The 72,089-nt window shown below is 34.4% G+C and overlaps 4 protein-coding genes across 11 annotated transcripts; 3 read left to right on the top strand and 1 right to left on the bottom strand.

Moving 5' to 3' along the window:
- Positions 1-42,922: 42,922 nt before the first annotated feature.
- LOC105771363 (uncharacterized) lies at positions 42,923-45,819 on the top strand. 3 transcript variants are annotated; one of them, XM_012592806.2, is made up of 6 exons: positions 42,923-43,051; positions 43,631-43,957; positions 44,043-44,172; positions 44,746-44,870; positions 44,968-45,114; positions 45,332-45,819. In XM_012592806.2, the coding sequence occupies exons 2-6, from the start codon at positions 43,772-43,774 to the stop codon at positions 45,464-45,466; spliced, it is 723 nt and encodes a 240-aa protein (XP_012448260.1). In that variant the 5' UTR covers positions 42,923-43,051; positions 43,631-43,771; the 3' UTR covers positions 45,467-45,819. The 3 variants fall into 3 exon arrangements, with proteins under 3 accessions (XP_012448260.1, XP_052487515.1, XP_012448261.1); XM_052631555.1 differs by lacking the exon at positions 42,923-43,051 and having other exon boundaries at positions 43,085-43,957; positions 44,968-45,160; positions 45,336-45,819; XM_012592807.2 differs by lacking the exon at positions 42,923-43,051 and having other exon boundaries at positions 43,087-43,957; positions 45,336-45,819.
- LOC105771362 (uncharacterized) lies at positions 43,024-57,147 on the top strand. Of its 3 annotated transcripts, none has more exons than XM_012592804.2 (15): positions 43,024-43,051; positions 51,423-51,863; positions 52,435-52,512; positions 52,712-52,767; positions 53,170-53,289; positions 53,397-53,467; positions 53,984-54,077; positions 54,254-54,457; positions 54,911-55,162; positions 55,490-55,598; positions 55,780-55,847; positions 56,109-56,178; positions 56,258-56,332; positions 56,418-56,509; positions 56,761-57,147. In XM_012592804.2, exons 2-15 carry the CDS (start codon positions 51,549-51,551, stop codon positions 56,834-56,836), a joined length of 1,680 nt encoding a protein of 559 aa, XP_012448258.1. In that variant the 5' UTR covers positions 43,024-43,051; positions 51,423-51,548; the 3' UTR covers positions 56,837-57,147. The 3 variants fall into 3 exon arrangements, with proteins under 3 accessions (XP_012448258.1, XP_052487514.1, XP_012448257.1); XM_052631554.1 differs by lacking the exon at positions 43,024-43,051 and adding an exon at positions 50,849-51,032 and having other exon boundaries at positions 56,109-56,167; XM_012592803.2 differs by lacking the exon at positions 43,024-43,051 and adding an exon at positions 50,859-51,032.
- LOC105771364 (uncharacterized) lies at positions 48,235-50,355 on the top strand. Its single transcript, XM_012592808.2, has 4 exons — positions 48,235-48,527; positions 48,828-48,917; positions 49,009-49,105; positions 49,940-50,355. The coding sequence occupies exons 1-4, from the start codon at positions 48,335-48,337 to the stop codon at positions 50,076-50,078; spliced, it is 519 nt and encodes a 172-aa protein (XP_012448262.2). The 5' UTR covers positions 48,235-48,334; the 3' UTR covers positions 50,079-50,355.
- A 2,243-nt stretch (positions 57,148-59,390) lies between the features above and the next one.
- On the bottom strand, positions 59,391-65,656 carry LOC105771361 (uncharacterized). Of its 4 annotated transcripts, XM_012592801.2 has the most exons (5): positions 65,038-65,655; positions 63,920-63,958; positions 63,348-63,583; positions 62,408-63,200; positions 59,391-62,271 (listed from the first exon to the last, which is right to left on the bottom strand). In XM_012592801.2, the coding sequence occupies exons 3-5, from the start codon at positions 63,579-63,581 to the stop codon at positions 60,074-60,076; spliced, it is 3,225 nt and encodes a 1,074-aa protein (XP_012448255.1). In that variant the 5' UTR covers positions 63,582-63,583; positions 63,920-63,958; positions 65,038-65,655; the 3' UTR covers positions 59,391-60,073. The 4 variants fall into 4 exon arrangements, with proteins under 4 accessions (XP_012448255.1, XP_012448254.1, XP_012448253.1 ...); XM_012592800.2 differs by lacking the exon at positions 63,920-63,958 and having other exon boundaries at positions 63,348-63,598; positions 65,038-65,656; XM_012592799.2 differs by lacking the exon at positions 63,920-63,958 and having other exon boundaries at positions 65,038-65,654.
- Positions 65,657-72,089: the final 6,433 nt, after the last annotated feature.

The following is a 72,089-nucleotide window of genomic DNA, read 5'->3' as shown; positions in this document are numbered from 1 at the left end:
CAAAACAGGTCTTTAGCGGCGTTTTTTTGGCTTTTAGCGACGCTTTTGAGTGCCACTAAAGCAAAAAACGCCGCTATTTACAATGTCGCTAAGTTTTGCGGCGTTTATAAAAATAAACACCGTTAAAGGTCATAACCTTTAGCGGCGCTTATTCCACAAACGCCGCTAAAGCTCATGTTCTTTAGCAGCACTTATCCCACAAACGCCACTAAAGGTCATGCTCTTTAGCGGCGCTTATTCCACAAACGCCGCTAAAGGTCATGTTCTTTGGCGGCGCTTATCTCAAAAACGCCGCTAAATGTCATGTTCTTTAGAGGTGCTTTTTCCAAAAATGCCACTAATTTTGGAATTTTTTTAAATTATAATTTTTCATATTTTGGGCCCTCCTGTAGCAACAAATCAAAAGCAAGCAAATCTAAACCAGCCAAAAGCAATAAATTTATATAATATTTCAAATTAAACGAATAAAATAATATAAATATCAATAAATCAAATATAATTTATATTATTTTTACAAAAAATGTTTAAACTTAAAATGATAAAAAATTTTATACAATACACTATGACGGCGGATGTTGCGACTACTGAAACATCTTCCTCATATTCTGAAGCTGCTGTTGGAGTTCGTCCTACTTTACGCTTCTGCTCGCTTCTGCTCTGCTTCCCATTGCAGCCTCCACTTCCTCGCTTCGCCTCGACTTTAAGTTCTTCTTGAAGTTCTTCATATTTCCTTTGAACCTCAACTGTGGTTGCTTGTATCTGAGCTATTTGGTCTTTTAACCTCTGAACTTCAGCTTGAGCCTGACTTCCCGAAGGCATGTATTGCTGCGAGCTGGATTCAAAATATTTGGTTGGGTTAACAAAAGATCCTTGAAATCGAACCCGACCATACCTTTCAGGACTCAGAACTTTAGTAATAATCCGGTTATCAATGTCTTCAAGATGAACAGAACTATCACTGGAAGCAACCGCTTCGTACTGCGCCTTTTTATCCTTTAGTTTTTTCCTAAAAAACAAATGACATAGTTAGGAACACTATATATATTAAAAAAACAAATGCAGCATAACTTAATAATAGATGCATTACAAGCAATGAATTAAACCATTATAAAATAAACACTATAAATAACTAAAACAAGTCAAATCGTATTAAGTAAACGTACCATAATTTCTGCAGCTTCAGGAGTCATAGGGGATCCATCTTTCTTCTTATGTGTAATTTCAAAAAGTTGAAGATGTCCAACTTTTTGACCGGACAATTGCTCTTACAATATAGTATTAAAAAAGAATTTAATGGAAAGTAATACATAAGTAACAATTTTTAAAATGTAAAAATACCTCGGCCTCAGCTACACAAGCAAAACTTCTCGACCCGGCCGTGTGAGTGAATTTTTGTTTCTATCTACTGCTTTTTCCAACTCGATCATGATCCTACATTATGAAATTATTAGTACGTAAATAGGAAATACTATAAAGAAAAATAATTACAAGAGTTTGAAAGTACGTCATACCTCGCCTTTCTTCGAATGGTAAAATCTAACCGCATCTTCCCATTGGTTACTTAGCATACCCGGCAGTACATTTTTTAATTTTTCGTCGAGGGTTGTTTTTGTCTTATAATAATCTTTCTTTAATGTACTTTTATGGTCTCTCCACTTTTTTCCTAATGCCTTCTTTACATAAGCATCTGAGACCTCTAAAGCAAACCTCGCCTAAAAAAAACAGAAGTTAAGAAAGTAAATATAAATGAAACTTAAACCCAAGTATTATAGATGATATTAACGTATTGTTACCTTAATATTATCGAGGGCTTGGTTTTTGTTACTATCAGGCATTTGATGCCATGACTCGTGGTTGATAGGCAACAAATTTACATTTCGTGCTAAAATGCCCAAGTATCCTGCTAAAAGTCGAGCTTCTGATCCAACAGGCTGACCAAAACTGTTACTGCATACTTTGACACGCTCGACTGGATCTAACTCGTATAAATCCCTAAGCAGCGTACGTCCTCGAACTCTGCACGTCCCACCACTTTCAACTGAAAAATGTTATATTATAATATAATAATTTTAAAAATAAGTAAACAATAAGTCAACACGCATGTAAATTAAATGTTAAATTACTTTGAATTTCTACAGGTTCGTCAGGTGTAATCGGAACATTCGAAAATCCAATAGCAGTCTGTTGTTTAGTACTATTTGTTTGTACCGAGTTTGGAGTATTTTGAACAATGCTTATATCTCGCACCTTTTTTCTAGGCATTTTATCTGCAATACACATAAAATAGTTGAAAACTTAGTAACCAATTAGAACAATAACAACACATATAAAATAGTTGAAATATATAATAAGACCAAGATTTAAATTATGATATTACATATAATTAAACAATCGTAAAATCTTACTAAATCATAATTCGTAAATATCTTCATCCGTATCCTAGCGAACCCATTGAAATTGTGTACTAGTACTAGGGATATTTTCGTTTAAGTTTTGTTCTTGAAAGGGAAAAGTTTCTAATCTGTCGTCGATGTTATCCTACTTCCACTGCCAATGTCAAACAAGTCCCTAGGGATGTTACGGAGTACAACGTACCAACCCTCATCAGTTGGATCTTTTGAGTAAAAAACTTGTTTGACTTGAGAAGATAATACATACGACTCATCTATCAATTGTTGTCCTGTGTGAATCAATCGAGCGAAGTTCACCATTGTAAAACCAAATTGATATTGCTTAATTCCACGAGCAGTATTAACATCGGCCCAATCACCTCGAAATAAGACAACTTTTCATTTGCCGTAGTAATCCAACTCAATTATGTCAGTAAGAAGTCCGAAATATTCCAAATTTCCCTCAACAGGATTACTGTCCCTAGCACTAGCATAACTTGTAATTGAGGAATTAACAACTATTCCACAATTTTGCGTTCTCCTCAATCTCTCGCGATATTTTGTATGAAATCTAAATCCGTTCATAAGGAACGCACTATATCTTTTAATTACTCGATTTGGACCTTGGGAAAGCCATTTAACTTCGTCGTTGACGTTCTTCCCACTCCAAACCTATTGAATGGAAAGTAAACTGAGTAATTAAAAATGTTATTAGAAAACAATATTATTTGTCGATGAAAGCTACAATTGCATACCGTTTGGCTTAACCATTCATGAAAAGATTCAGTGAACAACTTATTGATATCTCGATGTTGTGTTCTTCGAGAGCGCGAATGAGATCAAATTTCTAGAACTTACTTCCGTAATGGTTCCATTGATTCATGGTGAAACAGAACATATCGATGTGCTTGTACCCACGATAAATCATCTAATTCTACAATTTCAACTTTGCCGATTGGTTCTCCAAAACTTTGGAACAAATAAGTATCGGCCAAGTTATGATCCGTGAGTCCAGCATTTCTAGTTGGTCTGTTCAACCTTGTTTCAACATCTTCCAAATATCTTGAACAGAAGGTCATACATTTCTCTGCCAAGTAGCCTTCAGAAAATCTATCCTTCTGGATAACGCTTGTTGCGGCAGTAAGACTTTAATTTTGAGAGGAACCTAAACACGATATACAACATTATCAAAAGTTGTATCTAAAGGCATATAGGTGAATGAAGGGAAGTTTCATAAATAAGTTAACACCTTTCTATGGGATACATCCATCGATATAAAATGGGTCCACTGAGAATAGCTTCATGCAGGAGATGGATTATCAAGTGAACCATAATAGTGAAGAAGGAAGGTGGGAAGATATTCTCCAAGTTGTATAAAGTCAAAGCAGCTCAATCCTGTACCTTCTGAAGTTCTTCAACATCCAAAACTTTGCCACAAATGGCTTTCATTATATTTGATAGTTCAATTATACAAGATGTCAACTTCTTTGACATACAACATCGTAGAGCAACTGGCAGTAAATCTTGCATCAAGATGTGATAGTCATGTGATTTCAGCGAATACAGTCTTCAATCTTTTACACTAACACATTGAGATATATTTGATGCATACTCATCTGGAACCTTTATATCCTTCAACACCATGCAGAACACTTCTTTCTCTGTCTTCAACATTGAAAAAATAGAAGGCGGCAACTGATATTTCCCATTCGAAAGTGGATTGGGATGAAGATCAGGCCGAATTCCCATTTGGACTAAATCAAGTCAAATCTGAATATTGTCTTTTGATTTTCCTTCGACATTCAAAACTGTACCCACAATGTTCTCGCACATATTTTTCTCAATGTGCATAACATCAAGATTGTGTCGCAAAAGGTGATGCTCCCAATAAGGCAACTCAAAAAAAATACTTCTTTTTTCCACAAGTCCGCCTCATTAGGATCGTCCTCTTCATCAGAGTCATCATCAGCTTCATTATTTGATCTTCTATTTCTTTACATTTTTGGCGGTTGGTTCATCTTCCCATAAGTGAAATTCATATCTTCCAACATCAATAAGATTTCAGAGCCACTGGTCTGCGAAGGAGCTTCTCTGAACTCTTTAGTACCGTCAAATACAGAACTCTGAAATCTAAATCTATGATTTTTCGGTAACCACCAACGATTCCCCATGTAAGAGAACTTCTTCCCATTGTACAACCATTGCGAACATGTTTGTACAGCACAACAAGGATACACATAACGACCCTTGGTACTCCAACCGGATAAATTGGCATAAACGGGAAAGTCATTAATGGTCCACATCAAAGCTGCACGTAAATTAAAGTTCTCTTTTCTCAGCACATCGTATGTCTCAACACCAGCCCATAATTGATTTAACTCTTCAATAAGTGGCTGTGAATAAATGTCGATATCATTCCCGGGCCCTTTCTCTCCAGGGATAATCATAGATAAGATAAGGGAAGATTGCTTCATGCAAATCCACGGAGGCAGATTGTAAGGAACAAGCACTACTGGCTAAGTACTGTACGCAGTGCTCATGATCTTGTAAGGATTGAAGCCATCAAATGTTAGCCCAAGCCTCACACTCCTAGGATCGCTTGCAGAGCTTGGAAATTTATTGTCGAATGATTTCCAAGCTAAAGGATCTGCCGAATGCTTTAGTAATCCATCATCGGAAGCCACGTCATTGACTCCGCGACATAAAAAGCCTTTGAAGCCTTGGTATCAACAGAAAATACCGCAAAATCTTGATTTGATTCTTTCTTGACTGTGCATCATTTTCATCGTCGTTCCCATCTTCTGTGTTTCTATGTATCCAATGGGATTTGCCGCATACATGACAGCCTGTTGGTTTTTCCGATCGCCCCAATACAACATGCAGTCATTCGGGCAACTATGGATTTTGTTGTGCCCAGGGCCTAAATCTTTTATCATTTTCTTCATATCTTTGCATGACTGAGGGATTTTTGCAAACGGAAACATTTCTCTCAAAATCTCAAATATGTTTAAAAAATGCCATCTATGCACAAACGAATTTAAAAAAAATTCAAATACTTAGAAAATATTAAAACACTAAACCTTTACTGCATATATATGTGTTGTCAAATTTTAACATTGAAAAAGTAATAACGAATAAATAAATAGTTCTTGAACAAAAAAGAGAGAGTAAATAGTTGAACTAAACTAGCAAGTTAACAAATAAATCAACCTAAGCTCAAGCATATCAAAAATCAAAATGAGAACAAATCATTCATTTCTCATCTCCCTAATGATAACTTAATATTTTTCTTTTCCAACTCAACCATTCTTTTCCATTATAAAAGGGTAAAACATACTAAAACACCTTTTTCATCTAATTACAGTAAGACTTCAATTCTTCCTTTTCTTGAATTTTTCAACAAGGTAAAAAGAAATAAGAATAAGTATGCTTTAGTTTTAATACATATACATATACATATATATAAATTTCAAAGGATTTGCCCTACTATGTGAAATGAAAAGGATATATGAAACTGGTTTTTGATATATATGAAATGTCGATATATAAAACTGATTTTTTATGCAAAGTTGTCAACCTATAACATGTTCTGAAAATGAAAATAAAAAAAAAACCAAATGTTCGAAAGCCCCAAATTCACGACATTATTGAAACACCCGAAATGGATTTTTTTGTTCAAAGTCGGTATTCCAGATAACATTCACGCATGAAGAAGAAAAAGGAAGTTGCCGAACTTACCGATGGTTGCGGCACCGGAGACGCACGGAGGCTGTGATGCAGAAAAGTAGACGGCACCATACAGGATTACGTTGGGTTTGGTGAATTGTTAAAGATTAGGGGAAATTTTAGGCATTTGGGGGAGATGACAGTTTGGGGGGGGAAGAATCAGGGTTTGTTTTTGTTTCGGTCAAAAGGATGGAAAACAAACGACGCCGTTTTCTTTTCCTATTTAACCCAGTTGCGGCGTTTATACATAAGCGCCACTAAATATAGCTAAACGCAGTCGTTTCCACATCAGTTAAAACAAACTCCTAGCGTTTTTAAAAAACGCCACAACTAATATAGAAAAAACAACACCGTTTATATAAAACTTAAAACATATTTGCGGCGTTTTAAGGAAAGCGCCACAATAGATAATGCCAAACGATGCAATTTCTTAACTCATAATACACTTTTACAGCGTTTACAAAAAGCGCCACTAAAAGCACAGAACAAAACAGCGATGTTTTGCTCACATTTCAATAAAATTTGTGGCGTTTTCATAAAAACGCCGCTAATGCCTCACTTTTTGTGGCGCTTTTAACATAAATGCCGCTAATGTTTATAATTTCTTTTAAATTAGAGAGAAAATATTAACTAATAAAAAAGGAGAGTAATGCATTTTTAAAAAATAATTACACATTTTAAAAAATAAATACATCAATATATTTTTATATTGAATAAATATAAATATTTATGTATGCAATATAAATAAAAAATTATTTTAATTATATCAATAATTATGTTACTATTTTACAGATCTGGATCAAACTAATTAAAAGTAAATGTATACAATGGAACAATAAAACATTGTTCATGTGTGCTTTTGGGATTTAACCCATTTTGATATATTTTTTAAATAATAATTTATATTTATATTATTTGCATCTATATTGTAAAATATCCAAGATTAAACACAAAGCCCCAAACCACAAAGTGGAAACCCTAAAACCGTCAACCATATAAATTACCAAACCATCAAACCCCTAAATCCAATCCCCACTATACTATAAGCCTTAACCCTAAATCTTAAACCCCAAACTATAAACCCTAAACCCATCAATTAACCATAAAACACCAAACCACCAAACCCCAAAATCCAATCCATACTATATCGTAAACATTAACCGAAAATCTTAAATCTTAAACCATAAACATTAAACCCATAAACCATAAACAACAATCACCAAATCATAAACTCTAAACCCTAAAATTGGCCAAACCTTAAAGTCTAAACCATAAATCATAAACCATAATCCTAAACCATATCTTTGGGAATTCGGGTGGCCAATGTTAATTTAGTACAAAACATATATTTTATATTTTTAATTATATTAAATAATATAGGTGTGCTACAAAGTGGCATGAATCCCAGTAAAATTCAAATGTTATTCTTTAATTAGTTTTCAAATAGTATCTTTAAACCTTGAACATCAAACCTTCAATCCCTAGCCCAAAATAAAAATAGTATACCATAAACCCTAAAACTCTATACCATTAACATTAATTCTTAAATTCTAAATCCTAAAATGGAAAAATAAATTAATTTTAGTGAGGCGTTTTTACCTAAAACGCCACTGAAGTACTAAAAACTGTGTCGTTTTGGTTAACAATTTTGCGGCGCTTTCCCTAAAGCGCCACTAAAAGTTGCTCTATAGCGGCGTTTTCAAATAAGCGCCGCTAATGCCTCTATAAGTCAAGCCGGAACGATGCGTTTTAGTCAAAACTTTTGCGGCGCTCTCAGGTAAGCGCCGCTAACGGCGCTATAGCTCAAGACGAAACGTTTCGTTTTGGTTTAAAATTTTTCGGCACTTTTTAGTTAAGCGCCGCTAATTGAGGGATATAGCTGCGTTTTTAGGTAAGCGCCGCTAACGCCTCTATAGGTCAAGCCGGAACGATGCGTTTTGGTTAAAATTTTTAAGCTGATATATAGCGGCGTTTTCGGGTAAGCGCCGCTGACGGCGCTATAGCTTAAGACGAAACGTTGCGTTTCGATTTAAAATTTTCCGGCATTTTTTAGTTAAGCGCCGCTAATTGCGGGATATAGCGGCGTTTTCTACAACCGCCGCTATTGGCTCTATACCTCAAGACCAAACGTTGCATTTTGGTTAAGATATTTTGCGGCGCTTTAGCGGCGTTTTTGCATAAGCGCCACTAATTCTACTATACCTCAATATCATACGCTGCGTTTTGTTCAACATTTTTTGCAACGCTTATAAAAAAACGCCGCTAATTGTACTATATAATGACGTTTGTATAATGCGCCGCTACTGCCACAATTCCTGAAGATTAAATGATGCATTTTGTCAGCATTATTACGGCATATTTGTTTAAAAACGCCACTAATGATGTTCTTTTGCGGCGTTTTTTTTTAAAACGCCACTACAGGTCTGAGTTTTTGCGGCGTTTCCAAACAAGTGCCACTAATGCTAGATCTTTAGCGGCGTTTTATTCTAAGCGTCGCTAATGGTTGATTTTTAGCGGCATTTTTTGTCCAAACGCCACAAAAAATGTCGCTAAAAGCCTGTTTTGGTGTAGTGAGTCAATCATTAATCATTGCAATCATACAAAATTAGACTTAAATCGAGCCTATGGGACCTTAAAAATAATTTAGAACTGATCAATGACTAATCTAAAACAAAATAAAAAATGTGGGAAAATTAAAAACAAGGGTCACATGGCTATGTGGTCAAGCCGTGTGCCCGACTATGTGTGACTTGTATTTGGGTTACACTACCGTGTCTCCAGGCCGTGTAACAGACTGATGCCTTGTGGAAAAATTTGCACCTAAAAATCAAAAAGACACATAGCCATGTGACAAACCATGTCAGGCTATGTACAACCAAAATGACTCCAAAAACAAGTAATTTCAAACACCATTTCTCAAGTATCAAACCCAACCATTTCCAACTATTCAGAACACATTCAAACATGTCAAAAACATACCAAAACATTCAAACTAAGTGTGTAACCAATGTACCCTCATCGGTACTACAATTCAAACATTTAAAATCCAAATCACACACATCTATTCTCAAAACACCAAACATGTATCTATCAAACATTTCATAACCTTAAACCAGAATCAAAACCAAACTTGCAAAGGCATGAATCTTACCACTTATATGCATATGGTCAAAACATACCAAAAGTGCCAAATAAACAGACCCACAACATCACTTTACAAAGCATGAAACAACATGTCTAATAACAAGTAAATTCAAACTCCTAGTACATGCCATTTATAACCCAACTTCAAAATGATCAAAAGTTCTACCGAACAGATAGTGTGTATGCTTCGACTTAAACTTCCAACCGATCATGATTTTCGATGATCTACAAAGAAAGAAACAACAGACATAAGCAAATAAATGCTTAGTAAGCTTGTATATCACAGAAACTTAAACTTACCAAATTTAATCATTTGTACATTTCATGCTTAAATTCATTAACAAGCTTATGAATTCATTCATTTTCTATACACAAAACAAATCTCACAAGTTAGTGAGTTCACATATATACATGAAACTTGAGCATACTATAGCAAAACGTTCAAATAACATATTTACAAATCAATCCGTCCAACTCATATTCAAATAGTAAATCGATTCCGTTTTATTGTACCCTATCCAATTTCTCCTTTCAATGATTGATTCTATGTAGCTAATGAATCTATTCTTTTCATTTTACATATATAAAATCTTAAAACTCTCATATCATATAATGTTCATATATAACAATTGCAATTCAATCACCCCACTCAATCTATAATATGTGACACATTCCATTCAAAGCTTGATACATATAGTCATTTCATAATTATTCCTTCCACAAATCAGATTTCATATAGCCATTTCAAGTATCGACATTATCACAACATGATTCAACAATTTCCAGATCAGTAAACATTTAAACATTCAGATATTTAGAATTTGTAATTCGCTTACTTCAACGAAATAGTTCCGTATCACATAATCTTTATCCTTTCGATCGATCTTTGTAAAAGTATTCAATACATAAGTCCAAAAATAGATAACGCTTGTAAGAGCTAATCAGATACAGAATAAATGTGTCAAGTTACCCGTCCGGGATAAACTAGTGGCAACACAAAAAATAGCCTAACCAGGGCTATGTATACATATAAGGTTACCAGTCCAGTCTAAACCTTTAAAACGACAACGGATTACCAATTCAAGCTAAATACAAGTCACATGTATACCCCAGTCCACAACACTTGCTGGAGCTCAGTCCAGAATAGTAATTCAAACATAAATTTCATGTATGAAACTTTTACTCAATCTATCGAAATTATTTCAGAAATTCAATATTTTTCACATAATTCAATTTCATTTCATCAATGTTATATATATATATATAAATATACATCATTAACAAAATTTAATAATGAATTATAACCAAAGATAAAAATATGAACTTACCTAGAAAGAAACAGTTGCGAAAACAAGGCCAACGACTACTCTGATAATTTAGCTTTTCCACAATTCAAGTCCAATTGTTTCGTTTCTTGATCAATTAATATTTTTCATTCAATTAATCCATTCAAACATCTAAAATAACTAAACTTAAGCTTATAAGCCCTTTTAATATAAATTTACAAAATTACCCTTAAACTTGAAACTTTTTTCAATTTAGTCCCTAAACCCAAAATTTACAAATTAACCACATTTAATCAGAGCCCATGCTAGTCAAATTCTATGTATTCCCTCTTCAGCCCACATTTATTACAATTTCACAATAATTCCAAGAAGTTTTACTATTTCAACAATTTAATCCTTTAACAATAAAATTACTAAAAATCATTTTACAAAATAGTCTTATTTAACAACTAAGCTTAATAATTTACCATTAGACCTCAACAACACTTCAAACTCATCAATAGCATAGTTGAAAAAATTTAACATTTTTGAAACCAAAGGTACTAGTTAGCTGGACCTAGTTGCAACGATCTTAAAAACATAAAATTTACGAGAAACGGGTGAAAATGGCTTACCATGCATGAATATACTTAAGTTCGAAGCTATAAAGCTTGAAAAAATGGTGTTCGGTTTCCAAACATGAAATGTAAAGAAGATGACAATTGTTTTCCACTCTATTTTTTTCATTTGTTTATTCTATTACATAATTACCAAAATGTCATTAATCATTCATATTTTAACTTAAAACACATATATCTATTGGCCAATATCTTGAATATGGTTAAATTACCATATAAGGCCATTTAATTATATTTTATACTCAATTTGCCCTTTTAAACTAATAGCATTTGACTTTTGTAACTTTTACGATTTAGTCCTTTTTAGTTAATTGACTATCTAAACGTGAAAATTTCTAGACCAAATTTGAAATAACTTATATAATCACTCAATAAATATTTAAGGGCGAACCACTTGAACTTAACCATTCGTTCAAATAAAAAAAAATTCAAATTAAAATTTATTATCACACTATATTTAACTCATGAATATTAAATAATAATATTTAAAAACTCACTCATTGGATTTGTGGCCCTGAAACCACCGTTTTTGACACCACTGAAAAACAGGCTGTTACAATCCACAAGGATCAAAGATTAAACATTTATTGTCCTTGAATACCATATAATATCTCTTCTCAAGCAGCTGACATACACTTAGAAAATTTTGATCTATGTCAAGAACTAAAAGAAAATTTGTAACAAGTTTAGTACCAGACGGAGTTTTAATCAAAACATCTCACTTTCCTACTACTTTGATGTACTAGTCATTTCCAACTTTCACCTTGAAGTTGAAACTCTTTTCAATGGTCTTAAAGATGCTTGCATCTATAATCATGTGACTTGTGCAACCACTATTAACAAATCAGATCTTTTTACCTTTGTTGGAGGGTTCGCATGGGGTAGCGAACTAGTCTTCGCATCTAGAGGGTTCGCATGGGGCAACGAACTGGTCTTCACATCTGGTTGTGAGCTTGACCTTGCAGGAGGTAGCGTACATCAATTCTTCTTGATTTTATTTTATTGTCTGTGCCTGAGCATTTTGTTGTAGTACTTGCCCCCTTACTCTTGCACACTCTTTCTTCATGGACAAATTGTTTGTAATTTCTACATTGAGCATTAGGCCTGAACCAAAAAACTCTCTTACCACTCATCTTTTTGCATTACGAACATGATGGATATTTTTTTTCTTTCCAATGTCTCTTTTTGAATTTTCTTTCTTATCTGTCTAGCTTTTCTTTTTTTATTGCTTGAAGAGCTCGAGCTTTCTCTATTTTTGACTTGAAAGGCTCTCTCAGCGTGCCCCTCTTCTCTGCTTGGCCTTCTTTGTTCTTAAGCATACAGAGCATTGATCAATTATGAAAGTGAGATGGTTGGCAGATCCCTTGAATCTTCCAGTGAGGATATCTTTGATTAATATATCTCAGGAAGTGCGGTAATAACCTCTTCAACTACTTGACTATTAGCAAACTGGTCTCGTAACAGTCTTATCTAGTTCACCACTGCCATGATTCTATCTAAATATTGCTTTAAAGTCTCAGCTTACTTCATCTTGAGGTTTTTCGAAATCTCGTCTGAGATTTACTAACTGTTGTTGCCTTTCTTCTGTGAACCCTAGAACTCCTTCTTGATCTTATCCCAAGCTTGTTTAGGAGTGTCACAAGCCATAATTCTTGCAAAGATTACGTCTGAAACACCATTCTGCAGACAAGACATTGCCTTAAGGCAAGCCATAATTCTTGATCTCATTTGAGCAAGTGTTGGATTTGCTCTCAAGGCTGGTGGTTCTACTTCAAAATTTACGACCTCTCAAAGATCAAAGGCTTGAAGATAAATAATCATTTTTACTACCCAAATGGGGTAGTTTTCTCTTGAAAAAAAAAGGGGTGAAGGTGGTGAAAAGCTTGTTGAAGACATTTTCATAGAAATAGAGATTGTGTTTTTTAAACAAAACAAAGGCCCTCAAAGATAACTGGCTCTAGATACCAATTGTTGGTTATTTTGTGAAGAATTGATTTAGACAGAAGGCAAAAAATAGAACAAAATGAAGTAATCAAGTTATGATCTTCAATTTCATTACTACACACCAAGTTTACATATGCAACAATGCTTAAATAAGCTTAAAATAATATTAAATAATTACAACTTGGCAAGTCTTGGAACTTGTATAATACAACTTGCCTCTTTAATAACTAATTTTAGTCTAATCAACAACCAAAACATCTTGTCAAAATTTTATCGTTTCACAGCAAGTTAGCAACTTGCAAAGTAAGGGTTCGCCAAATAGAGCTCACACCTTTAGTGACTTTGCAACTTTGGTGAGCTCGCAACTTTGATGAGCTCGTAGATTTGGTGAGCTCACATTTTTGGTAAGCTCACAGCTTTGTTGAGCTTGCATTTTTTAGTGAGCTCGCATCTTTGGGTGAGCTCAGAGATGTGCGATCTATGTTCGCCATAGCATGGATGGCAACTTCGCAACATTTAAGAATAAAAACATATTGTAATGTTACATTTTTTTGTACATCCTTAGAAATCATTGATAGTCGACACAAGCTTTGAAATTCTTTTTAAAAAAATTGTTACTTTCTTCTATCAAAAAGGAATTAAGGAAACAATTTTATCAAAGCCATCATCTTCGCAAGCTCATAATATATTGAGCACAATACTAACCCAATTCCAATTGAAAATTGATTGCTTAACAATCACTTGAGTTTCCAATCTGAATTCATCACATTGGCATTTAATATCACTAAACATTTCCCCTATATTTGTTTCCACGTCTTATGCTTATTTGATCTTCCCTTATCTTTCCTATGTCTTCCTTTATTCGGTGGTCCCTCACTTTCAAACTTTTCATTTCTTTTCTTTGAAGCCTTTTAATTCTTGGCCATACTCAGCATCACCATTTTATTGGCTTTAATTTGAAGTCCTCAACTAAAATCGAAGTTAAAACAGATCGAGAAACATAAAGAAAGACTACGGGGAAAGGTTGAAGAAGTATGAGTTTTCATGTTTTACAAATATGCCAATATTGTGAAGGAATCAGGGCATTAGGCAAAATCATTTTGTTTTTTTGTTGGACCAAATTGTTGATAATTGCCTTCAAAATTAAGTGCTTGAATGGAAGTGATTGGTTATAGTGAGCATTTTGATTAACGTGTCGATGAACACACAAAAACATGGTAAAAAATAGACATGGAGGATTGCTTATGCAATTTGGTTTCCTTATTTCTATGGAGCCTAGCTCAGTGAGTAAAGTCACTATCTTTTTCACCAATACAACAAGTGAATCATGTCATAACACACCCTAGTATAATGACATCACTGTTGTACTTAAAGACTAGATCACTCACCTCTAAAATTTCTCACTGAGATTTTAGGCTATAAACTCTAGTTGTTTACTTTTAAATGCACTCACTAAATACATTCCTCTATGAACAATAAAGTGCTTTCTATGCTCTGTACAAAACTTATACAAGTATCTCAATATGTAGAATTTTTTGAGACTTGCTAACATACTAGAGATCAATTACAATCCAACCCCTTGGGTATAAAATAACAAAATCCAATATACTAATAAAGACCAATTTAAGTAAACTGTTGGAGATTCATTCTTCAATGGTATCTTCAATGTGATTCCAATCCATTCTCCACAGTCCAAGGGATTCAATTGATCCGATCTAATAAAACCTTGAAGGAAAGTTAATTTAAATGAATTGGTCTTCAAAGTCGGGCTATCATATATCCAGAATAATATTATAAGTTTTTTAGGGTTATTACAAAACCTTCAAAAATATTTTAAAAAATAACTCCCATTACTAAACCAGCAGCATTAGCACTATGGCTCCTAAATTCTATACTCCCCTTTTTGTTGAAAACAAATGCCAAATCTTTAATACTAGGAGTGAGTAAGCAACTCATTATGTAAGGCAATCTCTCAGTCCCTTATTTGTTGGATGACTCTAATCCAGAGCTTGGCAATGAATCAGTTATGAGAGTCAATAAAAGAAAGGTGATCAACCATTCTTCTATTGAACCCAACAAGATTACTCAAAGTGCTTGTGGAAGTGGGAACTTCAGTTGCCACTTCAAGAAAAAAGTAGAAAAATAGTCCAATGCAAAAAATAAATTAAATAAAAATAGAAAAAAAAAGGCAAATTGTATGAGATTTCTTTTCAAAATCATTTACTTTGATTTTTCATTCATATTAAACTTTTTTCAAGAAAGTATTGGAAAATCATTCGCATATAAAACAATACCAACCTGAATATTGTAATGGGAAAAGGTTGTTGAAGAAGTTTTTAAGCTCGGGTAGCATCTAAGGTCTTTATCAACTTCTTTTTATTTAAAATTAACTCTAAATAAATAAATAAGTGTGGCATATAATGAAAATTTTAGTGTTAACAATTGTTACACAACATTCACCTCAATAAGCAAATATTTTCTTTTTCTTTTTCTTTTCTTAAAAAAAAGATGTCACAATATCGAGATAGAAAAATTAACCATGAGTCTTAAAACTTAATTTAAAATCATTTATAAAAATTAATTTTATTAATAAATCGACAAAAAAGGTTCAATTTGCAGAGGAAACTTTACATGAAACAACCCTTTCATCTATGTAACAAGTTTGATTTGATTCCCATAAAAAGCTTTTCGAACTTTTGGGAGATTAAAGTAACATTACGCCCTTAATCAAAGGTCCATGCCTACTTCTGTGTGAACTTTAGGAACCTAAAAGAAAAATTACACAAAATTAATTTTACTCGATTGATTAGTTTATTTGATTTTATACGAATTTCTCTTATCTCTAGTTTCGAATGCAAGTAAAGCAAGAGGAATGTAAAGAGATAAATGAAAACCTGTTTGCCTAAGTTCAAATCTTGCTTATTTCATCACAAAGATCGTGAAAGACATAAAATAGCTTTTGTGGCAAGTAATTATGAGCATCAATCTTGAAAGCAACCAAAACAACCTAATTCATAAGGTTTTTGCATGTTGCGCTCCAAGTGATTTTGATGTTTGAAAAGTAATTATTTTCAACAATGGCATTTCATTATTTCTTAATTTCGTTATACAATGAGTTGTTTATCATCTCAAAAGAGAAAAATAAATATTGTTTTTTTTCCAAATTTTCTAGTAACATTGAATTGAACCTAAACATATTTACAAGAAAGTTGAGTTGCAACACGATATTTTTATTGTTTTATCTAGGCCTTATTCGACTCACTCAAAATTTCATATAAATGTTTAAGAATAATATTAAATTTTATTTTTATATTAGTGCCAATACTTATTTTAAATCAAATTTTATTTTTTATGATATAAACGGATAAACAATAAATGAAGTCATATTGATTTGATCCAAAACATAGAAGTTGTTACTCTAATCTAATCTAATAAAGCTAGGCCTTTTAGAATTTGGCAAACTACTCAAACATGAACATGCCTAACTAATCCTTCTATGCAAATATATATTTAAAATGGAAATTAAATTTGATTAAGTTGCCGCAATTTTACTTACAACCAATCCTTTGAGGTTAAATTTGGGTTTCTTAGATTACTTGTCATCAAGTAAAGCATTAGCAAGATTTGGTGCAAAAAGTCCTGAGAATAAAAATCCACAAATTTGAAAAATGAATATGTTATATTGTTTGTATTGTTGCATATAAATTTATCCATAATTGATATTAAGTCAAGATCAATCTTCCACAACAAGTGACCTACATGCCATAGGTAACACCCCTCACCCTACCTGATCGTCGGGTTCGAGCTACAGGATTCTACAATCGTTACCGGAGAAACTACAGACAAATTCACAGCAAAATCATCACTTCACATCATCATTGTAACATCCCAAACCCAGCCTAGACGTTATGGCCGAATTAGGAGATGCCACGAAGAAGGGTTTTGAAAACTGAGTTGTTTCGATAAACCATTCAAGTTTTATAACTCGTATTTGTTTATATCTATTATTGAAAATGTTATTTAATTAATTTATTTGCCAAAACGTAATTTGCAGCAGAAGTCATAGAAACTGTTGTATTAGAAAATCTCGTTCGTATTTTTGGAAAACATTTTTTTTAGTAAAACCGTCGCAAATAAGGTGTTAAAACGAAAATCCAAATCCCAAAATTAAATCAAATAGTCTGGAGAGTCCAATTATTACAAAACTCCCAGAAATAATCCTTAAATTAAAATAAAAGCCATAATCTTAAACAGGTTATGAACTCGTGGTCACCATAAGGCTCTGTCACACCGATTCGTCTAAGTCTGTGGATTACCTGAACAAAATAGACAAACAGATGTGAATTTTCGTAAACTTAGTGTGTAACCCAACAAAAATAGACATACAATACATACAAAAATCACATATACAGTCAGTTACAGATTCAAACTCACATCCATTTCCGATACAGATAACAGAATCAGATAAGTACTACAGATATGCAGAATCCTACCCCCATCCTCTACACACCATCTCCGACCATCCCAACACACCATCTGGGGTTAAAAACATCCACCCATCCCTACACTTCATATAATGTCGATGCGACACATTACAGATTATTTGCAGTCAAGCTGCCAGAATATAGGCGAAGTGTCGTTGTATAGACCACTTCCTCCACAAGTGCAAAACCCACCCCAATCACAAATATAGAAATAACAGATACAGTAATATCATGCATAACATGCTCATATACAGATAGCATATATATGCTCTAAACAGAACAGATATACATATTGGAATCCTATAGATGGCAGCCTATCAGAATATCAAATCACATAACTCAGGGCTTGGTTTGCCCTTATCGACCCTACGGTAAGCCTACAGTTGATCGGAACAAATCGTGCGACCTTAGGGAAAATTTTAAAATTATGGGCCAACATGCCCGTGTGGGCCTACACGCCCAAATTGGCCTTCCCCTTATGTCCCACACGGCCTGGCCCAAAACCCACACGCTCGTGTGGCATGCTCGTGTGGCCCACACGCCTAATTTGGCCTAGCCCATATGGCCCACACTGCCACACTCACACCATCACATGGTCGTGGCTTGCGCACGGATGCAACTTCGTCAAACACATGGCTGTGTCTCACACATTGCCACCTACACGGCAAGGCACACGCCCGTGTAGTGTCGACAGAATAATTTATCGGCTTTCACCAAAGCTTAATTTTTTACGTTTTGGGAACACACTTATTATAGTTTTGATGCGAAACCAGCCCCGATACCACCATCACCTAAAAACATAATCCCAATACCCTATTAGCAACCAATTTACAAGTCTAACACGATTACCCAATTATGCAAAACAAATCAACTTACCGCTTACCAAAAATGACCACCACCTCAAATCAAGTCATTGAAATGAAAATCGATGCTTCACCGCCTTACCTAAGCAACAGAATTAATCGATTACTCACCAATCATCGGCTATCATTAACATTGCCTACAACTCAAAAACCATTCGTTAACTATAAACAAAACTTCACTTACCAAGCCGATTAGAGAACCCCAAAAATGCAATAGCAACAATTCGAACGAGAAAACGATAACAATCAGAAGAAGGAAACTAAAATTAAAAGTGAAAAAACAAAGGAGGAGAGAAAAACGTCAGAAAGATGAAGTTTTAGGAAAAAAGAAAAATAAAAATTAAAAATTCAGAAATCTGATAATCTCCCTAAATTTTCTCTCACTAATAACTCACAACCACTTCAGAATTTTAGCCCTACCGAAACTCTATCAGTCAACCGAGCAAAAATTAACACCCTTACTCACGTAAAGATTCGAACACAGGACCTCCAACACTACAATCCCTTACCACTCGAACTAGCAAGCTCATTCTAATATGAATTAACGGAAAATTTTATATAAGCCCACTCGACAAGGGTAAAGCTTGGATCTAAAATAACAAAATTTGGCAAAAGTGGGACTTGAACCCAATACCTCTCACACACACCCAGAGCACTTAACCACTAAAGCAGATACACATTTGTGTCAGAATTTACAAAAACAGGAATAAAAAATCAAGGCGTTACAACTCTACCCCTATAATAGAAATTTCGGCCTCGAAATTTACCTGATCAAAAAAGATGAGGATACTGCTGACGCATCGAGTCCTTAGGTTCCCACGTGGCTTTCTTAGTGCCATGATTCCGCCATAGAACCTTTACTAACGGTATGGACTTCCTCCTTAGATCCTTAATATCACAATCCAAAATCTGAACCAGCTCCTCCTCAAAATTCAAATCCGGTCTAACCTCGATCTCCTCAACAAAGACAACGTGAGATGGATCAGACCGATACTACCTTAACATCGAGACGTGAAACACATCGTGGATACAGTCCAACTCTAGAGGTAGCTCCAACTGATAAGCAACTGGTCCCACACGCTTCAGAATCCGATACGACTCAATAAACCAAGGGCTCAACTTACCCTTACGACCGAATCTGAAAACTTTCTTCCACGGAGAAACATTAAGAAATACGAAGTCACCCACAGAGTATTCGATATCTATCCTCTTCAAATCTGCATAAGACTTCTGTCTGTCAGAAGCCGACTTCAGACGATCATGAATTAGTCGAACCTTATCTTCAGCCTCGGAAACCAACTCAAGACCCAAAGCCCAATGCTTACCCTACTCAGTCCAACATAGTAGAGTACCACACTTTCGACCATACAAGGCCTCCTAAGATGCCATCTAGATGCTAGACTGGAAACTATTATTGTAGGAGAACTCAACTAACGGCAGAAAATCCTCTCAACTACCTCAGAAATCTATCTCACAACTCCGAAGCATGTCCTCCAGTATCTAAATCACCCTCTCAGATTGACCACCGTTCTGAAGATGGAACGCAGTACTGAAGTCCAATCTAGAACCCAGAGCCTCATGCAATTTATTCTAAAATCGAGAAGTGAAACGAGGATCTCTATCAGAAATTATCGAAACAAGAACCCCATGCAGTCTTACAATCTCAGAGATATAGAGCTTTGCTAACTTTTGCAAAGAGTAGTTTGTCTGAACCGAAATAAAAAAGTGGACTTTGTCAATCTATTAACGATAACCCAAACAGGATTCTTCTTAGTGGGTGTAGAAGGCAACCCACTAACAAAATCCATCGTCACTCGTTCTTATTTCCATAAAGGAATCTTAACATGTTGTAGCAAACCCGAAGGCAACTGGTGCTCAGCCTTAACCTGCTGGCACATCAGACAACGAGCAACAATATTTGTAACTTCACGTTTCAAACCCCGGACACCAGTACAGTTCACAAAGATCTCGGTACATCTTATTACCACTAGGATGCATAGCAGAAGGGCTACTATGCGCCTCCCTCAGAATCGACTATCTCAGATCAGAATCATTCGGTACACAAACTCGACCTCGAAAACACAAAACCCCATATGTAATCAGCCCAAAATCTGAAGTACTATCACTCTCAACCTGATGAAATCGCTGAACCAAAGACTCATCCCCCAACTGCTTATCCCGAATCTGATCAATTCAAGTCAGCTTAACTTGCAACTCGGCTAATAGACCTCCATCCTCGAATAGACTAAGACGAGCGAACATCATTCCCAAATTAGTCATCGCTCTTCAACTGAGATCATCGGCCACCACATTGGCCTTACCAGGATGATACTCTATCGTATAGTCTTAATCTTTGAGCAGCTCAATCCACCGAAGCTGCATAAGATTCAACTCCTTCTAAGTAAAGACGTACTTGAAGCTCTTGTGATCAGTATAAATAATACACCTATCACAATACAGATAATGCCTCTAGATCTTTCACGCCAAAACCACAACAGCTAGCTCGAGATCATGCGTCAGATAATTCCCCTCATGTGACTTAGGCTGACGAGACACATAAGCCACAACCTTACCATCCTGCATCAGTATACATCCCAAACCAATGTGCGATACATCATTATAGACCACAATTTTTTTACTAGATTCAGATTGTATAAGAACAGGAGCCTGAGTCAAAATAGACTTAAGTTTCTCGAAGCTCGATTTTTGTGCATCCGTCCAAACAACAGGAACTCCCTTGCACAGAAACTTAGTCAAATGAGCTGCAATCAGAGAGAACCCCTCAACAAACCGCCGATAATATACCGCAACACCCAAAAAATTACGGATCTCAGATGCATTCTTAGGTTGTTTCCAATCAAGCACCGCCTCAATCTTTCTAAGATCAACTCGGATCCCCTCAGCAGAAACCACGTGCCTTAGAAAAGTTACCTCTCGTAACCAGAACTCACACTTGCTCAACTTAGTATAGAGTTATTTCTCTCAGAGTATCTAAAGCACTACTCTAAGATGCTCATCATGCTCATCCTCGGTCTTAGAGTAAACCAGAATATCATCAATGAAGACTATGACGAACTGATCCAGATACAGCTGAAAGACTCGATTCATCAAATCCATGAATGCAGCAGGAGCATTCATCAAACCAAATGGCATAACTAGAACTTGTAGTGCCCATAACGAGTCCTAAATGTAGCCTTATGAACATCAATTTCCTTAACTCTAAGTTGATGATACCGACAACGGAGATCTATTTTCGAGAACACTGAAGCCCCTCGGAACTGCTCAAACAAATCGTTGATCCTCGGAAGTAGATACTTATTCTTCATAGTCAATTTATTCAACTACCGGTAGTCGATGTACATCCTCATGGTACCATCATTTTTATTTACAAATAGAACCGGTGCCCCAATGGAGACACACTAGGACGGATGAAACCACAACCTAGATGCTCTTGAAGTTGAGCCTTAAATTCTGTCAGCTCCTTCGGTGCCAAACGGTATGGAGCGATGGACACCGAAGCTGTACCCGATAGAAGCTTAATGTCAAACTCAACTTTCCGATTCAGAGGCAAACCCAATAACTCCTCAGAAACGACATCTGGAAATTCCCTCACTGTTCTGATATCCCCAATAGAAGAGTCCCCAAAAACTGAAACACTGACGAAAGCCACAAATGCTTCACACTCTTTTCGAACCAATTTCTCAGCCACAAGAGTGGATATCATATTAGATAGATAATCTCGATGCTTACCGATCACAACCACCTCCTTATCATCCTCGGTCCTCAGAATGACCCTCTTAGTCGCGCAATCTAAACTAACCCAATGCTCAACTAACAAGTCCATACCTAGAATTAAGTCGAACTCCCCAAACGGTAGCTCCATCAGATTTGTAAGAAATAAAGCCCCTTGCACCTTTAACAGAACATTCCTATAAAGTCTATCAACCCGAACAGACTGCCCCAACGGACTCAGTACAGTAATCTCACTAGAAGTACACTCGACAAAAATCCTCAAGTTTTTGGAAACAGTACTAGCTACATAGGAATGTGTAGAACCTATGACTATTAGAGAAGTATAAGGTACACCAAAAATAAAGAACGTACCCGTGATAACATCAGAAGCATCTCTATCCTCTCGACGTCGAGCAGCATAAACTAGTGCAGGCTACCTCGCCTCAATTTGACTAACACATCTGCTTGATGCTCTCTGTCCTCAGCCCATACCATTACCACCCCTAGTCGGTCCACAACCCCTAGGTGGCTGCTGAACTGCCCTCTGAGGCTGTACAGAACTTGGTCCCAAAGCTTGCATCTGATCAACATGCTATGGAGACTCTCAAATCTGATGCTCCAAAGGCCCACACCTCAGACAAGCCCCTAACCTCCTTCAACACTCGCTTGGATAGCGCCTACCACAATCCCCATATGTTTGCATCCCAATAGGAACAACAGAAACCCCCACTCTAACCGGCCCATCAGGTATGCCCCGTTTCTTAGGCCTCTAAACAGAACTAGGGGCTCTAAATCCTTCATATTCTTGCCTCTCTCTCGGTCCCTATTTTGGCACTGTACGTGCTTCACCTCTTCGACGATCTTCGCATTATCTACCAGAACTGCGAACTCTCGCTCCCTCCGTAGAGCAATCAATAAACTCAACTTATCCCTCAAGCCATCCTCAAAGCGAATGAATTTATCATACTCAGACGCCACCATGCCTCGAGTATAGCGGCTCAACCTCAAAAACTCGGCCTCCTACTCGGCCATAAACTTATCACCTTGTGTGAGATTCATGAGCTCACGTCTACGAGCATCTAAATAACTTGCCCCCATATACTTCCCTTGGAAAGCCGTCTTAAAGAAGTCCCAGTTCAGATGATCAATTAAGTACCCTCCTCAATCGATAACCACCATTAATATGCCACCTCGCGAAGCAAAGAGATTGCACTTTTAATTTCTGCTCAGGAGTACAGTCTATATCATTCATAATCCTCTTAGTGGCCTCTAACCAATACTCGGCCATAGTAGGGGCGACTTTAGTGACACCCTTAAACAGCTCAGCTTTATTGGACTGAAGTCATTCAGTTACCGACCCACGTCTCCCAGATTCAAAATAGGGTCCAACGACCTCTTCAACACTCTCAACATGGCTTGGGACAGTGCGTCGTCCCCAGTCGAGCTGCTTTGAGACCCAGTCTCAGTAGCAGGTGAAACCAGTGTCTCACTCGTGTCTAAATTTGGCATACTGCCCAAAGAAAAAGACTTAGCTCGACCCCCTGCAGCCTCTACCGCACCCACGAATACCACAACTGCGAGTTCCACGAGAACTCATCGTAAATTCAAATTTTTATATACATTATAAAATTTTATGTATTAGTTCCGGTATTTATTAGCAGATACTTTATCCGTAAGTTATCAGAAGTTCAGAAGTGTTTTAGAGAGTTTAGTCTCTAACTAGCTCAATAGAGTTTTTAGAAAGTGCGAACTACAGTGTTTCTAAAGTATTCTATCTAAGTTCAGAAATACTTACAGGATCGACGCCGGAGACTCGGTGTACCACAAACTTTCTCAAATTATCTAAATTATTTGAAAATCAATTTTTTTGAAATCTAACTTTGGAACCCAAAATTCATAGCCCGAGTTTTGTAACCAGCTCTGATACCACTAAATGTAACACCCCAAACTTAGCCTAGAAGTTATGGCTGAATCCGGAGATGCCACGAAGAAGGGTTTTGAAAACTGAGTCATTTCGATAAATCACTCAAGTTTTATAACTCATATTCATTTATATCTATTATCGAAAACTTATTTAATTAATTTATTTGCCAAAACGTAATTTTTCGTAGAAGTCAAAGAAATCGTTATATTAGAAAATCCCATTCGTATTTTTAGAAAACCTTTATTTTAGAAAAACCGTCGCAAATAAGGTGTTAAAATGAAAATTCAAATCCCAAAATTAAACCAAATAGTTCGGAGAGTCCAATTATTACAAAACTTCCAGAAATAATCCTTAAATTAAAATAAAAGCCATACTCTTAAACAGTTTACGAACTCGTGGACACCGTGTGGCTCCGTCACACCGATTCGTTTAAGTCTGTAGATTACTTGAACATAACAGGTAAACAGATGTGAGTTTTCGTAAACTCAGTGTGTAACCCAACAGAAATAAACATGCAATACATACAAAAATCACTTATACAGTTAGTTACAGATTCGGACTCACGTCAATTTTAGATACAGATAATCAGATAAGCAGTATAGATATGCAAAATCCTACCCCCATCTTCTATACACCATCTTCGACCATCCCAACACACCATGTGGGGTTAAAAACACATACCCATCCCTACACACCATATAGTGTCAATGCGACACATTATAAATAATTTGCAGCCAAAATATAGGCGAAGTGTCGCCGTACAAATCACTTCCTCCACATGGGCAAATCCCACCCCAACCACGGATATAGAATTAACAGATACAATAATATAATGCATAACATGCTCATATACAGATAGCATATATATACTCTAAACAGAATCGGAATCCTACAGAAGGCAGCCTATCAGAATATCAGATCACATAACTCAGGGTTTGGTTTGCCCTTACCAACCCTACGATAGGCCCACAGTCGATCAGAACAAACCGTGCGACCCTAGGGAAAATTTCAGAATTATGGGTCCACATGCTCATGTAGCTTGCCAGTATGGTCCCTGACGCCCAGATTGGTCTTGCCCGTGTGGCCCACACGGCCTAGCCCAAAACCCACATGCCCATGTCTCACACACGGTTGCACACACCACACCACACGGTCGTGGCTTGAGCACGGTCATACCTTCGTCAAACACACGGCCATGTCTCACACACGGCCACCCACACGCCCATGTGGCGTCGATAGAATGATTTTTCGGCTTTTACTGAAGCTCGATTTTCTGCATTTTAAGAACACACCTATTACAATTTTGATGTGCAACCAGCCCCGAAACCACCAGCACCTAAAAATAGAACTACAATACCCTATTAGCAACCAATTTACAAATCAACTTACCGTTCAGTAAAAACGACCACCACCTCAAATCAAGCTGTTGAAGTGAAAATCGATGATTCACCGCCTTCACCTAAGCAACAGAATTCATCGATTACGCACCAATTATCGGCTATCATTAACATTGACCACAACTCAAAAACCAGTCGTTAACTATAAACAAAACTTCACTTACCAAGCCGATTAGAGAACCCCAAAAATACAGTAGCAACAATTCGAAAGAGAAAACGACAACAATCAGAAGAAGGAAACAAAAATTGAAAGTGATAAAATAAGGGAGGAGAGAAAAACGTCAGAAAGAGGGAGTTTTAGGAAAAAAGAAAAACAAAAATTCAAAAATCTGATAATCTCCCTAATTTTTCTCTCACTAACCCACTAACTCACAACCACCTCAAAATTTTAACTCTACTGAAACTCTATCAGTCAATCGAGAAAAAATTAACACCCTCGCTCATGCAGGGATTCGAACATAGGACCTCTAACACTACAATCCCTTACCACTCGAACTAGCAAGTACATTCTAATATGAATTAACGGACAATTTTATATAAGCCAACTCGACAAGGGTAAGGCTTGGATCTAAAATAACAAAATTTGGCAAAAGTGGGACTTGAACCCAATACCTCACATACACACCCAGAACACTTAACCACTGAAGTAGATACACATTTGTGTAAGAATTTACAAAAATAGGGATAAATAAATCAGGGCGTTACAATCATTCTTGCAATCAACTCAATACAACATTGAATATCATGAACATTTTTTCTCAGGTCTTATATGAGCATATAAATACTTTAAAGTTAACTTGAGATTGAATAGGGACCTTTTTGCAACATTTTTAAAATTTTTGATCAAGTATATCATAAATAAATCATTCAAATATTCAATCATGTCATAAACACCTAGATATTATGATATACAATTAAATTTGAGCCTTAAAGCTCACGAAAACTCTTTTGTTGACCCGAGCACGAAATAGGACCAAATTGTAATATTTTTAAAATTTCAAATTTGTAATATTATGATACCCTTACCTGGTGCAAATACCAATTTGAGCTTCGTTGTTTAAAAAAACCTTAAATTATATCCAAGGTATTGAAACCTTCTCCAAGGTATAGATACATTGCCTCTATAATGATACCATTTTAATGTTCAATGTTTTGAAATTTTGAATAAAATCACTAAAGTATCGATACACTTTTTTAAGATATCGATACCTCAAAGCAAAAATGTCAAAAAATTCACATTTTGATACCTTTTTCATGCCAACTAACCAATATGCACCATTGGTGCTTATATGCACACTTAAACCTACATAAAAACAAACCAAAATCATACTTAAACATTTCATTTCAACCAATTCACATCATTCAGCCCAATATGCCACAATTTGGCACCAAAACAACCTAATCAAACTTAACCTATATCATTGTGCCTTTTTTTCATTTAAAACCAACATTATCATTCTAATTCATGTTCAAATTTGTCATTCAAAGTGTAAATGGCCACAACCTAATTCATATAAACTTATAACATCTATTAAACCATTAAACATTTCATACCAATACCAATGCATACATGTTTAAAACTAAGCATATACTAACTTTTTTAATACCTATTTCATATCCAAATATGTCATTTCATATGTCACATACATATCACGAATCATTTACCAAATCATTCTATAACAAACCATTGAATTATTTCCAATCAACCACTTCAATATAGCTTCACTTTTGCACAAAGCATACCATTTTAACTTAATCAATTTTATATCATTTATCCAACCTTTAAGCCATCCAAGATTCAACTTATGACCCATACTAATCTATATGTATTCATGTTATTTTAAGTCCAAGATTCAACTTATCACCCATACTAATCCAATATAGATTTGCATTACCAAAACCATGCATTATAAAGGGTTCAAGCTAACATTAACATTTCAAGATAACATATACAAAACACCTATATAGATTGACACAAAATTGATGCGATCTTGGCTGCATCATGTCACGACACAATTCGACGACATCAGAATTGACCCGAGCACAAGGGGCCCAAGTGCAAAATGAAGTTTTAATTTCTCATATTGTTAAGTTGGTTGCTAGAATTATTGAGCAATCATGGAATTACGATTCAAGCATGCCATGAAACCTACTTCCAATTCAATTCTAGTTTTTAGCTTACGAGTTTAATTGCTAGAATAAAAAAGTTAATTCGGTTATAGCTATTAAATTTAGGTTCATAATTATGCCTTGGCTTGAACATCAATAATTTGAGTTTTAAATGTGTCAAAATCTGAACATTTTTAATATGTCTTAAGTTCATTAATTCTGTCTCATTTTCGTACATCTTTATTTTGTGATTTAAATTGGTCTTGGTTTAGACAAATTAAATTGCTCTTAGTTCAGCCACTTTAATTGTGTCTATTGTTTGGACAAATTAAAGTGCGTCTAAAATTAAGTATTTTGATAGCATTTAAACCGTGCATTAACTTTGTCTTGCAGGGTGAATGTATTGGCTACTCAAACACATTTATTGGATGGCATTAAAGGGGAGGCATATGTACCTGGACGTTCATGCACCAAGGGAGTGGCTGATTGCTTTCTTCCAAGCACCTTTTCATGGGGTTCAATGGATCCAATGTTCTTACATTTGATTAATCAGATGCTTAATTCCATTCACATCGAGATGACCATCCATTGCCAACTGTTCACACCTGGTGGTTGTTCTTACGCCACAAATAGCCACAATTCATTGGAGCACATTCAGCTTCCCAAGGAGACTTAATTCAAGTTCATGCCACCTTGAATGATCAGATAATTTCATGTTTAGCTAACCTCCCAAAGTTCACATAGCTGAAATGCAAAGGCCCTGTCTTTTGGTGTCTCCCATACATCCCTTAGCTGATTCAATCCATCGGTGCATCAAAGACCATTTATACTTCAGCTCCAATACATGGACCGAATAAGTTAAATGAATTTACATCTCCAAGGCTGTTCGGGGACCTCAAATATCACATTGTTCCATTAAATTTCTTCAAGTTTCATTCAACTGAAATTAACTTGAATCCCAGCTGATTAAATTTGCATTTACTTAGTGTCCATTCGGCTGGATTTTGTAACAGCTATAAATAGCTCATTGTAATCTGGGAGGGTTACTTAACTTTGAACTCTTTATGAAATTTAAGCAAATTGTGAGTTATTCAACTCCCTTTGTTCGTTTCAGACACGATTGACTTATCTAGCTAAAGTCCAGTGGCGTCAACCCGATTCTTATTTGAACTTATCACTTCCAGCAAAGTGTGGCGTTCAACACCTATAACGTTTGGTTCCTATCTTTTTAGATAGAGGGTCACGGTTTTGTTATTTCAATCAAGCTATTGTTAAGTGTTGACATAGGAGCCGGGTCAATATTCATTTATAATATTGGTTCACCCTTCAACCTTAATTTTTAATTTCAACTTAGCCAAATTGTCCATCCAACATTTCCCTTTGAAAAACCGACCAACTTGAAAACCATTTCAAAATTAGCCTTCAATTACGGTACTTATTAATTTGCGATCGGGAACAATTGCAACCCGTCATCAACTCCGAGCACGGGTCTGCATCAAAAATTGAACTTTAAACGATTGAAAAACTACCTATTTGCAAATAGGATAGTGTGAGCTTATGTGTGATTCGCAAGACACGTTCTACAAGTTGACAATCTGCAAGAAAAGGGAAAACAACGGAATAAACATATCGAATGCTTAGTAAGCTCAAATAAAATTTACTTATCTTACCTTGACATTTACAACAATTTAAGCAACTGAAACACATTGACATAACATAGTAATCCTTTGTCATCTTATATTTTCAAATGCAATTCACAAAAACATCAACTTGGTTAGTTCATTTGCAGGTCATAAACTTATAATACAATCATATATACATATAACAATATATTCTATAACATGTAAAACTAATCATATTCAACTTGCATCATATACATATATTTCCAATCATATTCATTCATTTCAACCATTTCTGTTTCCATTTAATACCGTTTCATTTTTGTTTTCGCCCAAAGAACTAAAGTAAATTGAATTTGGATACCAGACTTGTTTGCTCATACGAGATGACATATTTGAGCTACTCATATAATCATTAGATCAGGTTCGATGATTCCTCACACAAGTTTCAAAGAATCTACAACATGTTGGATCTCAAATCATAATATAAGCCACTAATCAAACAACCATTTTCTTTGTTCGTTTGAACCGTTTCCTTTTTCATTGGGACCTTAATGGCATGTCATTTTATCCTAATCATTTACTAAGTTCACACGGCATTGTTACCAATTCAGTATAATTTTACACCCTGTAGCCATATAAACATTATATATATTCCATATACATTTTGATATTCATCTCAATACCTTGAAATAATCCATAATAATCACAATATTCATGCTTTACAATTCAATCCATTTGATGTCAAATTCATCCAATTCATAGTAATTTAATTCAAAAACAAAATAAATACAATCCAGCATATTAATTAACTAAAATAGTAAACTTCATATGAACTTACCTGACAAAAGCCAACCAACAAGACGTCGAGGACTAATCTGTAATTTTGCCTTTTCCTCGACTATCCTCTTATCGATTCAATTCCTGATCTATACAATAATTCATTTCAATTTTTCAACTCTAGTTACCTTATATCATCCTATTATAAGCATAAGTCAATTCGGTTTCACTTTTTCAATGTTCTCTAAACTTTTTCATTTTATTCAATTTAGTCCCTAAAACTGAAATTGTCATAACTTTCAATTTTGAGTTTCAATTTCAAACCGATCTCAATTACATCCTTTTATAACACTATACTATCAATAATTATAGAAACTTTTAAAATTTTATAAATTACACATTTGAGTCCTTATTTCAAAGCTAGCAATTAAATTTTACAAACTAGTCCTTTTTCACTTCTAATCTCAAAATCTAACAATTTAGTACCAATTTCATTAAGGATTCATCAATGGAAAGTTTTAAAAATTTTAATAGTTTTGCAAATTGGTATATGGGCTAGCTAAATCGAGCTCCCACAATCTCAAAAACATAAAAATTACAAGAAAATAACTTGATTGAACATACCAATTGAAGGACTAAAGGTGAAAGCTTCAAACCCTTTCTTCTTCCTTTTTGTTTCGTAAGAATGGAAGATGAACACAAAATAGCTTTTGTTTCTTTTATTTTTTTATATTATATACTTATATTAATAATTAATTAATCTTAATTAACTTAATTAATTATAATTAACTAACTTTAATCATAATTAACAAAATTGGTGGATGTTAGTTGTCATCCACCACCATTTGACTATATATTAATGGTCCAATTGTTTAATTGGTCCTTTTGTTAATTAAAACTTCATAGCAATTAATTTTTACAATTTAGTCATTATACTTTAATTAACTTTCAATTTGACAAATTTAAGGGACCAAACTTTCATAGAATTTTATACTAACCTCGTAAATATTAAATAATAATATTTATGGACTAAAATAATGGAAATGGGTTTTCAAAACCACCATTCCACCACCACTGGAAAATAGGTTGTTGCACCATAAGTTAGGGTTCGAACCCCACCAAGGGTGAGACGCTCACATTGCCCTGGTGGGTGGTCATTTGTCTAGGTATGGTCAAGGAGCTCTCGGCTCTGTGAACTAGGCCCTCATGGAAATCGCTCACGGCACGTTGGCTCTTGGTAGAGCATGGGAGACAAAACCCTCCCTAGGGAATAATACTTCGGTTGTTAAAGGTTCAATCGGTTGTCTGACGAACGACACTTCAAATACTTCTCTATGAGTCAACCCTCTCTCAACAAAGCCTAATCTACTTGTTTAAAACCTTTTTAAAATTTAAAAATTTGACATTTTATATAATATTTAACTTTTTTGGAAGTCTTTAACAATTTTTATAATTATTATATTCAAAATTTTATAAATATTTTGTGAGATAAACAAAATTGTTCATTTTCTAAATTGAGAAGAACCCAAAAGAAACCAATTTGTTAAACGGATTGTAAAATTTAACTCTACTTTGAACTTGAAAAATCAAAATGTTTACTCAATTTGATTTAAAAAATTGAAAAACTTAAGTAATTTAAATTATTAACTTAAAATTTAAAAAATAATTTATTTTTTCGAATTATATAGAATTTTGCTAAAGCTCAGTCAGTTCAGTTGCAAAGGCACACTGCGCACTGAATCAAAATCCCCAAAACTTTGGACAAACCCTAAAGCCGCTACCCTGAAATAAGCTTAATTCTAATTAGGTAGCATTTGGTGCTTTCCCATGTTATGATTTCAACAGAATGTGATTCTTTGGAATGTGATTATTAGGAATATTACTTTGCAATGTTTCGTATACTTTGGAAAGTATTGATTAAAATCTTTGCAAAGTTGCATTATCACATATGGTTCACTAATACTTTCGTAGAAATATAATGATAATTTATTAATTTGCCTTTATTAAATAAAAATAATATTCATGTATTTAATATTTTACAATAAACTTTATTGGTAATAAATATTTGAATTAAATATTTAATAATAATATTTTGAAAATTATTATTTTAATTTAAAATTTTAATTAAAAAACTATATCAAATTTATCTTGTTGCATTTTCTAAATATAACAATGCATATATATAATTTTGGAAAGAAAACTTTAGCGAAATTAAAATCTCAAAAGAAAAGATTTTATGAAACAGGTAGACCATATTATATTTCTTTCCATCTCATTAATTTTAACTTGTTACTGTGGGGACATTGCCACAAATGAAATTTACGTTATGTTAATCAATTAAAATTTAAAAGTAAAAATAAATAAAAAAAATATTTTAAATTTAGTTAAAAATAAACGAAAAATTTAAGTTTTTTCTGTCTTGATACATTAACCAAAAAAATCAGAAGTAGACTAGACCTGTCCATGGGCCGGGCGGCCCGGCCCGGCCCGACGGCCCACCCGAAATATGGGAGGGTTTAGGTAAAAATATAGGCCCGAAATATGAGCTTGGGCAAAATTTTAGGCCCGTTTAAAAAATGGGCCGGGCCTCGGGCAAGATTTTTTTGGCCCGGTCCGGCCCGAAAAATATTAAATATATATTTTTTATTTTTAAAATATAATAGTTTTTTATTTTAAGTTTATTTACTTTCATTTCCTTGACTAGTGTTACAAAATAATAATAATAAAACATCAAGTTTGTTTTACTAATCAAATGTTAGATTTTGTTACAACAATTAATACAATTAATAATTTGATAAATTTACTAATCAAATGTTAGATTTTATTACAACAATTAATACAATTAATAATTTGATAAATTTACTAATCAAATGTTAGATTTTATTACAACAATTAATACAATTAACAATTAATAATTTGATAATTTTACTAACAATTAATTTTAATAACAATTGGTTTTAATTTTATTAAAAAATAATTTTAATTTTAATTAAAAACGGGCCGGGCCGGGCCGGGCTCGGGCCCAATATTTTTTCTTCGGGCCGGGCCTGGGCAAAATCTCAGGCCCATATTATGGGCCGGGCCGGGCCCGAGCCTAGTAAACAGGCTAAAATTTTTTGTGGGCCCGGCCCGAACCCGGCCCATGGACAGGTCTAAAGTAGACCGACCAAATTAGAGGAAAATAAAAGCATAAGGATTTTAACTTTTATTCAATTTTTTGTTTTTTTATCTTTTAAAATTTAGATTTTTTGTCAAGTTACTCTAAAATGAATAAAAAATTAAGGATTTTTAATTTTCTTGATATGGTATATACGTGGATTATCACGTCAACATTTAATTAATTTTAAAATTTAAAAATAAAAAAGTATAAAATTATTTTTTAAAATCATTAAAATTATTTAAAAGTATAAAAGTTATAAAAATATTTTTTAATATTTTGAAATTTAAAAAATGATTAAATGTTGGCTTGTCATCCATGTATATTTCACGTTAATAAAGTTAATAAACATTAGCATTTTCATCCATTTTGAAGTGATTTAACAAAAAAAAAATGCAAGGTCAATATCTAAAAGAGATTAAAATAACTCTTTTTAAAAAGTTGAAGGGCTAAAAAATCATTGTAAAAAAGAAAAAAAACTAACTATGCTTGTTATTAATCAATAAATGTCTTGGCTTTTCTTGTCGCCCATTTAAGAATTTCCTCAGCATGATTAGATCCGCCCGTGACTTGAATTATCTCCCTCGATGTGTTTATATCATCCATGATTCCAATGAATTGAACAAGTCTTCCCTTCTAGAGTACGTGCTAATAACCTAATTTTGTGGGTTTTCAACCTTAAACCCTTCCATCGATTCTCAAACAAATGAAAATCACAAAAGACAATCAAGTTCATGATGATAAAAATCTTCGACTAAATTTTGAAAAACCAAGAAAATAGTGTTAAAATTTATATATATGGGTACACTACTAAATTGTGAGAGTAACAATATCTTAAAGTTGTGTCTTTTGCCCTACTGATGCCATCTATTTATAGCGAGAAGAAGTAAAACCCTTGTGGAATTATAGAAGTTTATTTCAACTAGAAAAACGAACTCCTATTCTAACTAGAAGGATAGGTGGCAACAACCCTAGTTAATGATACTAGGGCTTTTGGGCCTCTCCCATATCGTGTCCAATAATTACAAGTACTTCCTCGAATTTTAACCCAATACTTTATAATTCGATCTAACCCGATATTTTTTTTCTATTTCCAAAATAAACATCCCATTAAATAATCTTTTCAACACAATTCTAATTTCATTAAAATCATGATGACTTTACCGAAAAAGAATCCATTAGAAAATATATTTAATGTAACAACCCGTTTTTCAGTGGTATCGAAAACGAGGTTTTGGAACCTTATTCTCCGATGATCAAGTCTGTAAATATTATAATTAATATTTACGAGTTAATTATGGTATTATATTGAATTTTGGTCTGACAAATTTGTTAATTGAATAGTTAATTAAGGTACAAGTGTTTTACCTTAAAGTTAGTGGTGTTGGAAAACAAGGTATCAAGACCACATTTCTTTAAATCGAGCCCGAATATTTTTATTAAATATTTACGGAGTTATTTTATAGGTGAATTGAATTTTGGATAAGTAATTTTGTCGAATTAGTGACTAATTAATGTACAAGGACTCAATCATAAAAATCGTAAAAGTTATTGTTATTGAATTTTATTAGTTATAAAGCTTAATTACTAGTTAATTAAGGATTTATGTGGCAATTAGACAAACTTTATATATGGTGGCTGGTTAATGTGTAATTTAATAAAATGTATGTTAATAATTAAGTTAAAATTAATAATAATACATTAAAACATAAAAATTGTATCATCTTCAACCATTTTCTCCTGACACTGTTCAAAATAAGAAAAAAAAAAGATAGCGAAGCCATTTTTGAACACTCTCAAGCTTTTGACCCTTGCATGTAAGTACATTTGCGGTCTGTTTTTCTAAAATTTTATGTTTTTGAGGTTTCGGGAGCTTTATTTAGCAAACTCGAGTACTAAATTATGAAACTATTAAAATTTTGAAATCATTGATGATTCTTGAAGTTTTTTGATGTTATTTGGTTAGATTTTAAGCTCGGTAATGAAAAAGGACTAAATTATAAATTAAAATAGTTAGCTTTAAACATAAGAACTAAAGTGCAATAATTTCAAATTTAGCATGAATTTTTGTAATTATAGGTTTTGGTGGTCTATAGAAGGATGAAATTGAGATCGATTTTGAAATTGAAGCTCAAATTTGAAAGTTATAGCATTTTCAGCTTTACGTACTAAATTGAATAAAATAAAATTAAAATAGGAAAATGAAAAAATTAAAATTAAAATTTCATATGTATGTATTTAAGTGTTATAATATATTTGGATTTGATAAATTGAGATTATATTATTGTATAGATCAAGATTTGAATCGAGTTAAGGATAACCGAGAAAATGGGAAAGTTGCTGACTAGTCATTATGACTCAACTTGTTTGCTGAGTTTTATGTACTTGAATTATAATCTTTGTGTATGTGCGTATGTAATTTGAGGTATTTACAAATTGGTACAACAAGGTGAGTTTTGGACTGAATTGTAAATAAATGGTTAAATGTGTTAATTGTGCCAGAGTGAACGTATTAAAGGATAGGATATGATTGGCATGACAAAGAAAGTCTAATACGGGTACATCGCCACAATAATAGTCCGTAGGGAGAAGTGAGAAAATGGGTGACATATTCGCCAGAATGGTAACTTGCTAGTCCAGTTAGACAGAGCGATTTTCACTTATGGGACAAGAGGGTCCCTAAGTAAGGGTTTTGTTGAAGGGTGGGTTACTGGATGTAGTTCCACCATTGTGAGCACTAAGGTGAAACAAGAATGGATTCACTAGAGTGGCAAGGTCCACCGTAAGTCAGCACGATACAAAAATGTCAACAAGTCCTTTGAGACTAACATATGGGAAGAGGGAGTCCACTAAGGACTGGTTCGCCCAATGAAGTCCGTCAAGGAAGGCATGACCCAAGGACCCTTGGGCAAAAGACAAGTAAGCGCTACTATAGAGGTACAAAATGTTATATGGGCGTACAACCAAGTAAAATAAGGGGTTAGCGGACATTATGTAAGTAGTGTGTATGAAAGGAAAGAAAAGATGAGGAGTAAGGATAATACTCGTTGATAGGGCAAAGTATTTGGGATGCAGACGAGTGAAATGTAACACCCCTATCTTGTCTCCGTTGCCGGATTAAGATTATAGAGTGTTACTGATCATAATAGAACATTCCACTTGAATTCAAAACAGTTAAACAATTAATTTAATAACCTATAACAACAATAACAATACATGGTATAAATATTACTATGGACCTAAATTTGGGCTTACAGTGCTCTAAAAACAGTTTGGAAACAATCAGGGGTCAAATTGAAACAAAATAGAAAATTTCAGAAAAACTTGAAAATTTGCAAAACAAGGGTCACACGGCCGTGTGGCCGACCGTGTGACATAATTTAGACTGTGTGGGCATTTGAAATATGGACACACGACCGTGGCCCAGCCCGTGTGACAACCGTGTAACTCACTAACTTGACTCACACGATTGTGTGGCAGGCCGTGTGCTAGCCCGTGCAACCTATTGACTTGAGACACATGGCCGTCTCGCTAGCCATGTCTCAGACCGTGTGAAACCTACACTTAAATAACAAGGACACACATGACCATGTGAGTTAACCGTGTGTGGCACACGGCCGTGTGACAGCTCGTGTCTCAGGCCATGTGCTCCAATTTTAGCCCCTAAAACAAGAAATCAGAAGTCCAATTCTTGCACACCAAAATACCACATTTATACCAATATTTCATATGATCAAATCACACTTTAAACAAACTTAGAACATGCCAAAACCATCCTAAAATTTAATATGTCATTCAAAGGCACCACAAATCACACCATTAAGCAAAATTACATTCATCCATATCAATTCTCTCATCAAAACATCCATCTATCATTAATTCCACAAAGTTTAATAATTTAACATCATGCCACCAAAACACACTAAACCAAAGTATCATATGCTAAACCATAAATAACCAAGAGACCAATTAAAGGATTTTGATATAAATACTTTGCTAGCATCAAGATTTTATATCAAACAAGTACCAAAACATATTCACACTTTTACATGGTAGCATCCTAGTTACATGCCATATTTAACCTGAAGTCGGGACTTCAAAATCTACCGATAAAGACGTAGGAAGATGTCTATGCTCCGATGATCCAAGCAACGAGTTCCTCAAAAGTTCAAAGTCTACAAAAGAAACATAATAACCAAAGTAAGTTTGAGAAATACTTAGTAAGCTTCCATTAACCAAACACTACTTACAATGTTCATTAAATAGCTATGAATATATATATTCAATTGAACTTTAACCTTATTCAACTATCTTTGAAAATTTAAAATTAGTACCGTTTAAACTTACAGAATTTCACACTTCATGACTTGTAGCACTTCATTTGAACATTTTCATATCAAATAACCATTTACTATTCCGGTGAATCTTTGTAAAAGTACTCAAAACGTAAATTCAGAACATGTAATGCTCATAAGAGCTAATCGGATTCAGTATAATTGCGTCAAGTTACCCTTTCGGATTTAAACCAATGACAGCACATGTGAACTAGCTTGGCCAGAGCTAGGTAAACGTATTAACAACTACAAATAGCTAATTCATGCTAATCTGAGTCTCATGTTAACCCGAGTCCACAACACATGCAAGAGATTGGTCCAGAACAGATATTCAGACAGTAAATCTCACATATGAAACTTTTACTCGATCCATCAAAATCTTTCCGTAAAAATTCATTTATACATCTTATAAATCAAATTAGTTACTATAATGGAAACTCAATTTGCATATAGAGAGAACTAATAAAAGTAATACAAATTATATTAAACATAGCAGTACGAACTTACTTGGTAGATGATTCAACTAATAGGGACTAATTCGTTATTTTCCTTTTTCTCGTACATCCTCCACACGTTGAGATCCTTGATCTATGATATAATTTAGTTTAATTAAACTCATTCAAACCTCAAAAATACACAATTTACACATATAAATCCTACTAACCATATTTACAATTTTACCCCTAAACTTTGATATTTATACAATTTAATCCCTTAATTAGAAAATATCAAATTAAACAAAAATAAGCTCAAAACAAGTCAACAGAATATCCTATAAGTCTAGAACAGTCCATGTTTTCCTCAATTTCACAATAGTACCATGTAAATTTACTAAGGACTAGTTTTGGCAATGCTTTTGAAAAGTGTTGTAGAAAAGTGCTTTTGAAAAGTGTTGTGGAAAAGTGCTTTTGAAAAGTTTGGTTTAAAATTTAAGTGTCTAGCATTTCAGTTAAAAAGTGCTTTTGAGAAATAAAATGTTCATTTTAGACATGTTATTATCAAGTAACAAATATGCATTTAAGTAATATTTAAATTAGTTAATATTATTATATTTTAGTAAGAATATAAAAAATTATTATAACTTGTTGTTAATATTTTAATATATGAAATATAAATTTTAAATGTTTTTAAGCAATAAATATTAATTATTTATAAAATTTAATTAGAATATATAAACTATATTTTAAATATTTAAATATAACCATTAAATATTTGTAATTAGTATTTTTTAAAAACATTTTTTTTATTTTCAATTAATGATTTTAACACATTTGTAATTAAGCACCAAGAAAAAAAAAGGAAAAGTACTATGTTATTGGAGGAGTGAAAAAGTAATTAAGCACTAAAAGTGCTTTTGAGAGAGGAAAAGCTAAAAATTTTAGCTTCTCCTTTTCAGAAATGTTTTTGAAAAGCACTTTTGAAAAGCCAAAAATTCCAGCCAAAGCAATTTGTTTAGCACAGCTTTTCTTCCAAAAGTGCTTTTGGAGCCAGAAGTGTTTTTTTTAAGCACTACAAAACATGCCCTAAATTAACAACTAAGTCCTTAATCATCAAAATCACAATAAACTACTTAACAAAATAACCTTATCTAACTATCAAGCTCACAAAACTATTATTAACCTTTAAAAACTTCACAAACTCAATAATGGCACTTTCCAAAACGTCTAAAAGTTTCACAAATTAACCCTTGGGTTAGCTAGATTAAGCTTCAACGATCACAAATACATCAAAATTATTAAAAATGGGAGTCAAAATACTTACATGCAAACTAGGGCAAGAACCGAATACTCCAAGGTATATTTCAATGGTGTTTTTTCAGTGATCAAGTGAAAATGAGAAGAAGATGACTATTTTTTTTCTTTTTGTTATTTTGCATAATAATAATTCTTTTACTAATTACTAATTTACCCTTATAAATTAAACATAACTTTCCTATCAAACAATACCAAAATCTTCCACTCAATAACTCAATGGAATATTTACCTTTTAAATCCTTTAATAATATTTCCTTATTCATTTAATATATTTAATTCATAACTACTAAATTTTGCAACTATTATAAATTAGTCATTTTACTTAATTAAGCCACTGATCTCCAAAATTGCTTAACCAATTTTTTTATTCGACCCTGAACTAACCTTACACTTAATAAATAAATAATAAAATATTAACTCATTGATCAGAATTATGGTCCCAAAACCACTATTTTTGACAGCACTAAAAAATAGGATGTTACATGAAAAGTTCGACCAAAGAAAAGTCTTATGGCGAGCAGAGTAGCTCGAAGGGTCAGGTGAAGTCCACCACCTTGACAAGGAAAACTTGTCATGAATGAACAGGGAGTAAATTTATGTGTAATTTATTTGTATCAGTCACCCTCTTGTGAAAGGGTTTATTGTGAGCGGCCTAACGGAGGAACTCACTAAGTTTTATTAAACTTACGAGTTTATTTATGTTCACAGGACTTACGAGGCTGAACGAGGACTCAGATGAGGGACCAAGCCAGATGGAGTGGTGAGATTAAGAATTGTAAGCAGTTCAAGTTATGCACATAGGACGGTGGTACTATTAGAGGCTTCGCCTCAAGATAAAGCATGGTGTAAACAGACGTCATCCTTAGAGTTTGGACTTTTAGGACAAATAGTCCTTAGTAAGATTTTAAGAGTTGTATTGTAAACAAACAAATTGATTAGAGATAGAAATTTAAAAAAACTAAGCATTTAGTGGTTTAAAGCTTTAGATGTAAGGATTTTTATTTTTAATTTTTTTAGTAGATAGTTTTAATTTAAATCGATTTATAACAGTTAAATTAGCAATTATTAAGTATAGGTCCATTTATGACGCTCCATACCTAGATCCAACGGACGGGTCGGGAGTGGGGTGTTACATCACTGGATAATGTCACTTAGGCAAGTCAAGCAGATTCATATACACGAACTGCTTCACAGACCTCCTTGGATCTTGCCATGGCCATGGACCTACATTCATCAAACGCCCCATAAAGGGCTCTCATATTCAGCTTATAATGGGGTTCTCATATACTGGTGCGCACCCTTCTCCACACAATCTGCCCGAACCTCCACCAAGCCACATATCATATATATACATTCATTTTCGATTTAGTCCGCCCAAACCTCCGCAAATCCTCCTTGTTAATTTTAACACCTAAGTGTTCCCCCGCAAGGCTGGGGCATTCACCATTCACGGTTTGCATTTACATGCCATACCAAAGGCAAATCACACATTGTTTTCCCTTCTCCGCCTTCCATCTCAATCACACTTCGACAAACCTCCACAACTCCGCATAATTCATACACATGCAGATAAGCAATACCACTGTCCATGCATGAAACACATTATGCCAAACATTTCATGCACTTTCATATCAACACAATAGGCATCACGATACATTAATATTCAGTTATGGAGTAACTCGTCATTTACCCATCATTCAGCCAGAGCATTTATCACTTTAGGATAAAAATTACAAACCCAATAAACAACACCAAAATGTAAACATCCATTTAAAGCTTGAGTTCTAGAATTCATCTGGAAGTTGATGCCAAAACCCTCTTCTTAGTTGCTTCCTTTGCTACTCGAGCCTCCAGCTTACAAAACATAATGACCATTTCAGAATTTTCAATGAAGATAACTTATCATCACAAGAACAATAACTTGTTTGCATACAGAGGCCATTTAAAAGGTTATCCAAAAATTTTAACCAAAATAAAACAGAACCGATGGATAACAGAAATCCTTACTTTCTTTCCTTCTCTTAAATCCATGAACATAGAAAGGTTAGGAAGCTTACTAGCTTGAGAAATCATCAACTACTTATGCACAAACTGTGAAGAAGATGAAGAACACTGCTCCTTTCACCTTTCTCTCTTTCAATCCAAACTAGTGAAGAAGATGACGAAAGAACAAAAAAAATAAGAAAATTACACCGGAGAATAACGTCTCTCCCTTATATACCACTCACGCACTTCTTTGATCGATCTCAATTTCAACAGCCAAGTGTGCAAATCTATAATCATCATGTCTCACACCAAGTAACTCTCTAGTTTAAATGTAACAGAACCAATGTTGAATTAAAACGTTTCCACAACTAGTCTGTCATTTCTACTTATTTCATTAAAGCATACTCAATGTGCAATCTTTTCAAATTAATCCTCAAAATTACCATTCCAACATAACTTAACAAATTGGGGTGTGACATTACCAACTAACCTCAATTGTACGCCAAATTTGGTATTAAGGGCTGAAACCGAGAGTCTTCCCATTGATGATTCTGGCATTTCTTGATAGAAGCTTTATAACAACATTGTGAAAACATTGCACAATCGTATGGTTGGACTTTCTACTTCTTGTTCTTAATTTACTAGAACTGTTGTCGAACTCGGACCATTTTCCTCGACATTAACAAAGTGGACATATAAATCTAGTATAGCATTTTCATTAGAGCAATGCCTATCAAGCATCGCCTCGACATCCATGTCGCCTTTGACCTCAAATATATCATATCTAACAAGGTTCAGTGAAATTAAATATCTATATTTCAAGCTCGTAATTCTCCTCCAGCTTTAAGTCGACACTTTCCTTCTAATTCTTGACTGAAGCTTGTTCAATTTTATGCTTTGGTTGATAGCCAACTCTACAGATTTGGCCGATACAAAAACAACCCCAATATCGGTGTCACAAATTTGACCGTCGTAATAAATAACGGCTTTAATTTGTCTACTCATCTTTGTCCGAATAACCTGTTTCATATGTTTAAAACGAAAAGATTATATACAAAAATAAGTACTCATTAGCCAAATTAAAACAACGACACTTGAACTAATTTACTTTGTTGGGTCGATTTTTAAACTTCAGATTTTTTGCATCAATAATGGCTTCTATATGCAAACCTCCTTATGAAATTGATATGCTCGAAATATGGAAACCTCTACACAAAATGTGTTCAATTTATAAGAAATTCTACCATCGAATATGAAATATAATTTCAAAATGTTGAAAAAGATTGAACATGACAAGTAAAAAAAACACTTTTAATAATAAGTGTTTTTCTAAAAAGTTTTTAAAGATAACATTATTATCTGCCGCAGAAAGATTGAATGGGATGTGTCAATTTTATTCCCGGATTCCCTTGTGAAATTTTATCCCGAAATACCCGAATGTAAGATTAAGGTTAGGATTTAGGGTTATTAGGGTCACGATTTAAAAAAAAAAGCATAATGGGAGACACGCTTAGCTGGGACAAAAACACATCGAGTAGGAAGCGTTTTCAATTGAAGTGGTTGTTGGAGGCATTTTCCTATTTTCTCTACAAAAAAATAGTTTATTTTCTTAAATTTTAAGAAAAATGGCCTAAAACCCTAATATTCTTCTTTTTTTTTTTTACCAAAAAGTAGTTTCATTTTCACCCCAACCCATTTATGCCAAAATGAGCTCCGTTTTTCAATAATAGTTGTATTTCATAAACAAATCCGAACCCCTAGTTAAATTAAAGATCACTTTTGATTCTTCAGCTTTTGAAATTCAGGTACGTTATATATTATTTACATTAATCGAACTCTAAATTGTATTGGGTTTCGTCGAATTTTAATTTCGTTTGGTCAGTTGTTTACTTCTTTTACGAAAACTTTGGACTTTAGGTTTAGATTTCCCAAGACGTAACCGCTTAAATAATTGCTTTTTATTGCATTTTAATTAAAGTTTATCAAATTTCGGATGAGGAATTAGGGATGTCTTGTTATTCCTGTATTTTCATGGTATGTCATGAGGATGATTCGATAATTGGGGAATTTTTGGAAGGTGGATGCTGGGGATTGAAATAAATAGGTTAAAAAGTCTTGAAATTTGTTGTTTATCATTGATAAAGCTCTTGTTTTTTTATCAAAATATTGAATTTTTTGTGATAATTTTGTTATTTCGGGGCGGGGATAGTTTGAATCCGTTCTCTTTTTGGGGGTGTTAAAGTTTGAGTTTCTGGACTTCGGGCAAACCTTCCGTTAGGGACTCTGATTGGGAGCTGTTACAGTTTATCGGAAAGTGGCTACAGCCACAACCATGGGGGGAGTCCCGACTGACAATGTGGACTTTGTTGTCACCTTGGATGCAGAGAGTAGGTCTTCTTCGGAGTAAGCCAAAAAACTAATAGAGGAAAACGCTATCTTTGTTAGTTCTGCCCTTCTAATCTTCTTGTTCTTGAACCTTCTTCTTTCCCGTACTTCTTCTTTTATCTGTAATTTTCGCCTCAAACATGGAAATTAATCCTCCAACTAAATCAGTTGAAATTAAAGAGAAAGACCTCTTCAAAGCTGCGGAGAAGGGCGATTCTTCCATATTCAAATCCCTCTCCCAAGACCACCTTACCAAGTCTCTTAAACTCCGGAATGAAGACGCCCGATCTCTTCTCCACGTCGCCGTCTCCTCCGCCCACCCCGAGGTAACCCCATACTTCTTTCCATTTCCTGAGTTGCCCTATCTCTATTGGGTTGATTTGTTAATGTGAAAAAATCAATTTGCATTAGGTGGTCAAACTACTGTCTGCCGCCGCTGATGAATCAGTTGTGAATGGTATCGATGAAGAAGGTTGGGCTCCCATTCACTCAGCCGCCAGCATTGGTAATTTGGAACTTATGGAAATCCTGTTGAGTAAAGGTGAGAAATTTGTATAATTCTGATTTTCCAAATTAATCCTAATGTAGAAACTCAGTTGTTTTGAGTTGAGTTGTGAATATATGTATGTGTATGTACTTGAATTGGATTAAGAATATTCAAGCAAAGTTTATGGAAAAGTTATGCTGTAAATTAGGCATTAAAGGGTGTTAATTTAGCATATAACTGCTACCAGATCAAATACTTTGTAAACCTTTTGTAGCTCTCATAAATCATACTAGATCTTCGATTCTGTTCTTTTTAGTTTAAGCTTTCCATTCTGCAAGATCATGTCCTAATAGGGTACTAGAAAATCGGAACATTAGAAGATTAATGTATCAGCATGTTCAGAGTATCCATAAGCTGCAAATCTATGGAATTCATTTGTGCATGTACATATTGGTTGAGAATCTTCCTGCTGGTTTATGGAAAATGTTTTTTATCCTGTAAGCTTCTTTATTAAGGGTCTTAATTGAGCATAAGCAGGGTTCTTACTCTGATTGTTATCTCGAGTGTGCGAATTTTGCATTCAGCTGATGTTACGTATTGTTATTTTCTTATTTACTTTTTGCGAAGGAGCAAATGTTAATGTAAAAAATGATGGTGGCCGCACCGCCCTTCATTATGCTGCTAGCAAGGGATGGTTGAAGATTGCTGAACTTCTGATCTCTCATGGTGCAAAGATTAATTCAAAGGACAAGGCTTGTAACTTCACACATAAATCATTTTTTCTTATATAGGGGCTGTATCTTTCTTTTTAATTTCCATTTCATCAGTTGATAGTATGACTAAATGCAGGTAGGATGCACCCCATTGCATAGGGCAGCTAGCACTGGGAAGTCGGCATTATGTGAACTCTTGATTGAGGAAGGGGCAGAAGTTGATGCTACCGATAGAGCTGGACAAACTCCTCTGATGAGTGCAGTTATTTGCCAAAACAAGGAGGTACTCTCTTTGAGCTTTGAGAAACCGAGGTTTAAGGCTCATGCTGGTGAACGTCATCTATTTATCATCTCTTTTACATTTGAGATAACCAAAATCAGTTCTATGCTACTATGGTGATTTACATTACTCACAAATTAAGATAGGGGAAACCTGAACATCTTATGAAATTTTGCGGACTTGGGGTATTCTTAGTCAGAATTGTTTCCTTTGGTGTCAGGTAGCCCTCCTCTTAATAAGACATGGAGCGGATGTGGACATAGAAGACAAAGAAGGATATACTGTTCTTGGCCTAGCTTCTAACGATTTTAGATCGATACTGATCGATGCTGCCAAGGCTATGCTTGAAGGATGAATTTGACCATGGGCACGTTGATAGAGTGTGTTGTGCTGCTGACTAAAACCGTGTGTTTTCTGGAAAAATCTGAAACTTAGGGGGGAGGAAAAATACCACTTTATTCAGTTCATCTTGTGAGGAATATTTTGGAGTTGCACTTTAGTAGTATTTGAGTAATTATTTTGTTTCAGTTTCCCCTTCGATCTGCCTATAGGTTGCGTTTTTATTGGTTGGGCATTGAACTGAACTTTTTGGTAGATAGTCAATGGACTTGCATCTAAATATTAAGAGCCAAGGGTTAACACTATGTTTTCAAAATCGGACCGGTCAATCCGATTCATTTTAATGAATTGCCTAGTAAGTTATTTGGATTTTTTTTCCCCTAAAAATGAAAATGTTGTCTCAGTTATGAAAATATAACACGGTCAAACACAATAGCAAATACTGTTCACCCGATAAAAAAGCAGTGCATTAATTAACGAGGAAGTAAAGTTCCCTTTCAATAGAGAAACTTCAAACTAAAAATATAAAAAATAAATAAATGTTGTCATGCTTTCGGTCGGGTTGATGCAAAACTTTAAGTTTATCTTTTAGGCTAGGGTTCGGTCCGAACTAAAAAATGGGCCTAAAATTCTATTCAATTTTAGCCCAGATAAAAAAATACCATATTGGAGTTCGGCCTAAATTGGAGTTTGGCCTATCCGTATTACTTCATTTTAGATTATTTTTTATATAAAATAGATTTAAAAAGTATAATACATTAAATACACTAAAAATATTAAAATAAATGTTTCGGCAAAGTAAAAATATATTAAACAATATTTTTATACTTGAATAACATCAACATAGTTACAATTTCTCAAGTAAATGCCTCTAAAATAATAGTAAAATTAACAATAAAACAAGAGCGATATAATATACAAACAATAACAACAAAATAGTATAAATATAATAGAAAAATGATTGCAAAACAATAACATAACAACGGTAAACAGCAGCAGAAAAAAATTTAGTCAAATTCGAGTCAAGCCAGGCCAAAAAAACTTGCTTGAGGCCCAACTCATTTAGAAAATGTGCCTTACTTTTTGTCCAAGTCCATTGTTCGAGCCTATATTTTTTTCTAAACCCTCTCATTTTTCAGGTGGACCTTCGAGCCTAGGTAGGTAGCCCGACTCATGACCAAGTTTAGTTGGCATGTTGCACTTGCATGCTCATTTTACGGAGTTTGTGACTAGTGCCAACAACCTGAGGGAGGTGAGAAACTGAAGAGGACAATGACATGAAGGAGGCCGAAGCAACAGCTAGCAAACAACAGCAACGAGCAAGCAGAGGCACAAACCAAGAGAGGTAGCAAATCTGAAGGAAGCAGAAAGGCCACACCCTCAATGTCAACTTTTTCTTAATTCAAACTGGTGTGGCCTAATTAGAGGTGATCATGGGTTGGGCTACCCAACCCGGCCCGATGGCCCGCCTAAAAAATGGGAGGATTCGGGTAAAAATATAGGCCCGAAATATGGGTTTAGGCAAAAATAAATTAGGCCCGTTTAGAAAATGGGTCGGGCCTAGGGTAAAACATTTTTGGCCCTGGCCCAACCCGACCCGGCCCGAATTATATATTAAATATATATTTTTTTATTTTTAATCAAATATACTTTTTAAAAATTAATATGTTATTTTCTTTTTAAAATATGCTATTTTGGTGTTGTAAAATTTAATATGGGCCGGGCAATTTTCTTTTAGGCCGGACTTAGACAAATTTTTAGGCTCATATTTCGGGCTGAGTCGGGCTCAGGCTCGGGCCTAGAAAACGAGCCTAAAATTTTGTCTGGATCTGACTCGAACCTGACCTGGCCCGACCCATAATCACCTCTAGGCCTAATACCTGGTTTGTATTTAAGAGTATTTTTTTAGTATCGCTTGGACATGTAGACAACATAACTTAATATATATATATATATATATATATATATATATATATTTAACTTTAATTGACTTATTGATAAAAGGTGAGAGAAATTTTAGGTAACTCGAAAACATTATAAAAAATAATCCATTTTTAAAATTAATTTATATTTTATATTATTTACGTAATTAATCATTTTTAGTATTATTTTAATAAAAACCCACAGCTTTATATTCATCTAGAGGTCATGGGCCGGGCCGGGTTTCGGGCCCAAAAAAATTTCAGCCCGCGTCCTAGGTTTGGGCTCGGGAAAAATTCCTCGAGCCCGGCCCGGCTCATTTTTTTAATAAACACCAAAAATTTATTTAAAAAAATAAAAAAATATTTTAAAATTAAAAAATAAAAAATATATTTTTATTATATTCGGGCCGGGCCAGGCTAGGGCCAAAAAAGCGCTACCTGAGTCCCGGCCCGTTTTCTAAACGGGCTTCATTTTTTACCCAAACCCATATTTCGGGCTTATATTTTTACCCAAATCCTTCTATATTTCGGATGGGCCGTCGGGCCGGGCAGTATATTCAACCAATAAAAAGAAATATTATTTTAATATAAAAAGAAAGAAGTGGGTAACAGCATTATATTATTTTAAATATCTTCTCTTTTTTTTACTGAAAAGTCTGAAATGAACCGTTTCCTCCATGCCAAACCCCTTTTTATATATTTTCAGTATTTTTTTAACATGTAAACCGGTTGGGCCGGTGGTCAGGCCGGTTCGATCACCGGTCCGGTTATAAAATCGTTGGGTTAACATACTAAATCGAGCTGATGACCTACATCTTAATCCAATCCTAACCTAAACATAAAGTCAATTTTCATTTGTAGACTTGAAACTAATATCAACCGCTCATGGGGGATTCTTTTTTAACCCTCTTATCTTTACTTATTAAGCTTGTTCATCTCGAAGAAAAGCCAACAACCCAACAATGATTTGCTCAACAGCTTCCTCTCTCCCCATTTATTTTGATGAAAGAACCTCTATTACCTCCACTAAAATCTTGAAAACTTCTTCTTTTTCTTCTTCTTCACCTTGTTATTTACCGTTGAATTGCAGTGTGTTACACAAGTCTTTTGTACCTTTGGCTGCTTCAGTTACTATTCTTCTGTCTCCAATTCCAGGTACCACTATACAATGATTTAATGTTAGACTTCCATGTCTTCAATTTGAGTTCATTGCATTGACTGTTTATTTCACCACTTGGGTAACTTTAGTTGCTTCTTCTTTTCCTTTTTCCTTTTTCCTTTTTTTTTTTTTCATTTTAGGATTTTGTTTATAAAATTCTTTGTTGGGTTGGATATGGTATGTTCATCAATTTGTTTCGACTTCCATAAGAAATTAACTATAGAAATTATTGAAATCCAAGGTATAGTTAAAAAAATGATTACTTGAGCTTCTGTGTTTTTTTTTTTCTTTTGCAGCCAAAGCTGGATTGTTATCAGGATTCCCCGGAATCGAATCAATCCCTGGTCCTCAATTACCTGAAATTGAGTTCCTAAATCGCTTCAATGGTTTGATTTATCGTTCTCACCATAATCCGTTGACATTTGTGGTTTGAATTCTAAAATTAGCCTTAAAAAATATTGGGTTTTGATTATGCAGAAGAAAACCAGAAGAAGTACGCTGAAGCTGATGCAAGATTCAAGTCATCTCCCTTGCTGAAGCAGCTGTTAGAGCGGTCAAAGCAGAACAAAGAAAAGTAATTCACTTTCTTTACCCCATATCACTATCAAAGTTGCTTACTTAAACTGCATTACTTCAAATCCGGTTCATGCAATAGCCTTAAAAAGTGACATGAAATTTGAATCCGAGCATCTATAATCCCTTTTCCCTTTTATCCTAATACTATGAACTACTTGTCTCTAGAGGGAAGAATAAAAAAAGGGTGTGTTTGTTTAACTACGGGGATAGAAAGAGGTTGTAGATGTTCCAATCAAATTTACTAAATACGTCTCTTAAAGGTGTTTACATGAATCAACTGTAACTTATTAGTTATTGAAGTTGCATTATCGATATGGAAGGGTTGTAGATTTCAGGATTCAAATCCCAAATTTACTGAATACTAAGAATAGTTGCATGAAGCAAATAAGCACGTTATTTGGTTAGGCATTGAGATAGAATTGTGATGTTGAACTTGCAATATTTCGTGTAAAGGAGGCCTTAGTATGGGGATAGGGGAACGATTGCAATGTTGAGAATCTAACTTGAGACATATCAAAATACCACTCATAAGGGTGATTGCATGAACTGACTGAATTAAGCTCTAGGTTCTTGAACTTGCATCATCTGATTAGGCATTGAGGTATAATTGTGATGTTGAACTTGCATTATTTTGTGTATAGGAGGCCTTAGTATGGGGATAGGGGAAGGATTGCAATGTTGAGAATCTAACTTGAGATGTATCAAAATACCATCTCTAAAGGGAGATTGCATGAACCGACTGAATTAAGCTCTAGATTCTTGAACTTGCATTATATGATTAGGCATTGAGATAGAATTGTGAAGGTTGCTGCAAATTATTGCAAAATTGCAGGAACAAGCAAGAAATTCAAGACAAGTACTGCATGCGCGGGGCGGAGTGGGGAGTAGGGGATTGTTCAGTGGAGGCAATGTCGCCGGAAGACAAAGAAAACTTCATTGCAATGTTGAAGGAAAAGGCTGGAATCAAATGAAATGGTCATTTCAATTTGCTTGGATATAGATCAAAGAAGAATGGGAAGCAAAGCCAACATGCAATAACAAAATGTAATAGCAATGGCAATATATAGCCCTTTTTTGGTTTAAACATCCCCATTCTTCAAATCATCAAAATCCATACAAAACAATGGCAGGATGAAAGATGGGAAATCATCCTTAAATCGAAAATTGTATGCTTTTTAATATTTTTTTTGTAGATAAAGTTTACCTTCAAGACTAACCATTAAAAGAAAAAAGGATATTTAATTTCTATTTGCAAAGCCAAAATTGAACATTAAGAAGTAAACCATATGTGTTTTGGGCCCGGAATTCTTTTGATTTTCTTAATCAAATTCGTCAAATTATAGTTTTGATCCTATATTATGCACAAATTTAAAATTTAATTATTTTGGCAAAATTTGGTCTTTATTAGTTAGTACAAAAGGCTAATAAAAAGCACTTTTAATTCACTGCGCTAACATGTATATTTTTGTATTGGATAGGTGTTCTTTTAAGCAAAAATCATGCCATTCATTTATGCAAATAGAAAAATTATATAAAATTAAACAATAATATTTATTTTGAATGACCAAATTAAATATATAAAAGGTTAAGAGTAAAGGGACTAAAACCGTAATACAAAGATATATTATTTTTATATGAATCTGGTTTGATTTTCTCTAAAAATAGTTCTACAGGGAAGGACGGGACCTAAACGGAATATGCCGAAAATTAGAGGGCCACTAACATCATTAGTCAAACAAAAACCAACACAAAATGACAATCGAATAATTCTTTTTTGTACCCAAAAAAAAGAAAATTCCTTTTTCACCCAAATCCATTTCTGGCCAAAATGAGCTCCGATTCAATAATAGTTGTATTTCAGAAACAAATCAGAACCCCTAATTAAGTTAAAGATCAGTTTTGATTCTTCAGCTTTTGAAATTCAGGTGCGTTATGTTATTTACATAAATCGAACTCTAAGTTGTATTGGGTTTCTTCGAATTTTAATTTCGTTTGGTCAATTGTTTACTTCTTTTACGAAAACTTTGGACTTTAGGTTCAGGTTTCCCAAGACGTAACTGCTTAAATAATTATTTTTTATTACATTTTAATTATAATTTATCAAATTTCGGATGAGGATTTAGGGATGTCTTGTTATTCCTGTATTTTCATGGTATGTCATAAGGATGATTCGATAATTGGGGAATTTTTGGAAGGTGGATACTGGTGATTGATATAAGTAGGTTAAAAAATCTTGAGATTTGTTGTTGATCAGTGATAAAGCTCTCGTTTTTTATCAAAATATTGAATTTATTGTGATAATTTTGTTATTTCAGGGCGGGGATAGTTTGAATTACCTTATTTTAATCATAGAATCCATTCTCTATTTGGGGGCATTAAAGTTTCAATTTCTGGACTTCGGGCTCACCTTCTGTTAGGGACTCTGATTGAGAGCTGTTACAATGTATCGGACAGTGGCTACAGCCACAACCATGGGGGGAGTCCCAACTGACAATGTGGACTTTGTTGTGACCTTGGATCAAGTCCCGCGGTGGAGTGATGCAGAGAGTAGGTCTTCTTTGGAGTATGAGAATGGAGATCCTTCATTTTCAAATTCATTTTTCCCCGACCCTTTAAAGTCTCCTGAAGAGGAGAGTAGTAGAAATGGGATGGTATCGAGGTTTCCCGTTGATCATGAAATAAACTCAAAGATATACTTGTGGAGGGGTCAACCGTGGAACCTTGAGGTTGATGCTGTTGTTAATTCTACAAATGAGGTAAGCACTAGGTTTTCTCTATCCTACCCGATCTGTAAAAATTTGAGACATTTTGAAGATCCCATGAATTGCTTTAACCTTGGGTATGGAGAACCTTGCCTTTTTTTGCACCTACAAGTGTATGTGGTATAGTGAAGCAAATATGGAAGCACAATGATGAGAATAACTCAATTAGTAACTTGGAACTGTACCGAATTGCTATATGAGAATTGAATTCATAAAAGGAATAATAGAAAAAAAGGGTTACTTTTTTTAGGGAGCCTAATTGTTTACAAAACTTATCTGCATGGGCTCTGCATCTTTGTTCAAAAGTTAAGAACTGAACCGAGCTGAGTTTTTTTTTTTTTTTTCTTCACACGAGTATATTTAACCATTTGCACTTGTATATTTTCAGTTTATCTACCATTTTGTACTACCTTTGAGTGGCACTGGCAAGTTTGATCCTTAATGTTCTGATATGAGAACTCAGTTAAAGTTTTGACCCCTTTAAACACCTAAGCTCCTCACCAAGAGCATGTCATTAGTCAAAGAGGTAAATTTATTGATATGTTCTTTCCTTGCTGGGTTGCAGAACTTGGAAGAAGCACACAGTAGTCCAGGTTTGCATGCAGCAGCTGGACCTGGTCTTGCAGAAGAATGTGCAACACTGGTATGCTAAAATGTTAATCAGGAAGAAATTTTATGGGAACTGTTAGCATGGATGCACTAAATGATCTGTTGCACCATTTTGATAGTTATGTCGTAAACTTTGGTTCAGTTTATGGAAAGCTTTTGTGATTCTGAAGCAAGTTCTTCATTTTCAAAATAAACTTGAAGCAAGAATGACTTGATGTTGCTTGTATGGACAGGGTGGATGCAGAACTGGAATGGCCAAAGTTACTAATGCATATGATCTTCCTGCTAGGTGTGTATGTCCACATTCTTGCACAACTAGAGGCTGTCTAGATATGATGTTTTACAAAATATTATCAGAGACTTGCGTCTGCTGCTTCAATGAAGTTCTTTATAAATCAGATTGATAATGTATTCTTTGTTTATGTACAAAATGTAACACTTTCCTGTACAAAATGTAACAGCTTATTGCATGATGTCATCATCTCATCTGATCATTTATGGGTTAGTTTTGTGATCTTGCTGCATGTGGTTCTGAGCTAGCGTTGGGGCAGCCATACAAACTTGATTGTTATATTTTTCATTTTGGAATATAAGTATTTGATTTAGTTTGTACCAAAATTGTTACTGTTTAACTTTTAGTCATAAAATTGTCTTCACTGGAAACTGAGGGTTTTACGTTTCATATCATTAGGAGAGTTATCCATACAGTTGGTCCCAAGTATGCAGTGAAGTATCATACTGCTGCCGAGAATGCTCTGAGTCACTGCTACCGCTCTTGCCTTGAACTTCTCATTGAAAATGGTCTTCGGAGGTTGGTATATTGCAGATGCTATATATGTATTTTTTTTCAATTTGTTCATTTCGTATGTTGTTTCATGGAGTAAGATATTCAATATCCTTTGACATGTGTGAATGCAGTATTGCTATGGGATGCATATATACAGAAGCTAAAAACTATCCCCGTGAACCAGCTGCTCATGTTGCTATAAGTGAGAAAATTTCCTACATATTGCAGCTATTTGTCTGATTCTTTCGGTCATCTGTGAACTAAAAATCCAGAATTTCCTAATATATGTTTTGCAATTTTTTATTCATTATGTGGTACTTTTATTACAGAAAGTGGTGAATAAAAATTGAAGCAATTTTGCTTATCTCATCAAATGAACAAGACAATAATATTATAAGATATTATATTTTTAATATTTGCAATGGATCAATGCTAGTTAAGCCTCTAATTTTCCTAAGTTGACTCTTCCAGTGTGCTGTGAGAAATACAATGTTAAGAGTCATTGACTTCTGTGGAGTTTTCATTTTGTTCTTTTAGTTCTTTTTTTGACGTGCATGTTATCTGATATTTTGTTACTAGTGCATAGTTTCTAGAAGGGCTAAAGCTCTTAAAAAACCTCTCTGTTTGTTTTTACATGCCTGTGTTTCATATTAATATGCCATTAAAACTGTTTTTGAGGTTGAATATTTCTGGTTTCAAACTTTGTCCTTTTCTTCAGGAACTGTTCGGCGACTACTGGAAAAGCAGAAAGATGAAATCACTGCTGTTGTTTTTTGTACTGGCACGTCATCTGATACTGAAATCTATAAGAGGTATCATAGTATTAATATTCATTTCTACGACCTTGCAAAGATGGCTTGCTTTGTTTGAATGCATTGTTATACTGCCTTCCTGTCTCGAGGAATTTGATGATTATTCTACTTCTTCTTTTGCTTAAAATAATGCTATAGGCATGAGGTGTCATCTCACTTAATTTTTTAAATTGTAGATTGCTTCCACTATACTTTCCTCGAGATAAGCATGAGGAGGAAGTGGCTATATCTAAGCTTCCTGCTGATGTCGGGGATGAGAATGGTGAGACTATCATTGATGAGCGTAAAATCAGAATAAAGCCATTGCCCAAAAAGGCCAACCCAAAGCCTTCCGAAGCTCCAGATGAACTGCCTGTTAGTGATGTAGGTTTGGTACGAAGGTCGGTTGCCTCAATTTCATGAATAAAATCTTTTACATTTCCCTACATTTTTATATTCTGTTCGTGGTCGTGGATTGGTTCTTAAATGCATCATTATGTGCAAATATTGGAATATAGGTGTAGCTACATCACAATGCACAATCTTGTGTATTTTTTTGGTTTCCTATGCTTTTTTTCCCCCAAAAGTATATTGGTTAATGTAGTGTAATAAAATCTGCACTTTCATTCAGACTTCTTTCAAGCATTTCCTAGTGATAATCAATTCAAATTATAATCAGAGTAGCTCCAATTCTATAGCTTGAAAGTGTAACAATTTTATCTCTGAGTTTTCATGGCACCTTTTATTATTCTCTTGCAATTATGGTGGTTCTGGGTTGATTATTCCAAGTAGTCTTGGCCTATTTGGATTTCAATTCATTGGATGACCTTATTGGATGATTGCTTTTCTTTCAGGAATTCAAGTTACCTGGATACATATTTGGATCCTGCTTTCATGTCCTTGATCAAAGATCCAGATCAGAGACGGCAGGAACAGTGGGAAAAAACTTCTCAAGCACAAGGTGGTTGGAATTGTGCTAAGTTGCTTGGATTTGGTGATCTTGGTGGGCCCCCATTATCTGCTGCTGAAGAATACTCACTTCACTCTAGATACATTTCCAAGGCAAATTCTCTTAATCTTTCTGAAATTGCAGAGATGAAAATTGTGTAAGTTTATCATGTGTTTCTCCATTCTTATCTTCCCTATTGAGTTACCATTCCTCTATTATATTTTAGTATTTTGGGGATTGGGTTAATCTTTACATTTCCATTAGTAACTTGGGTTCTTTACAGTCAATGTTTGTGGATACACTCGTGATGATAAACAGTTCAAGTCTGTAGACGATATACTTTCCCCATTTTATTTGTTGACTTTACTAACTATATGCGGGACCATGTTTTATTTATACAATGAAACTCTTCAATTTCCATACATCTTCAGATTACCCCCCAGTCTTAATATAATGTTTAGTTAGTTTATTTGTTTTATCTCAGTTACCGTGGAGGGGTGGACAGTGAAGGTCGCCCTGTTATGGTTGTTGTTGGAGCACATTTCCTGCTGCGGTGTCTTGAGCTTGAACGCTTTGTTCTCTATGTTGTAAAGGTATTCGCTTTCTAGTTTCTTCAATCAGACTCCTAAAGTTTCCTGACATCGTCTTATTTAGCTACTCATCATTAAACTGCTTAATTTTGGGAAAAGTTTTGTGGCTATGGGTCACTTAACAGTATATGTTTACTGAAAGCTGGCTTTTGAGCTAAAATCATCTTTTGATTATTGATTTCAGGAATTTGAACCCTTGATACAGAAGCCTTATACTATTGTATACTTGCACTCTGCAGCTTCTTTACAAATGTACGTATTGATTTTTGAGACTTTTTCCCTTAAAAGAATTACCAGGTTGGGCTTTAATTAAATTAAATGTTTGAATTCTTTAAACTGATTAAAGAAGCAATAAAATCAAACAAAAGAGTTATGCCTTTTCTTTGGACAATAGAATCTAGATTTGGAAATTGCCTTTACAATTAATACAAACAATCCTTGGTACATTACCGTCATATATCCTTGTTTTAATGCATTTTCATATGTTTGTTTTCTGGTTTCTGGAACAACCAGCCAACCTGACTTAGGATGGATGAGAAGATTACAACAAATACTCGGTCGGAAACACCAACGTAATCTGCATGTATGCAGCAATATCTATCCCATCTAATTTGAATATTCATATATAGTTGTTTCTTGATCCCCTTACTTTTGTTGTATAGGCAATATATATTCTTCATCCTACCTTTCACTTGAAAGCCACAATTTTTGCTCTGCAAATGTTTGCGGACAATGTGGTACGTCTTAATTGTTCTTATAGAGGAGTGATTTACCCGTTTACAAATCTTAATGTAACTTGCTGTACTTGGAATTTATCTATAGGTGTGGAAGAAAGTGGTATATGTCGACAGGCTTCTGCAGCTATTCAGATACGTTCCTCGTGAGCAATTGACCATCCCCGATTTTGTGTTTCAGTTGAGTGATCTAGTTTTATCTTCTTATTATTTCAAGCGAAACATGCCATCCTTTCTAATACGTAATCGAGGGGCGTTCTTCTGCAGTGTTATAGTAGCTTAATCCTAATAATTTTGTCATGCATGCAATTGAGTCGTTCAACAGTTTTCAGGACCAATCTCATTCAATATGAAATGGATGTTTGCGAGTGAGAGGGTCAACTTAAAAAAGTAGAAATGATTCTAATTTTCTGTCGATATGATGATTGCAGGCACGATTTAGAAGTGAATGGTGGAAAGGGTCTTATAGTGGATCCCCGGACGAAGTATGTATATCAACGACCGTAGACACGAAATATACGGTATCACCAGTTGATATTCCTGGTTTGGTTTCATTTCAACTCTATTTGGTAGGCAGATTGGGGGGGGGGGGGGATTGGTGATTGTTTATGGTGTAGAAATAGCTATTTCTTGATTTATTAAACAATGATGTGCTTTTTTCTTTTTTTTTATGTTAGGGAAAGTAATATTCTTGCATCATCTTAAGTATTAATTAATAATATTTGGTGGGAGATCTGAGCTTTAATGTCTTTCAACTTTAATTCACTCTTGTGAAAATCATTGAATCAAATCTCGTAAATGAGGATTATGGTTGGTGATGTCCGGTGTGGGATCATATTGAGTTTTCTAATTTTCCATCTCTTAGAAAACACTTTCTTGTCTTTGGATTCCATTTTTTCTCGGTGCAAGGGCGTGTTTGGTCGGATTCCACCATAATATCCTGTTTATTTTCATTCCTTTTTTGCCCTTTAACAGCAACTAAAAATAAACCCAAATAAAAAATATAAACCAAAATTTGGGGAAAAAAAAACTTCATCTTCTGCATCTTAACTGCATATCAGTAAATTGAAAACCCATCATCAATCAGTCGACTAGCATTACATGCTCTGAAAAGAAACACTAAAATAACAGAACATCTCCAGTAATCCTTAATACATATAGCAATTTAATTAATTAAAAAACTAAAACATCAACACATATAGCAAGTGGGGATAACATTCCTTTTTTTGTCCCTTGGATGTCTGTCTGTCTGTCTCTGAAAAGGGAAAAGTTTCACAGGTTGTATTATTGAGGAAAGAAGAATACTGAGAAAATCAATTGATTTGGGCGAAAAAGAAATCATGGAAGATGTTGGAGAGGTCTAATGATGGTGGTGAGTTGTGGGTGTAAAGATGGAGAAGATGACGAGTTTTGGGTTAAAAATATATTAAAAAGGATGAAAAAAAGCAACAGATGTCATCATTTTTGACAGGTCAAATTCTAATACCGTTAATTAGAAATATTATATTGATACCATATTAAAAAATTTACAGTTTCCAAATTTGACATTAAGCTTTAGTTATATTATGTTGCTATGTAATGTAGGGCTGAGAAGAAAAAATCCGTCCATTCTAACGTCTTTGGACGGTTTTCAGTTTACAACTTAAAAATGATAGTTATTTGAATCAAATTGTATTTTATTTTTAATTTAATTTTAATTTTATATAATACAAAATGAGTAAATTACATTTGTAGTCACCCAATTATTGATAAGTTTCTTTTGTCACTCAAAAATAGTCATTCAACTATTTGATTTTTCTTTTGGGTCACCAACTGTTAAATGGTTGATGGAAAGATGATATGGCAACTTTTAACATAATGGTAATTTTAACCCTCAACATTTATAGATTGTGTCTATTTAGTTTTTTTTTTTTAAATTTAATCCTCAACATTTACACATTGTGTAATTTAATTTTTTTCTTTTCAATTTTGCTTATCTTTGTGACCCTTCACTTAAAAAGTTAAAAAAAACGAATCTATCAACTAATTTTGATTAAAATATACCAAAATTAAAACTTCTACAAATCCAAGATAATAATTTGCATCTTTTCTTGTTCTTTTAAAATTAACCCTCAATGTCGAAATAAAAGTAAAAAAAAATTACACAATGTGTAAATGTTGAGGTTAATTTTTTGAAAGAAAGAGTAAATTGACATAATATATAAATATTAGGGGTTGAAGTTACTATTATGCCAAATTTAGAAGTTGTCAATGTATCTTTTATTAGTAATTCAACGGTCGGTAACAAAAAAGAAAAATTGAATAGTTGGGTTACCAAAAGCAGAATAAGTAGAATAGTTAAATGATCATTTTGTAACTTTTCATAGTTGGGTGATCAAAAATAGATTTATTAATAATTAGGTGACTACCAATATAGTTTAAGCATTTTATATTTAAAATTTGTTTAAAAATATTATATAAAATTATTGATCAAATTTTCTAAAATATTTATGAAAAAGTTTTGAAACTTTACCAAATTGTATTTAGAAGCCATAGAACAGAATTTATTTTATGAAAATGATAAAAGATTAAGAAATGAAGGAAATTATAAGGGCGTTTTGAAAAGTTCAAAAGAGAAGTGATGGAAGTTTAGAAATTCAAGACTGCACTTTTCTTTTCGTATTATATTTATTAAAAGTTATGAAAACTTTTTATTTGTATTTTACGAGTTAATCCAAATTCTCTTTTTTTTCTTATCTATTGGACAATTTTAATTAAATTAATTAATTTCTTTTTAAATGAGAGGTGAAATTGCAAAGAAAATCCAGAAATACGATAATAACCGCTTCACCTTAAGATAATGAAATTTACAATTTTCACAATTAATATTTAATCTTTCTATTTTAATTAATCCTGCTTCCACAAGGATATTACTTATATTATGACATTAACGTTAATTTTTCTTAAAAACATTTCTAGCTAGATTCACTAGATCAATTTTCAAAGCCCAGGCCTGCAATTTAAGAAAAATAACCCGCACATATTAGATTAATTAAAATATTTCTAACATTAAAAACACAAATACTAAATATAATCATCATTGAACATAAATGTTTTATAATTCCAAACCTAGGCCTGGCCAACGCCATGATAAATAACACTATCACAATCATTGAACATAAATGTTTTATAATTCCTCCACGCTCCTCTTCTTCACGTGTTCCCCCTCAAACCACATTAAAATTTCAACTAGTTTCAGGACCAGAACTTCCAACACTTCCTGCTCCACCCGCTCTAATCCAAACTCACTTAGCTTCAAATGTTATTATTATTCATTAAATACAACCATTTGACATTTTTATATCACAATAATGGTTGCCTTACATTACATGCCTCACCTTTGTTGTGGTAAAAAGACACAACCATCTAGCTTATGCTTCTCTATCTGTAATAGCATTACGTTTCCAGACATTTACCAAAATAAACCAACCAGACAAGTAAAATTCGGTGCCACGTATCTTGGGAACAATTCATCCAACCTTATTTATGGATAATACAAGTTGTTTGTAACCTAACCACCCCAAGACACACATTCCAGTGTACCCAAATTTCATGATTTTTTTTTTTTTTTAAATGTACAAAGGCAAGACCCCCATGGATAATTGATAAAACCTGCCGATGAAGCAAACAATGAACTACTTCCCTCTATAGTATTTTTTTTTCTCAATCAATACATTAAAATCCTGTTTTCAATCCATTACTAGGTTAATGCAAGACAAGAGATGGAGGATTACCTGCGGGGCATCTCTGCCTGCGAGGCCGCCTAGTTGTCTTCCCCCATCCTGTAAGGCTTCTATCCTCCAACCCCACTTCCATATTACTAAAATGCTGCATCAATGGTGTGCATGTTGTCGCAGCTACCGAAGCCGGAGGAGAGGAGTTTGTTACCAACGATCGCCTCCCCCTGCCACACCCACTTCTGGTGGCGTTTCTTCTTGTCAATCCCGATTGCCATGAATGTCCCGTTGCTCTCATAAGCCCTCCAAATGTCTGAAGATCTTCGGTTACCTCGTGCCTTGATAGGGAAGCAAGGCCTGGAAGGATGTCCCTTCGGAAGTCCCTCCGCTGCCTTCCTCGCCTTCCCTGGCCCTTTCGCGTTCGAGTTGTTAACAAAGAAATAGTCCCAGTTTCTTCCACTTTAAGGTTTTCAGGAACCAGAGGTTCAGGCATATAATCCTCTTCCTTGGTCTCTGCTAATTTCAAAACCATCAATTCAAAATTATCAATCTCTTCCAATGAAGATTCATCTCGATCCCCAACTTTAACTCTTGAAAAAGCCTCGACCTTGCTCTCAAGATCCTCGCCAAAAGAGGAAATTGTCTCGACGAACCAATTAAGGGGGTCTATCTCAGCAGTTTCAGATAGATTGCAATTGACATCATCCAAATGGCTGTAAAGACCTGATGATGAGATGGCAACTATTGCCTCAGCTGCACTCTTAATAACTTCATACTGCAAGCAATCATCTTTGATTTGCACCGACTGTGGAAGTAGTGCACATGCCTTTCCCGATAATTCTTCTGCATAAATGGCATCCTCAGGCTCGGGAGCCGGCAGAGCTTCCAAATCTATCCCTCCAGTCATCTTCATGCTGGTGCTAGGAACAGAGGGTATAAAAGAAGCATCATTCTCATCAACACAGGAGTTCAAGTCAATTTCAGGTCTGAAACTTGAAAACTTTGTATTCACTTTCTTCTCTATGACAGAATTCTCTGCAACAGTGTCTTGGCCCACATCTGGAATCGTGGCATCACAAGGTAAGTTAATATCAAGTAACCTATTTCTCCCCTTATTTTCTGCTTCACCTTCAGCTGGCTGAGAAACAGATACATGCGGGGAGGTAAAAGAAGACTCATTCTTAGAAATATAACATCTCTCAAAAATGGGAATCCCTAGAATCTTTTTATTGTGCAGGCATTCATTTATTTCACTCCTGCTGGCACCGATATTATTGGAGAATGGAACTGACTTCATATCCTGTATCAAAATTTGGTTGAAGCCATTTCCGCTCTCATTTTTAATGGTTGACTGGTCTGGAGAAGATTGAGTGAAGCTCAACTCTCCAACGTTCAAATCCATTCCTGCAATAGGGGACTCATTCTTACAAGCAGGCTTGGCTCGCAGCCATGGCAGACCTGGAGGATGGTCCTCGTGCTTTCTTCCTCCATCTATTTGATAACCATGTTGCAAAACAGGTTCATTAGAAGAACTATTTAAACGCCTCACATTCAAATTCACATCACTTGTAGATTTCATATCTACGCTACTTGAGCAATTGTAAAGCTTAGTTGAACCATGAGTGGTGAAGTGCTCATAGACCCCCTTACTATCATTACTACAGTTTGGGTGATCATAACCGAATCGAATTGCAGGTTCGTTGGACCCTGATGATGATCCATGATAAAATCCATTCCGTTTGGGCCATTCACCTCCAAAACCTCGGTTAAGTCTAGAATTGCAACTCGCCTGCCACTTCTCACCAAAAATCCCATTGCTTTGGGGTGCTATCACGGAACTCTTACTACCGGATGAATTAAAAAATGGGTGACTCTGAACTGACATTGACTTCTGGCTTAGGCCACTAGAAGGCTTTTCCCAAGAGGAAACTGAATGAGACCACTGCTTTACCGCATTGGAAGAAGCAAATGGATTCAAACTAGGTATATTGGAAGTCGTGATTAAATCTGGATAACTGTTATTAGAGATTTCACAATTTCTTCCTGGAACTTCTAAGCCGTGAAGCATTCTCTCTCTAGAGAGATCTGCCTTGCTTTGATCAGTCAGAGAAAAAGCTGGAGGATCACGGGCTTTGTCAAAAAGAACGCGTACCTGCTGAGATGATGCAGGCAACTTCTCAGGCTGAAAACCTTGAGAAGTAGTTACTAAGTTGCTTTTACCATTCCCTGCAAAGCAAGACAATATTCACATGAGATAATCAGAAAAACATGCAAAATTATGACAGAGACCGAGTCTCACTTTTTTTTTTTTTTTTTGTCTAGCACCAAAAAGAAAATAATAGACAAAACATTATCTATGGACCTGCTTCAAGCACATGGGAAAAGAATCCTCTAGCATTTCCATTGCTTTCAGCATGTATATTATTTGTGGAACTATTATCACTTCGAAGATGAGAATTCACAGAAATTTCTTTTGCCAAACCAAGCTCTTGCTTAGGTTTCACAGACAGTTCACGGCCTCCATGATAGGCGTCATGGCAATCAGAATATGCAGAATTATTGGTTTCTTCGATCTGAATAGGTTCATTCAAGTCGGCCAAACTATTTTTACCCTTCAAACATCTTGAAGCATCGCCTGAGCAACCAGTGTTCCCAACATCACCACGGAATAGCTTCTCAGCGTTCTCAGGCCTGGTATTCCCATTACCACTTGGAAGATATCTTGACATGCCAGATTCTAAGTCATCCTTGAACTGCACTGCTTCTTCAGGATCAATGTACTCATCCGCCGGAAGTTGAAGATCAAACATTTTCCTTCTCATTTTTGTGGGTCTGCACTCTAGCACCTCAACATCCTTTGAGTTACCTCCATTTTGTGACAGAAAGGAACCAGCTTGGATACTGCTTCCCTTCATGAAACTCAGGGGAGAATGACTATGCTCAACACCAGATATCAATGGTCTAGCACAAATGGAGTTTGCCTCAGGGAAGCTGGGGATATGCCATTTATGAGCATTTTCAGTTGTAATTTGCGAAGCTAATGGGCTTGATGACAATGATGGCCCAATAGGAATCTGATTTTTTTGTAATTGTTTCTTCTTTATTTCATCCATCAACTCCCTTTGAATCCTGTACAAGCGATGAAGCTCAGACACCTGGATAAAGACAGAAACCTCAGATATTTAAATATCTACGAAACAAAATGAAGAGTAAAAACAAGCAACGGTCAACTTCATCAAACATGACACGTAAAAGCCTTATACAACTAAACACAGGCTAACAGACAGTAGAGACCCCATTACCTGAGTCTTGAATGTCGCCTCATGCTCAAGCATAGTTTGCTTCAAAACATCCTTATGACGCCCAGGATATGCATCGGCAATGGTCCTCGGGAAAAAACTACTGTAATACCGACCATTGGTCAAGGTGTTATCCCCATAATAAAGTGGCCAGCTACAACTGTTAGAGTCCTCATTGAGATCCCTCATTGAGCAATAGCCTGGAAGATAGCTTTTAGACTGCACTTTTGTTCCCATTCCTGAAATCAACAAGTCTAGCTAATTCGATATAAACAAGCAATCAAGAGTACTAGAATCTTAATAACTATTGACCTAAGGAAATTACTTGCTTAATTAATTACAAGTAAATATCAAAAGAGAGAAATTTTCTCTACTTCTCTTAGTATGAATAACTTTTTAAAAGATGAGAGAAAAATTCTCTAGCGGAGTTGGATTTTGTTTAAAAACTTGGAACATTAGTCATTGGAACAAAATAGGACACCCTTCCACTGCTAATGCACAGATCCTATCCCGCATGAACCCAAAAACAAACAAAAATAACAACAATCACAAGCAATTATGAGATGAATGCCTACGATCAAAAAGCAACCCAAGAAGAAGGAGCTTCAAACCACCTGTAACATCAAAGTGACAAAACCCAGTTGAATGCCTCGCCAATGGTGGTTTCACAAAAAATATAGAAAATAAGAAAACTTCAACGATGATTGAATGATCAAAACCTAACAACTTGCTAAGGCACCAAACATAATTGAAGGAACCACTTCTATATTTACCAAACAATATTGAAGAAAAATCGCCCTCATTGATGTTATCCCCACTTTAAATGATGCATGCTACAACAACAGTCTCATCAACTAAGAAGCTCAAGGAAATCATACATAAAAATAGCCATTAAACCATCAAATCGTCACACCTTTCTTTGGTAGAATATGTCCATACTCTAAAATAGTTCCTATACATAGTTCCAGGCTTCCAGCTAAAATGTTAAAAAGTTTAGCCCTATCATCTATGGTAAGGTATCAAATCATAAATTCATAACTAATGCCACCAAAAGTAGACGCATAAAAACCAGGATTTAGGAGTTATAATACAAGTCCATACATCATTAATTAAAAACCATACTCACTTCATAAGCATATTGAAAATTCCCAGACAAAGACAGAATTCAGTGGGAAAAAAGGAGCTAAAAAAGAAAATTAGGAACCCTATGATCAAGAAAGCACAATCCTATTATATTTATGAAGCATATGGGACATTAATATGCTAAATTAATAGACTAGATCCCACATAACTAATACCTAAATTTATATGACAGATTAGCAAATAATAACATCTAAACATTTCATTAGAAAAGCTATAATCATCCATCAAATCAAAATTACCAACAAACCCAATCCAGAAACCATAAACTGGAAATCAAAAGCAAACAAAAATATCTAAAAAAGGAGGAGGAAACCTACAGTTGAGCTAAAGGGGTTAATTAACCCAATTACAAAGCCACTATACCACCCCCAGAACTTATCAGACTTGAAAAAAGGGGGAAAAACTCAGGCAAAAAGGAACAAATAAATAAATGAAAGGAAAGAAAAGAAAAGAAAATCCAATTGACTAAATCATTAGCTATTTTTAAAAAAAAAAAAAGAATCTATAAGTCAAATTAACAGAGTGTGGGAAAAAAATAACAGAATTTTACCTCAGACCCACATCCTCTCCTCACCCTTCCTTCAAGATTCTCCCATGGATTTAGCTCTTTTTACTTTCGCATCACAGATAACCCATAGCTCCCAAACTTCCCCAGAGAATAAACAAAGTACAAATCTTTACCCCCCAAAAAAAAAAAATACAGCTAAAAAAACAACCAAGTGGGTGTTCTCCTGACACCATTAAAGGAGCTTTGATCACCATCAGATTGAATTAACAAACAGCATGAAATTTCGATCTACAGGACCTCTCTTCTCTCTCTCTCTCTCTCTTAAAAAAATTAAACAAAGAATAATTGTTGAAGTTCTAAATTTTAATTTATGTTTCTAGAGAGAGAGAAGAAAAAAAGGTTTAAAGGGGCAAAAAAAAAAAAAAGAGTTGATTTGCTTTGGTTTGGGAAGAGGGGATTTTAGAGAGAGAAAGAAAGAAAGAAAGAGAGAGATCCCAGATAAGAAATGAAATCTTTCACACAAACAAACGACCCTTCTAAGAACAGTGACATGAAATTTGTCAACATCCGGTCGCTTTTTATTCTCTGCTTTTTCTTCACTTCTTCTCTCTCACATTATTTATTTTTCTCTCCTTGGGTTTTTCAGAAACTACACCTATACTATAATCAGATATTATTATTTAGAGAAACAGAATTTCTAGATTCTCTCTACCTTCCTTGCTTTTTACTCCTTTTTTCAGATATTTAACAAAATTATACAAATCCCAGCTTTATCCATTTTTAAAGACTTTTAAACTTCAAATTTTACCTCTTTAATTTATTTTCTTAAAACTAATAATTATTGTCGCTGAATATTTAATGAAGAACTGCAACTTGAATATTATTTTTGCGGTTGAATTCAACTGTTTCATGAATCCAATAAATTAAATATGATATTAGGTCGGACATTTATCATTTTTAATTTCAATTTATCTAGATATTTGTAGAAAAATGAAAAGAAATCCGAAGCCAAAAGGTGTAAGTGGTTAATTAGATTAATTAGTTAATACATAACATACAACAGACATAAATGGGGTCCTCTAACACTGTTTTGTGTTAAAAGATGAGTTTTCTTCAGGTTTAAGACACATAATTACCAAATTAGTTATTTATTTTCCAATAAATATGATGTTTCTTAAATAAAATCTTGAGTTCGATTATTCCCATTATTTAAAATTTTAATATAATTATTAAATACAGAAAAATCCACTTAATTAGCAAAGGAAAATGGAAAATTACCACTAGGGGTTAGAGTAATTAATTATTCAAACGTCTAATTAAGTGAAACCATTAATCTTTAACTACTAATTTATAATTATATGTTTCCTTTTTAATCAACTGTTATGATTATGGTAAGAATTTTTTACAAAAGAAAATGATGTTTTACATGGTGGAAGTGGACTACAACTCACATAGTTAATTAAGTTATTAATTTACAATTTCCACGAAATTGAATATTAAATAATCTGCCCAATTTCTCAATATAAGGTAACATGTTACAGGAGGATAAAAGGATAATGACAAAATACGAGTTAAATTATGAGTTTGTCAGAAATTATTACATGTTTTTGGGTAAATTTTATATATACTTCGTTTTTAGGAAAAATTTAAGATTTTATATGTGGGAGAATAAGTCGATTTAAGAGAGAAATAAAAAAGGGCGTCCAGCAAAACGTATTTTCAGCCAACAATAAAAAAGTCCGATAGCAAACCTTTTTCTAACAACTAATTTTCTTCCTTTTGCATTCAAGTCTCATTCTCTCAATTCTCTTCAACTTTTTAGTTCTTAAATTTTTATTTAATTTCTCTCCAAATTTTGTTGTTTTAATTTTATATTTCATAATTTCTTTGTTTTTAATTAATTTTTATAATTGCAATTCGGCTTATTGGTTTCGATGGCAAGCACATTTTCCAATTGTAAATGGTAAGAAAATATTATTAATTTTTAAAATTTTAATTAAGTTCATTATTAAGTTGTTAACATTATTAATTTTATATTTTTTATGTTTATATAATCAGGCCAAATATCAGATTTTAGAGACGTACTTACAAAATTTAACTACAAGGGCACCGCATGTTATTGAACAACACTTGTAAGAGGCAAGATTCTTGCACGTGTCTCATATGCTCAAGGGGACTAAATTGGATCCCACCCTTATCAGCGCTTTGGTAGAAAGATGAAGACCCGAAACACACATATTTCATCTTCCTTGTTGTGAGTGTACAATTGCACTCGAGGACGTAGCTTTACAACTCGATTTACTGGTAGATGGGTCAGTCGTAATTAGGGTAATGGTCGTTGGCGATTGGAGCACAATTTGCGAGCAACTATTAGGCAAGATGTCGACCAAGTTTTTTAGTAGTCGGGTAGAGATGAAATGGTTGGAAAAAAAATTCAATTATATCGACAACTCCGCGAGTCCATTGAAAAGAGGTTACTTGGAGGTCTTCTAATGCCCGAATAAATCTCGAAATCTAGTTCATTTAAGGTGGCTACTACAACTCGTCGACTTGAAAGAAGCAGGGTAACTCAGTTGGGGATTAGTTGTGTTGGCCACATTGTACCGAGAGATGTGTCGGGTGACACAACTACAAAAAATTAAAATCAGTGGTTGCATACTCTTTCTACAATCATAGGCATGGTACCAACTACCATTTTTACGTCCTCGAGTAAACGCCCTTTATTCTTTCTCACTTGTAATAATGTAAAATTCATTTGATAATATAGTTATCATAATATTTTTTTCATTATTATATTTTTGAAATAACATATTATTTGAATAGGTGAAACAATGATTCGAGTCATGTTGGTATAATGGACAAGCTCGAAGATATCAACTACTGTTAGATCAATGATTGAAAGTCGAGGTTAGTTTTTGAATTTTAAAATTATATAATATTTACGTAAGGATTTGAAATTTAGTATTAGGTAGATAATAATATTTATAATTTCGTACTATAGTTTGAATGGATGTTATACACTGATCCGATAATTCAAGAATGCATCCCGACTGAATTTTTGGCCAACCATAATATGTGGCACGTGAAGGTGCCATTGATAGTTTTCGCAACGATAGAGATGCACAAATTTGATTGAGTGATGCGTCAGTTCGAGTTTAGGCAAAGTATTACGATGTCATCCCAGGACATTGAAGAACTGCACAAGGTCAACTTGCAATGGAGAACCAACGAAGATTGGGCAAAATTCCACGAGAAATATATCTACATTTGGGAACATAGGTACGATTTTGGACCAAACAATGAAAAACTCTTTTCCCTTAGACCAAACGATTGCGGAAATATGCAAGCTCATTTGCATATCAGTTACAAAACTTGGGACATACCGATTCAGTACCTGACACTATTGCCACAAATCATTATATGATTTATCCCACATGTTATGCATATTTTCCATAGCCTTCTATTTTATGACTCATGCCATGTAGTACAACACAGTATAATCGTACTGACTACGAATATTGGCAATCAAAACCAACACGGGAATCCTAGGACTCATTTTCACCATAGATAAGATAATGTCAGAGATCATGTTAGAATCTAATTTAGAATGATCCTGTGTCATACCTACAATAACATAAGTATTTCAAAATAAGTAATACAATCTCAAAGATGAGGTCAGATTCTAATCTTGAATAATTGTGTGACATACTTGCGACAACACAAGTATGTGGAGCATTATATTTTTTAATTGTCCAGAACTCCATCTTATTTCTCACAGATATCATGATTTTTCATGAACATCTATTGTCACGCATTGCACACTTGGCCTCAAATTTTTCTAATTGGGATTAATTAACATGGAAGTCGACCACATGATTTATATTGTACCACTTCACTGCAACAACAAAAAAAAGCATATTTCAAAGAAAACTCAATTCTAACTTATAAATCACTGACATTTAAAGAAGAACTTGCATGGTCCGGTCTTCTATGAGGGAATTCTGGAAATTCTAACCCACCTTCAGCATGGAGGCCGACATTATACATATGGGCCAAAGGTGCATATGATGTGAAATCCGGATGGGTTCTTCTAGCATTTTCGGATCTTCACCGTCAGAACCACTCTTTTTTAGTTCAGAAGATAATGCAATTTCCAAACCACTCAGCTCGAACTCCCGGATTGGATCATTATCAGATTCAGAACCCTCTTTATTTTTAACTCCCTCTTCGTTCTAGCTCCATGTTCATTATCAACCCCAGTTGGATGTCCCTTCACTGATATAGGTTGTAAGAAGTACATCATTCATTCTTGTATACCTTATGTTAAAACCAAAATCACTTGCAATTACTTGAAGGGCTTTTCGATATAATCAACTTATTATTTTTCTTCATCTCTACCAAAGTAGTATCCTTAACCTCCCTATTCGAAACCTATGACGTAGTTGGAAGCAAGAGGACTTTCAAGGAGAAGAGTGACTATGACGATAGAGAAAAGATGAAAGTCCTTTCGGGCCGACAACGGTTGTTATAATTAAAGAACTCCTTAATAACTACAACCACTACCGTCTTGACTCGAGTTTTATCTTCTCTGCACTGCCACAGTCACTCCCCTCTTAAAAGTCATCTTGCATCCAACTCTGTCACAGGTTTTGAAAAATTAGGTTAAGGATACTACTTTTGGTGGAGATGGAGAAATAGAATAAGTTGATTATATTGGAAAGTCTATTTGTTTTTCCTATAATTATGGTCTCAAACTTATGTATGGGGCTTATAAAGCATCATTTTCCGGTATCATGAAACTTGAACCCGTGACTGCATAACCACTGCTAATTAGGCTCCCGAGTTATATTCTAACTCGTGACTGCATAACCATCGTCAACTAGGAGCCTTAGTTATACTTCAACTTGCGACTGTATAAGCACTATGAAATTGGAGCCTGAGTTGCAATGCGATAGGTTTCTAAGGTGATGGTTTCATTCTAACATGGCAGATGAAATGTATGGGTCTTTAAGTGCTATCGCATCACCGTGAACTCAAATATACCTTAAAACTATCACAATGTCTACCTCATACACAAACACAAATAAATCTTTCTCTTCAAATTTCCAACATCGAACACAAAAAAAAAAGTTTTGGAGAGAGAAACATCTCCAAAATTGGCCTATTTCCCTAAATATCATAAAAATCGGCTTAAAACCCAATTTTTTTTTCCAATATTAGCATATACTTCAAATTTACCTGATATTTTAATATGTTTTAAAAACATTTTTTATTTTCATTATGAAATATAATTTTTTGCAAAATGGTAAATGGTATTTTTAAAATATTAATCAATATGTAAATTTAAAAGAAATCATCTTTTTGCTATGGGGTTGAAGAGAATAATTTTAATTTTTAGTTATAGTGCTATATTAGATTAATTATCCAAAAATAATATAATTTTAATTAGTTAAAAAATAAAGTAAGAAGACAAATGAATAAACATCATAAACTAGTAATTAGCTTGATAAATGTTTCCTGTAGGAATTGATAACTTCATTGCATTATCTCGTGATATTCATTTTATTAAGCTACAGAAATGGATGATTTAATTAATTAAAATGATGCAGCATTTTTAATGAGCTTGCAGAAAAATCCAAAATTTTTTTTTAAAAATCCAACAGAATTCAAACCACATTTTAATCATTAGAAATTTGTATGGTTGGATTTGGTTCAAGATGTGACAAAATATGGCCCAACTTATTAAGTATGAATCAAGAAATTAAAAAACTTTGTATACATATCAAATAAATCTGTAATGATTCCACCCACCCACCCACCCTTTCTTTCTTTCATTTTATTTAGTCTCTCGTGAAATTTATTAATTATACCTTAATCTTATTTGTGGTCCCTTAAATACTTCTGCATTCATCATTTTCATGGAAAATGTGTGAAGCTTTCCCATCTTTTAATTATTAGAGATTTATATATGTGTATATCTATCGGAAATATGATTTATTCTCATTACAATGATTTGACCTTTTTAGGTGTGTTGAAGCTTGATTGATTTTGTTCTTTGTTTTAATTAAATCGTTTTGGGGGTCACGTTACAATGACTTAATTTCAACAATTACGAGAAAATGACCTCCAAGAAACATATTTTTTAATTATTTGGATTGCATATACTTATACATTAAAGATCACCAACTTGAAATCTAAATAACATCCAGATTGTTTACCCGCAACCTAAATAGACTCTGCCAGAACAATGTGTGCGAGACATATAGCGAGAGGTCAGCAGGGGGAGCTCGCATCATTAGCTCACACGTGTCGAAAGGAGTTTACGGTCTCAACTCGTGCATATGTCCTAGAGCAGTACATATGTATAAATACCTAATTGTCCCCTTCAATGAAAAACATGCCCGAGGCCCACTCAAATTGTCAGTCTTATGAATAGGAGATCAAATCGTGAATAGTAGAGTCAAGTCATGAATAGTGGTAATATGTATAAATACCTAATTATCCCCTTCAATGAAAAACAACGAAAAATTACTCAAAATTGGCGTGGTGAGCGTGGACACACTTCAGACCAACAAAATTCTCTCAGTCTGATGATCATAATGGCTCATCCAAATGAAAAATTTTTCGTTAATCTTTCGTCTGCCAAGACTAGAGCCTCAGATTCTGACAGCCAACCTGCTGGAACAGATTTATTTGCTAATTGGTTTGCTGACTGGCCGGAGAACTTGGGTAATGTGTCTCATCCGAGAGTTTCGAGCTCATCCGACTTCAATCTTCCCACCGAGCTAGGGCTATCACTTCCCCCTAATCAAGAGGCACTACCACAAGAGTTTTTTGCTCTTTAAGAATAAATGGGGCTAATGAAGGAACAAATGGTTGCACAGAAAGTACAAATAGAGTAACAACAAACCATCCAACAAGAGTTGTTGAAGCAAAATGAGGAGCTAAAAAGAAACGGTACAATTTAATAATTCTGATTTTCATGATAATGTAACCATGCAAGAGGAAGTTCCAAGCTTGCATGCAAGGGAATGGCAAGGTGAAATGGATGCATTGCGGTGAGACGTGAAGGCATTGAATCCTGAAGCTCAAGA

Source organism: Gossypium raimondii, chromosome 5, assembly GCF_025698545.1.
Source record: "Gossypium raimondii isolate GPD5lz chromosome 5, ASM2569854v1, whole genome shotgun sequence".
Classification (NCBI taxonomy): Eukaryota; Viridiplantae; Streptophyta; class Magnoliopsida; order Malvales; family Malvaceae; genus Gossypium; species Gossypium raimondii.
The sequence above is the reverse complement of the archived record's forward strand: the minus strand, read 5'-3'. Positions and strand labels throughout refer to the sequence as shown.

Bases quoted from the DNA above. Each gene is read 5' to 3' on its own strand.
- LOC105771363 (XM_052631555.1), top strand. From the start codon at position 43,772: ATGGAAATTAATCCTCCAACTAAATCAGTTGAAATTAAAGAGAAAGAC. The intron at 44,173-44,745 runs GTGAGAAATTTG...CTTTTTGCGAAG, and splicing joins GGAAATCCTGTTGAGTAAAG to GAGCAAATGTTAATGTAAAA. The intron at 45,161-45,335 runs GTGAACGTCATC...GGTGTCAGGTAG, and splicing joins GAGGTTTAAGGCTCATGCTG to CCCTCCTCTTAATAAGACAT.
- LOC105771364 (XM_012592808.2), top strand. From the start codon at position 48,335: ATGATTTGCTCAACAGCTTCCTCTCTCCCCATTTATTTTGATGAAAGA. The intron at 48,528-48,827 runs GTACCACTATAC...TTTCTTTTGCAG, and splicing joins TCTTCTGTCTCCAATTCCAG to CCAAAGCTGGATTGTTATCA. The intron at 49,106-49,939 runs GTAATTCACTTT...GCAAAATTGCAG, and splicing joins TCAAAGCAGAACAAAGAAAA to GAACAAGCAAGAAATTCAAG.
- LOC105771362 (XM_012592804.2), top strand. From the start codon at position 51,549: ATGTATCGGACAGTGGCTACAGCCACAACCATGGGGGGAGTCCCAACT. The intron at 54,078-54,253 runs GTATCATAGTAT...TTTAAATTGTAG, and splicing joins GATACTGAAATCTATAAGAG to ATTGCTTCCACTATACTTTC. The intron at 54,458-54,910 runs GTCGGTTGCCTC...CTTTTCTTTCAG, and splicing joins GATGTAGGTTTGGTACGAAG to GAATTCAAGTTACCTGGATA.
- LOC105771361 (XM_012592800.2), bottom strand. From the start codon at position 63,581: ATGGGAACAAAAGTGCAGTCTAAAAGCTATCTTCCAGGCTATTGCTCA. The intron at 63,201-63,347 runs GTAATGGGGTCT...GTCTTTATCCAG, and splicing joins AGGCGACATTCAAGACTCAG to GTGTCTGAGCTTCATCGCTT. The intron at 62,272-62,407 runs GTCCATAGATAA...CTTGCTTTGCAG, and splicing joins TTCCCATGTGCTTGAAGCAG to GGAATGGTAAAAGCAACTTA.